The 60,948-nt window shown below is 43.7% G+C and overlaps 1 protein-coding gene across 1 annotated transcript; it reads left to right on the top strand.

The window, feature by feature from the left end:
- Positions 1 to 19,244: 19,244 nt before the first annotated feature.
- Positions 19,245 to 54,097, top strand: JAG1 (jagged canonical Notch ligand 1). The gene is made up of 26 exons (XM_084261506.1): positions 19,245 to 19,698; positions 20,650 to 20,955; positions 31,827 to 31,878; positions 37,292 to 37,546; positions 38,522 to 38,582; positions 42,365 to 42,495; positions 42,812 to 42,931; positions 43,349 to 43,462; positions 43,971 to 44,084; positions 44,886 to 44,999; positions 45,406 to 45,452; positions 45,999 to 46,172; positions 46,671 to 46,821; positions 47,361 to 47,525; positions 48,013 to 48,126; positions 48,783 to 48,896; positions 49,007 to 49,120; positions 49,238 to 49,354; positions 49,862 to 49,889; positions 49,993 to 50,078; positions 50,878 to 50,991; positions 51,233 to 51,342; positions 51,423 to 51,659; positions 51,958 to 52,089; positions 52,547 to 52,697; positions 53,408 to 54,097. The coding sequence occupies exons 1-26, from the start codon at positions 19,621 to 19,623 to the stop codon at positions 53,863 to 53,865; spliced, it is 3,657 nt and encodes a 1,218-aa protein (XP_084117632.1). The 5' UTR covers positions 19,245 to 19,620; the 3' UTR covers positions 53,866 to 54,097.
- Positions 54,098 to 60,948: the final 6,851 nt, after the last annotated feature.

Below are 60,948 nucleotides of genomic sequence, written 5' to 3' on the forward strand. Positions count from 1 at the left end.
GAGTGCCCTAGCCCACAGAAAGCCTTCTCATTAAAGCTCTAATCTGTTCCACTACATTCTTGCAAGACAGAATTATCCAGCTTTAAAGCATGCCTCAATAGTGAGCCGTAATAAGACTGATAGAAACAGCTTAAGTAATTGGATTGCTATATGGTATTGAATGTCTGACAACAAAAGATATCAATCTCTATTCTACTACTGAATCTTTGTTCCAGCAATGAATTCATTTAGTAATGCGCTTGCAGACTTGCAGTCCCTTCAGGAGAAATAACAGACTGTGGACACAAAAGCAGGGCCATCTGATGAGCACAGAGAAAGCGACTGTGCCATTCCAAGAAGTTAATTACAGTGAACAAAAGCACAAGACTATGACTTGTTGACCATTACCATAATCACATTACTATAGTCTTCTTTTATTCCCAGCAGCAGAGGGTCTATTCTTTCTTTCCATTTGGCACTGTGCATCATATTTGTGTTTTGTCACCTGAAATGCATTGTAGAACAGACCTCCCTCTAAAGATAGATGGAAATGTCACACTTTGGCTTCGGTGCAGTTTCTTTTACAACTTATTCTTTCAAGGCTGATTTACAAATACTCTAAGTAGATTGCTTTTTTTTTTTTTTTAAACTTTGAACACAGACAACAGCTTCTAAGAATTTCTGCAAATGAAAACTTGTAAGAATGATTACCTATGAAAGCTTGTGCTTATGACATATGATACGTCTGTGATTTATGTATGTTAATACAATTATAACTAATATTATGTATATTATTATGTCTATTATTAACTCAGACACAATAGGATGGTTCATAACATACTGTTTACACCCACATCACTTTTGGAGCTAATCACACTTGTGTGTAAACTGAAAAGGGTAGTTTTAGACTAGATATAAAGAAGCCATTTTATACAATGAGGGTGGTGAAACACTGGAACGGGTTGCCTGGAGAGGTGGTAGATGCCCCATCCCTGGAAACATTCATGATCATGCTCGATGGGGCTCTGAGCAAGGGGGATTGTCTACATGATCACTAATGGTCCATTCTGACCCCAACTATTCTATGATTCTGGTATGTGAAAATGTTTTAAATCCTTCTGCTGGTTACTCCTGAATTGCTACAAGTAAGGTCCCTTCTAATAACATGTGCCAAATATTTCACTTCAGACAAAAGCAAGTTCTAAGAAATTTAAAATGGATGACTTAATGGAAATAGCACTGGGACACAGTTTTTTCATATTTATTAGGTATAGGAACATACCAGGGGGCTAGGGTACGTAGAATCAAGGGAGCTGGGTGGCATCTGTGTCTGGGAAAACCCTCATTTTTTCATTCCATATGCCAGGGGACAAATTCTTAACTGGTGTACATCAGCCTAGGACAAAATTAATATATCTGGTTCCAATAACTCCACACATTTCATACAAAATAGAATCAAAATAAAATGTAGCTAGATCTCTTCTTCAAAGTAGTTTAAATGGCACAATGAATTAATTCCCAACCATTTTGAATTATTCCAATGGTGCTGTGCCAAAAGCTGTATGAATTCATTTTTTAACATTACAGTCAGCTTCAGTACTTCCCAGGTTGGAGGACAGGCGTTGTTTGCAGTGGAAAAGAACAGAGCAGTGTCCATTACTCACGGAAAGGTCCAGAAACAAGATCCTCAAGTGCTCTTCAAGAAAAGGGAGAAATTATCAAAAACATGGGAAAATATCAAGTTCACCACCTTCCTCTGGTTGTTTCAAGAGCAGCCAGGAAGAAAATAGGCAAATAGCAGGAATCTGCCTGCGATCAATGATGGATTCGTGGTTTCTGTATAAAGGGCCCCATATCTCTGTGATTTAACTTAAGGATCAGAAATTAGCTGAACACCTTTTAACTAACCAGCCAGGGTACCAAGAGTGCTGTCACAGCAGCAATTCAATTGCCAAGTGCTAACTGAATGATCAAGCCTCAAAAGAAGCTCTAGTCCATCCAGATCCTACCTCACCCATGGTTGGTCATGATCACTTTAGCTAGTCATGACAGCCAAAATCCTGCCTCTGCAGTGAACCATCTCTGTCACCATGCAGCTAGTAAGTCAAGGACAGGGAGGTTTAGTGAAGCCTGGTTCTCCAGACCTCAGCTGACCAATGTAATTTCTACTTTGCTAGAATGCATCCCACCCAAACCAATCCTTTTCACACCCTTCAAAAAAAATCCCTTGTGGACCAGCCAAACCATGAAAAATTTCAACCAAACCAGGGCATGCTATTGAACAAGAAACTCCCCAGCAGAGCTCTGGGGAGCCCTCTGGATGACCACAGGGCAGTCTGATAGAAATCACCCACCATTGACTGGAATTGTTCTCTGTGGTACAGTCTGACACACCACAGCACATTTCCTGTCATATGCAACCCATATTCCAGCAACAGCCCATTAGCACCAACAAACAAAAATACCCATCTCTCCTGAAGCCTTTCTCCTCTCCAGAACAGCAACATGCTACAGAGAGCACTGGTCACAGTACCCAGTGTTCAGACATGGAAACTGAGGCACCGAATGGAAGTGTGGCTTACTAGTTGGTTAAATCTGAAGAGGACCATGGGGTCTCTGCTCACCAAGCCTCTTCTCTTTCAGCTGTGAATTCAGGAATCCCCCAAAAAAGTTGTGTTTGAATTGTGACAGCTTCTAAATCCAGGCCTGACTTTTTAATTGCAGCACTGCTGGTTTGGAAACACTAAGCAGTATAGACACTTCCCTATGGAATGATTAAAATCAGCAGTGCTGTAGACTCTCTTGCAACTTGCTGGAGATTTATTCTTTAAACAAGAGAATGATTTATTTCAACAATTATCTTCAGGCGGATTAAATTATGTGCTTTCAGGGCTTTTATTCACCACAAAATTAAGAACACTGGGTGCCAGCCGTGGAAGCCCCATGATCCTTTGAGAATCGGCACTGACAGAGACTCATCCCGACCCAGGAGAAAGAGCTGTCTCTTTCCCATGGCCACAAAATGCCATCCCTGACCTTCTGCTTGGCTCCACCATTTGCACAAATCCTTTGGCTTCCCCCTACTTGACCTCCTGTAAGTTGCAATGGACATATAAGGCACATGGCTCCCCAGGAACACACTAGGCATGCTCTGCTATCATGACAGAAGAGTAAGGCTCTAAAAGGACTGACTGATTACAAGCCAGATGCCCCAAAACAACAGCATTTCCTAAGAGTATCTGTTTTAAAATGCTCTAAGAGACCAAAGATTTCTCAAGGAAGTAATAGTTTTCAGTGATCAGGAAATCTCCACCATACTTTTTGGCTTTGATGAGTCAAACTGAAAGTTGAGAGGGAGGGAAGGAGTTGGTGAATTCTTACTGATAAATAATCTCTTCACTTCCAAGAATCTCAAATCCAAACTTAAATAAAGGGCTTCTTAGACCAAGCAAAGTTTTAGAAGATTGACTCACGCCTTTTCCCCATCACTGGAACCAAAATCTCAGTTTCATACAGAAGAATCCTAAAATGTTGATTCTCCTTTTCCCTTCCCACTCCATTATTTCTATTTTCCTTGATTTCAGCTTTTAGTCCCTCTATGGTTTTACAGCTTGGACTCAGTAAACAAAAGCCAGTTGTTCTGCGTGTACTGGACTTGTTCCTGTTCTTTTCACCACAGACCAAGATCACTTGAAATGAGCCATTCACACTGCCTAAAGCTCCATGTCAGCAGCAAGACACTCTGAGATACGGAGAGTGCAAGCTTTCTTCAAACAAGTACTCCAGAATTAAAGATACCCAAATGTATAGGAAACATTAAAATTGTAATGTGATCGTGCTGTAGAAGACCACAGGCCCTGAACCAACAGATTTTCAGTACCACCACGCTATGAGTCACTATCAATTTACCTCCAGCAGCAATATGAAAGATCATGCTCAGGCTGAAAAGTCATGCTCAGTGCTGCAGCTTTCCAGTAATTTAAATACCTTTATTTTCACTCAGCTGTAATTATTAAGTAGTAGCAGCATAACATGCTCGGCCAAGTCGTCATTTTCTTAGCAACAGAACTCATCATACTTCTACTTTGATAGTCTAAAACCTAAAAAATAAAGAGCTTTGGATGAGATAAGTGTTGTAAAATCTTGTCTAGACAGTTGTTTACAATATATGGCTATTTAGTATAGATTTTATTACTTTCCTATTACAATAGTGTCACTACGTAAGTTCCTTGTCTGAAATACTGAATCCTCAGGAAGGAGAGAAGAGAGCAGAAAGAAGAGGGGTCCAGAGGTTGGCAACTGAAGTGCCTAGAAGCTTACAGGAAAAAAATAGGGCTGAAAACACTAGAATTATCGTTGCTAAATGAAAATGAGATGAGAGCTACATAACAGATCAAACACACAGAAAGTGAGCCATGTCCTCTTCAGTCTCTCTCATAACAAAAGACAAAGGTTCTGCCAATGAAGTAGAAAGAGAATGTTTAAAAGTTACTTGAGAAAAGTCTCAATATGAATAATTAATCTGTGGAACTCTGCCCAAAGAACAACTGGGAAACCAAAAATGCTGCATTTCAAAATGGATTAGTGTTATTTACAGGAAAATACAGCTAAATGGTTACAAAGCCCTGTGATTCTGATCCAAAAAGCTAACAAAAGGCTCAGGATACTTTTTTTTCCTTTAGGCAAAGTTATTGTTTTCTTAATGTTTTTGCCCATTGTACTGGCCAACACCATCAAATCTTATGCACTGGTTATCTTACCTGGTATGACAGTGTTCATGCTCCTCTATCACTTTTCTTCTTATGTAAACAATTTCTCTATTATATAGTGATATTAATAGCATTTTCTTTTTTTAAGAACAGTCCCTTTCAAGCTCAGAGTTAGAAATCTGTTGAATGCAGGACTTTCAATGTAAAAGTGCTGCTTATATGAAAATTATTCTGATTATAGCTTTTTGTTGACAGAAAGCCAATGACTATTTTGAGTGAGAATACAATACTTGTGCTAACATACGTAAGTGTAACAGATACTGTGAGGGAACCACACTGGAATAAAAGCAATAGCTATATTAATGGTTATGTAAAAGCAGCTGTTTCTAATGTTTAAGGATCTTCTTCACAGGCTTTTGAGCTTCTGGAAGTTTGGGGAGAGACAATTGTTTGTTTTTTAAAAACCTTGAATTATAGACTAATCAGTTTTGATTGTGGTCAAAGTTATCAAATATTTAATCATGTTTTAGAAAACTGTGGCCTGATGAAAAATTTCTAAAATAAAACCCCCACAGGTCCTTTTAGATCAGTTTTCAAGCTGTGTTTATCAACAGTGGTTGAGTCATCAGAATGAAAGACTAACTTTACAGTCAATCCATGGGGCACACAGCAAGGTACTCCAGCAAAAGAACCTCAGACAATTGATGGCTTCAGTTTTATGTTAAAGTATATATTTCCTGCCTGGGTTTTTTTTGTGTTAAGGTCTAGGCTAAGTGCTTATTCCTAAGAAAAATTCCTTATGCACTTTAATTCACTTGATGCTTTGATGCCATTGTTCTGCCTCAACCACTTTAACTCATTTTTATGGAGTTTAATTAATTAATTAATTAATATAATTGGCCTCTGCTACCAGTTATCACTGTGAAGCACACTCATCACAATCAGACAGGAAGCTCTCTCACATGAATCCCCCTTTCACTCTTCATCTCTGTACAAGGCCTTCACCAAGAGATTTTTTTGTCCTTAAAAAAATTCCAGTTCCAATATGACTTTCCATATATCTGGGGCCAGCAAAACACAGTGGGATGGCATAAAAAATGCTGAATAAAATGAGGGATTTTCTAGCAACTTTGAAATACTCTGCATAAAATAACCCAGAATTTGTCCAGCCTTCTTTAGGGCTGGTCTAGTCTATGCCTTTTATCAAGGTCTCTTCAACCTTCCTTCCACCAATGAACTTCCTCCCAAAATTCTACCAATCCAGCATCATCTGCTCTGGTGACCAGGATCAACCAGTTAGCCACTGGATGCAGAGTGCTGACTCAAGTTCACATCTGCTGGCTATAAATTTACCAAAATCAAAAGAGGTTGAAAATGTAAAATTCTTCTGTACTTGGAAAGAGACATGTTGGGAATAAATTTTGTAAAAATCCTCCTCTAATAGCATGTTTCCCTCAGGAAAGCCAGCTTGGGCTTGGGGATAATCCTCTTTCAACACAACCCCCATTTTTTGTAACCTTAAGTCACAAAAATAAAGAGCACATTTGAGTAGGAGAACAGAATTCACTGGATGGACATACTCTTTTTAGAATGCCACTTTCATTTTGCCAGTTCAGGTCTGACAGCTTTGCATTTTTTTCACTTGATTTGGATAGGTTAAAATAACCTAAAACCAAGCCATGCAAGTTCTGTAGAACAACAAATCTTCCCAATCACTTGCCATCAATGACTGCAGTGCACTCACCCTGCCTACAGAGCACCATAAGCACTGTTTCTAAGGGAAACATCAAGCTTAGAATCACAGCACAGTGAACTGTCAAGTCTGATTTCCCTTATTAATGAGTTAGCAAATGGGCTGACATTTTCTTTACAAGCAACTAACTTGTGAATGGATAGTGTTTACCCTTGGCTATTATTTTTAAGGAAGCCTACTCTGGCCACTGTACAAACATCCCTTTTGCTGCAGGCTGTCCTTTTGTCTAACAATCTGATACGTGGAGCCTATTGACTGGTCCAGTGCTCCCACAAAGTTCAGCCTCCCTAGATATAGAGCTCAAACTTTCACTAGTCTCCATTGAGGCTAAAAGTGGCCATGTTAAAAAAAGTTCAAAGAACTGACAAACAACTCCAGAGTCCTAGAGAAAAAAAAGAACTCCTAGAGGAAATCTTTGTCTGGCACAAGAAAGCCTCTATTGGTACAGTTGGAAAGCATTGTTTTCCACCTACCCCACAGCTCCTCTCCCAGTGACAGCCTTCAGAACAGTAGTACTTCTACAGTAACTTGCCCTTCATGCAATGAACAGACATCTTTTTGTACACAGCCAAAGGGAAGATGGGAAGGAGTGACGTATATCCTATGACCTGTACAGGATGGGTGCAGTGGGGCTTGCCCTTCCTGATGGCAGGCTGTTCTGAGAAGCAGAGAGGAATAGGGCTGCTCTACATTGAAAAAAATAAAAAATTTAAATAAGGAAATAGATCTTTCCAACTCCCAGGACAGAGTCAATTGTGCTTGTGTACTTTCTTCACATCTATGGAGCTCTGGGGAACCTTCTCTGCTCCAGTCATAGTCAATATGGACCAGGGTGTTTTCAAAAGGTATGTGGCTGCAGAAGTAAGAGATGGGGGGGTGAGAAGTAAGAAACACATTCAGTTTCAAGTAAAGAAATGTGGCTCATAAAGCGTTGCCTTCTCACTTCTTGGCCTAGATGAATAAATTACTTTCTGCACAGGAGAGTTGTTTCCTACTAAAGATGAGATAGATGCCACACATGCAGCTTCTTCAGCTGGAGAGGCACATGGAAGGAGCTAGCAAAACAAAGGAGACAGGGAGACAGGCCTGCAGGACCCACTGGAGGAAACATAGCTATAGCAGAAAATCCCAGTATCTTCATGGCTGTAGGACAAGGACCCTTCTCCCCTCCTCCTGTATCAAGAATTCTGTGAATCAAACCCCTGACAAGTCCAAGAATTATTTGCCTATCACTTCATGAAGGTGTGTTTAAGATAAGTCATGAAGCTAAAAAGCAACTTCACCACAACTGCCACCAAATCCCTATCAACTAATTTTTTACAAACATTAAGTATTGCAGCAACATACTTACTTAAAATAAGTAAAACAATGAGTTTAAAAATATTTAGCAATAACTTTATTGTCATATTTTTTATTAAAAAAACAGTTCTGAGGTAGATCTTCTATATAACATATTAAACAATTGCATTCCATTTTAACCAGCTAATAATTCACTCAGAATTGTTCTGATTTCTAAGTATAGGAGTTAAACTTCCTAAATATTGAAAGTTTCATTATGGAAGATGACTTGATCATGTGCTTTAACAGCATTACGGGCAAGCAGTAAAACAAATGTGTTTTGCCATAGACTTAGGCAGAGAGAGGTTCAGGGCAACTAGCAAAAGAAGGAAAGTAAGAGATAAGATAAGAGTGGTGAAAGGCAAAAGTTGATATCGGTGTTATGTCCCTTATATGTTACTTCGCAGATACAATGGACATGCAAAAACAGGCTGGAAAAAATCCTCTGAAGAGAAAAATCTATAACCTTATATGCCCCTTTCAAGTATCTTCTTTAGCAATCTTGCATTTGGTTTCAGTGTAATATGAACAGACCTATCTCCTTACAAAAGCTCCCCTCTTCCCACCAGCCTTGTTTGTTATTTTATGTTTTTCTGCATCATTTGCAGAGTTTGCTTTGATCTACATTCCTCCTGGATGTGCGGTTTCCTTTTCGGCTACCAAAAAGGAAAACTGGTTTGGGAATTTGCTTATTTTGAAGCTCCACTGGTCCAAAATACCTATTTTTAATCCAAATGAGCACTGCTCAGTGCTTTCAGCTCTTCAGCACTGGTTGCCTTCCTTTCAGGAAAACCCTCTTTGAAACAATAAGTGACCTCTTCATACTAGAATAAAATTGCCAAACTGTAATCCTAGCTGGAATAAATGAGAGCATTCTGTTTGCTACAACTGAGTTTGTACACTTACACTCATGTGTAATTTGATCCTTGAATTGCTTTTATTTTAGCACTATCCTGAAATGGTCAATATTTTGTTCCACACTCACACCTAACAACATAGAGCATGTCACTCTAAAACATTAGCACAGGTAATATGAATTCTCCTTATATTTCTCTACTACAGACCCAATCTGTTTTACACCGATGGCAGAATTGCTGCCACCTCCAAGGGTTGTCTGGGCTTTGGTTCATTTGTAATATGACCATAAATCTTTCTGCATACAACATGAGATGTTGAATGTAAAGCCTGAGCCATTTTAATCCTTCCTCCTTCTCTAATAAGCATCACAATGCCATCACACTAGGAATAGTCCATAGACAAAACACAGTTCATAAATAACAGGTAAACAATCTTCAAATGAGAAGAGAAGACAGGACACATCCTTGGAATGACTCTTTGACTGGGAAACAGGATATATTCTTCAAGGACCTTGCAGGAATCGTCCCAGAGGACAATTAGAGATTAGATCTTCTCTTCTATAAGGTTAGGCCACAGGAGTTAACTTGGGAAACAATTCAGATAAACAAAGTGCTAGCAAGAGGAAGGGCACTGTTAGATTTTGCTTCTGTGCCTTTACTACACATGGGCCTTCATGTCAAGCTCCACATGAAGAACTCATTTTCAAATGGTAACCAAGCATTAATGGACATCACCAGTACTGGAAAGTTGGAGCAACTTCCTATGATTATGGAGACTGATTAACTATTGTGAGAATATCATTAATGAGATAACCTAGAATTAGAGTATCCTGACCCATGGACTGAAAGGGAAAACATAGTTAGTATCCCTCAGCAAATACACAATTCTTTCTGTAAGAGCAGTGCAGAAGCCTGGAGATTTATGCTTCTTTCATCTGCATCCTGGTGTTCTATATGCAGTCACAGGCAGGCATGCTGTCTGTGAATAATTTTTTTTTAAGAAAAAAATTATGAGGGAAATTTGTATTCAAGTGCATGTACACACACAGCCACAGCCACATGTAGAGCAGCCTAAGTAGTGAGGGAAACAGTGTTCATACTTCGTTTGCTTCCTTGTAAAAACAACAGCTATGCCTGCTGCACCAGAGTAAATATGAAGAAATCAATTATGAAGGATGAGTAACTGAAATGTCTAAGAATAGCTCCCCTTTTTCATACACAGATATGGGGGGGAAGAGAATAAAACACATACAGAAATGTATATTTTACATTTCATAAATGTCTGGGTTTATATTTTAGTTGATGTGATGGTATTGGACAGACGGTTGGACTTGATGACCTTGGAGGTCTTTTCCAACCTTAAAGATTCCATGATTCTATACACCCACCCTTGTAAGCCTATATGAATTATGAAGAAGCTTTGCCGGAAGAAGAGACACATATATAGAAGATACGAAATCCTGAGCTGCTTTGTATTAAATTTATAATTAAGAAAATGGAAGCTGTTTCTTGCTAAGCATAAATGGATGAGGCTATTGCAGATTCTAATGTAAAAATAGTGGCCTGTCTTATATTTTAAAGACTTTGATCATAAGGATGCATGAGGATGTAGTGATGGTGCTCTGTGTGGTTCACTCTGTGAAGCCAGGTTCCTCGTCTCAGAAAGTGAGAAGATTAAAATATCACAGAAGAAAACTAGTACTTGAAGTGCCCAAATACTAATGCCAGTGGATGATCCAGGGAAACACCTGAAGGTTTTTCCCTCGATCAAAATGTTCTAGGAACATAAGTAAATTGTAAATCTCAAATAAGTTAAAAGCAGGAAACACCAACTCCCAGCTGGCAATGCATTACAAAAGCAGCAGATCAGGGTAACCCCAAAGTAGATCCCTAAGAGCAGTGCCTGTGCCGCTGCCTGCAACACTGTGCCTCAGCAGCGCTGCGTGCCATATTCTGCATTGTCAGTACCACAGCTTGCATCCTTAAGACTTGAAACTGATCCACTTCAGTGATTAGGCTGATCCAAGGACACGGACAGAAGAGCAGGATTTAATGGGCAGGCAGGCAGGAAAAGTCTTTTAACACTTTAGAAAACATTGACTTGGTGGAAGGAATTGGCTAGCTCAAGGGATTAGTAATGAGATACTGAGCCCCTTAGCTCTAGGTCACCACACTGAATCTGGTCCAGGTCAGTAGAAATCAAAAGCTGTTGCTGTTCAGTGGCCTTCAGGAAGTCAGTTGGTGGTCCTACCCCAGCTACTACTGGCAAAATATCTGTACTGTCATTAGTGATAACAGTTGGCAACACTCACAGGAAAGGTTTAGGACTGGCACAGCACAGGAAAAGACTGAGCTGAGAAGGATGTCCCAGCAAACGCACTAGGCTGGGACTCAAGAAAAATGAGAAAACAAGCTTCATGATCAACTACAGATTTCCAGAGTCACTTAGGGCACAAGATTAAGGACACTGTTCCAGAAAGCTTTATTCCCTCGTTGCTATGATCTTCACAAGGCATTTGTGGCCTAAATGTCTCTGAAGGGAATAAGCACTTGCTGAAGTCCAGATCACTACCTTTAAAATGGGAGAAACTAGCTCACAGGGTTGCTTCAGGGAGATCCACGGTAAAGGGATGATTATATACAAAAGATAAATGAGAAACCAAAATGTGTGAGCAAACCCTTTCTATCTAAAATCATCTCTCCTAACTCCAAAGCAAAGCATTTGCTGAGTGTGCATAAGGCTCCCATTCCCAAAGCTCTGTGTTTAAGAACATTTTCTTAAAAAGAAGAAATTCCCCTTGTTGCAAAAAGTACCCCTCAAAAAAACTCTCATTTCCACTGTTGCCCAACAGAGTAGCATCAAAGAATCCAGCTGCTCCCAGCTTTTATCCTACCTAAGATGAAATTCTAATGTCTATGTTGTGCAGGAGGTCAAATAGATTATCACAATAGTCCCTGCTGGCCTTAAAAACTATGAAATTGGAGAGTGAATCGCATGGTATTGGTCACTATGGAAGGCAGGATGGTAGGCGGCGTAGCTCAATGATAGGGTCTGATATCACAGAGTAAATCCAATGTTCTTAGGCCGTGTGAAGCTGGGAAACTGACATTTTGCCTTCTTTGTTGCCCCTTTGGGACACTGAGAGAGATGCAGGTTATTATAATAATAAGCCCAGTCCACTCTCAATGCAGCCTAAGAATATTGCCTCTTACAGGAGTGAGTGCGTGAAGGATTGAGAAACACTAGTGATTTTCAAACTGGATTAAGTCTTTCAAAAGCTAATAGGTTTCCAATGAGCTGTGGTGTTGCTGCTGCAGCTGCTCTAATTTGAGAATAAAAGAATGCAGGCTTTGTGCCTAGGGACCTGTTATTGATCTGAGCAAGGAGGATGGGCAGGAAGGGGGTAGAGGAGGGTTATCCTCCTTTCAGCTGGGGTGGGGGCGTTCTTTTCAAAGTCACATTATCTGCTAGTAACAACAAAGCCTAACCCCATGACATGCTGCTCTATACAGGATTGCACTTGTTGAGAACTAAAAGCATTAGAGAAAAAAACCCTCCTCTGGCAACCTTGCGCAGCTAACTTCATTGAGGGCCCAGGAGACTCAACAGATGGGTCTCGGGACTCCCTCATTAGGAAACGCGCCTGTCCCTTTGCATCTGGTGCCCCGCTCTGCTCTGTGCCACGCACTCATTAGCATCGCAGGCTCACAGATTCCTCAGCACGTGCTTCCAATAAATATTGGAAAGAAAGGAGGGGAGGGAAACCACTGCTTTGAGCAACAAGATGAAGGGTCACCCACCAGGCTGGGAAATCCTTCTACACTCACACACACACGCTCACACTCCCTGGCAGCCCCGGAGGAGGGTGGACAATAAAAGGCGGCCAACCACAAATGTGCATTTAAAGGGACAGGTGTGGAATTACTTCTATTCAACTCATGGCAGATCCTCATTCGTTCCCCTCTGCCACAGTAAATAAAAATCATCATTATATATATAAAATCCCCAACTATTCAGGGCAACACACAGATTGCAGATCTGTGAGAGTCTGTGGCCTTTTTCAGACATAAAGCGGATGCACACTGGGTAATGCCATTACCTTCAAAGAAATTAATTGGGGTTTTGGTCCAATTACAGCCAGGTTTTTTTTCTCATTCAAGTCTTCACTAAACATGTCTTGCTGTCACAGTGCCACAAATTGGGGATGTCCTTCATCACACTTGGAGTGGTCCTTAACTGAGGGCCAAGACCAGGAACAACTGAAGGAAAAATCATCTCCTGTCTGTTTGAAAACATGAGACAGAACAGCTGACAGAGAGGCAGAAACATAAAACTTTCAAGGTACTGTGGAAAGAGCAAAGAAAAACCTCTAATCAGAGAGGAAGGGTGACAGGGCACTGTATCTTGCTTGTACTCCCCATCTGAGAAGAAGGCCTTTTATTGGCCCCTGGCTTATTCTTATTCCATTACTTCTCATTAACTCTTGTTTCCACTATCCTGCTATAGTTGCAAGCATCTTGCTCACAGGTAGCTCCAGAGCAGGAGTGTGAGAAGCTCAAGTGATTAACTGCCAAAGTTAATATGGACCCTGTTCAAAATGCAGTGTTTCGACACCAGAACTCAAATCAAAACAGACTGGGACTCTTCTGAATGCTGCTGGCTCTAACACACAGTCTGATTACATCCCTCACTGCATGATCAGTGACAAAAAAAGCCACCAATGAACATGCATGTAACACCTGCATGCCAGTGGCACTGTTGGAACATGCAGAATGATCAAGAGTATAGGGGTTTTTTTCAATTCCTCTGCAAAGCCAGGCACAAAGAAAGTCATTTTTAGCCCCTTTGCTGAGGTCCTTGTCTCTATCTGTACCACCAAGGATGCTAGCCACCCCCCGCGGACTGTGCTTTATCTAAAAATATTTAGCTGATACTGAAAGGTTCCTTCTGCCAGGGAGCAGGCAGTGCCAAAGGAATCAATAAACACAGGCCACTGTGCCACTGTATATACCTTTAACTCCCTGGAGAAACATTTCCCCTGGAGATTAGCAGGGTCACTCCTGCCCACCCACCCAACTTTAAATCTCAACTCTCTAGCCATTCCAGCAAGTTACTGAAGCACATCCCGAACTTGAAGGGTTTTGTTCCTTGATTAGGCACATTTGTATTTTTGGCTGTATTTTTTGGCTGAACCTGAATTTTAGTAATAGTAATCTTAACTCCTCTAGATGTTTCTTCATTCCAAATGAAGCAACTCTCCTTATATCCCCCATGCAGGACTAAGTAAACTCAAGGCCTAGAATATTCAATCAGCCATGGATTAATGGTGGGCAAGGGCAAGAAGTCATATACTGCATACCCCAATTTACACTTGCTAATTGCAGACCTCTTCGTTTTAGTAACTTCCTCAGCTAAATGACACCCTTGTATTCTTCAGTCTTGCAGTCACAGGATAGTTTGTATTAACCACATACCATCACATGCATTTAACAATGAAGAGAAAACAATCTACATGAAAACTTCGGATATTTTGATGCTTTCATAGCAAGAAAATGAAACTTGATCTCAGCACTTAATAAAATTGCCAAAAAGAATAAAATTGCTGAAAAGAAGCACCCTTGTAGAAAGCTGCGAGGAAAACCCTACTAGAAACTTGGAGCTCCCTTGAAGACTCTGTTGTTTATTGGTGACACGGCTCAGCCGAGGTTTCAGTGCAGTCTTTTCTATGACTGACAAGAATAGCTGAGGTTACTGCTTATCAAATGAAAGTGTCATCTTGTCTGTGACAGACATGCCAGTACTGCTCAGCGTCATAGTCTTTGCACCTACTGGAGGCTACTCTAGATTGATAAGCTGTACCCCTACCTAACTCAGACCTGAAACACTAGTCCCAGCTCTCCACCATTTTCAGACAGCAGGGATTTGAGACCAAATCACTGCTGGATAGGAGCCCCATCACCAGGGAGGATAACTGAAGGACAAAGCAATTCCGTTGACAGATTAGTGTGGAGGCATTCGATCCTTGAAGGGTTAACAGAGAAACAAACAGAAAGCAGGTTTATGTGCATATAAATAAAGGAAACTGAAGGAGAAACAGTACTGTTCTCTGGAATGGAGTAAGGTCTTAATTTTAAGCTGTGACAGAAAGCAATAATGTTATGGATTCAGTTAATTACAGCTGGATAAAACATAAAAGCTCTACAATAGAAATACTTTTGCTCTACAACTTAACTCTTTCAGGGACTGTACTGGTTCTCGGTACAGTCCTTTCTGAGTACCCCACAGCCTTCTCAGAGTATCCTCTGAAATAGATTTAGTGCCTCATTTTAATTCCAGGGTGTGAAAAACTATGGTGGGAATTTCAAAGGTACAAACGCACATGCACAACATACACAACAGGGCTTTGAGATTTTAAGTCCCTTAAGAACATGCTCCAGTGAAAGAGGACTTTGGCAACAAATGGGATGTGGGTCTCTGGTCACCAGAACATCATCTTCTCCAGAATCTTTTGTCACATTTGGAAACTTACCTAGAGATACAGCTTTAAGAAATCGCCTGACTCTGAAGAACTGAAGCTTTTATGGAAGCTGGAATGCACTGCTCTGTGTTTGGTAAACTCTACTTTTCCTCCTAACCTCTGCCACTTGCTCAACTCTCTCATCACAGGTAGTTTTCTCTCCTGATGCATTTGTGAAATAGTCTAACACGGGGTGTGGCCTCCCCACAAAACGCTTTCTAATTAGTTTCTAAACATTAAATGATTATGGAAGTGCAATTCCCATTGCACTCAGGTGATGAAAAGCTTTACAGGAGTTCAGTCTCACTTTGTAATTAGAGAAATTAGCTTTCTAAGTTTAGATCACTCAACTGTGCAAATGGGTTCATCTGCTGGAATGTGTTGCTCTGAAATGTGTGTCAGCCAAGCAGCACGGCACAGTCCCTATCTCTGCCTCCGCGACACTCGCCCAAGTGGGGAGGTCAGTTCCAGTACAGCAAGAGGAAAATAAAGTGTTATGAGTGTATTATAGGAAAGGTCTTATCTAAAAGCTCACTCATCCATGATTGACAGTAGTGATAGGTTCTTCTTCGTGCAACTGGGAGGCTTAACTCCTAGATAAAGGATTGCCCAAGTGGATGAAATTTTCACTCTCTCCCTCAATTTGCCCGGAATTATATTTAAAACTGCTGCAAATGAATTTTAGAGGGCTGGTAATTTCAAGAAGTAAAAGTACTTTTATGAAAATGTACATAGAAACAAAGGGTCTCCTCTAGCCTCTTCATTTGCTGCGAAATGAGGCCGTCAAGTTTTATGAATTCATGATGACTACATGATTCCACGTTTCAACCAGTCCCTCCCTGGTAGCCCTTCATGCTGGTTTATTGAAGGCTGATGCAGGATCAGGCCCCCACAATTGACGCAGCTGTTGTGACCTGTATTGCAGTAGCAACGAGAAGTTTAGTCACTGACTTGAAAATGAGATGGATCAGGTCCCTGAACAAAGAATTTTTCCAGGGGCGCCATTCCAAGCTTCCCTTCAGGTATCACAAATCTAAGGAAATCCTGTGGGATTGTTCATAGCCATGATTCAATGAGTCACTGAGCTTTAAAAGGAAATTACAACTTTCCTAACACAAAGAATCGACTTCACGACACCTGACCCTCGTAAGCTAGGCACTCCCTCTAAAGGCTGTGATCCCACCAAAGCCCTGGGCACTCTCCCAGTGGCTTCAATGAAGCAGGGTCTAATTCTATATTAGGGAACTGCTGCAGGCCCGAAGCAAAATGCTGCCTGTAATACTGGACCTTGGCACACTGGATGTTTATAACGGCTTCTAATGTGGATGTAATGTAATTATGTCAGAATAGGAAGATTAGCAGGAAGTAACTTTACGCAATGTAAAAAGCTGAGTGCCAGACATTGAAAAGTTCTTCACCGGCCTCGAAGGAAGACAAGTTGGCTCTGCACCTTGTGAAACATGGACACATGCAAACAGAGCATTGCAGCAGGAATTTTACATGCACCAGTATCGGATTACTTAAAGCAACTACCATTCAGCCCCCCCCCCCCCCCCCCCCATGCAGCAATTTGTACATTACTGTATACGTAGTGAAATGGGCATTTTAAGAGGATCCTGAGGCTGCGTAATGCACCATGCTCAATTGGTTTTCAGTGCCACTGGGCAGTGGCTAAAGATCTGGCCTTGAGAGTTCAGTGAAGAAAAGGAGATAGGACTTCCAAGGGTGAAATTCCGGCCTTAATCAATTAAGGGGATTTTACTCCCAACCCCCATGAGGTCAAAATTTATTTCAGGGCTACAAGGGAGAGGGTTTGCAATGCGCTTCTGCACATGACTCACACTCTGCCTTGGTTTACCTATCAGTAATACTTTGCATCTCAAGGCATCAGGAGGCTTAATCCATTAGTGCTTGCAAAGCATTTTAAGTTGTTGGACAAGTAATTCTGTTTAAGGGCAGCTCCGCTGCTGAGTCACAAGCACTGTGGGAACCAGAACTCTGGATTTCCTAAGCACCAAACACGTGGAGTAACCTTTTGCAGAAAGGCCAACTTCAGACCTGCCCTAAAGGTACAGAGCATACCAGCAGGCACCAGGGTATATAAAGGCCCAGAGGAGCCCATGTGTGGCACTTAAACAGGCTGCAGAAGCTAACCAACGCCCACTAAAAAAAAAAAAAAAGAAGAGAGGTGCTGGTTCTCATATTGCCAAACTCCAGCCGCTTTGTGGATAAAATACAAAGAAGGTTTACTCGCCTAAGAAAAGTTAATGGCACCAAGTAAGGAACAACTGATACTGTTCGAACTTCTGGGTTGAAGGAGGCTGGAAGGACAACTTGGCAACCGTGCACCTCACAGATGTGCCAAAATTGCTGGTATGTAAGCAGTTTTGAACTCACAAAGGGGAAGTGATCTGCAGGAGTCTGATATGAGCATGGTTGTAGCATTAGGGGCATGAGTACCACTGGCTTCACTGGCACTGCGTAAGAGGATGGACCTTACCACAGCCACAAACAAGTATGCCTTCACTTTTGCCATAGGAAATGAAAACAAAGGAGATAAAATTAGGTCAGAAATCTTGTTTTCCTCTATATCACTGACTGTTGTGTGAAATAAGACATTCACACATCTACTACATTAGATCAGGGTGGAAGAGGAGATAAGGACATAGGACAGACCAAATGTCTTGTAGGCCAGGTTCCTGTCTCCAGTGCCTCACAAAGAAAGGGACAGTGATGCAGCGACAGCTCGCAGCACAGTCACCCAACCTCTAGATCAGCAGCTCTGGGACTTCCCAAACCAGGGACAAAGTTGGGTGTGGCTTTCTGTATTTTGTTCAATGCCCTTTGATGCATTGCTTTTCCTCTGGGACCTAGTCTGGACACTTTTTGCTACTGTGCAAACTGTTGGGCTTCTCAGTGTCCTGTGGCAAGGCGCATTAAAGGTAATTAACTACCTGATTATGTGTCCCCCCGGACCCTGCTCCTGAAAGAATGTGGTTGACATATGCAAAAACTGACTTGGAAGTTGGGCAGCCATCTCCAGAGCAGATGAGCCTCTGCACTTTGCCAGCGCTGTCCTCCAAGGATTATTCACCCTAGAGCCGTGGCTTTGGGACGTGCCCCACTTCCAGCTCTATCCTCCCTGTACAGCGGGAGATCCATGGCCTCCTGTTGTGGGGACGAGTCCCGCCGAGGCGACTGCCACCTCTGCTTCCCTCGGGAGAGCCTCTGGCCAGGGCAGCCGCCAGTACCTCAGCGAGGCGGCCGCCCGTCCCTCCTTCTCCCCCTCGGGAAGCGCAGTCACCTCAGCAGCCTCGCCACTCTCCTTCAACGGTCGCGCCACGAGCGCGCGCCCCCCGCCCGCTTAACGGCTGCACTGTCTCAGGTAACGCGGGGTCGGAAGCTGCCGCCGGCCGAGGGCAGGGGAAGTTTTCACAGTAAAAACACCACCTTTTATTTTCCCTTCAAACACCCCCGAGGGGTAAAGGGCTACGGCTGCCGCCTGGCCGCCGGGTAGGGAGGACCCGCACAGTCCCCTCAGCGGGCGGGAAAAGCCCTCTCCTCTGCGCGGCGCTGCCTCAGCCTCGGGCGCCGCTGAGGGAACTCTCCCGCCCGCCGTTCCTCGGCTCCCTCAGCGAGGTCGCGGCGGGTCGCTGCTCCAGGTAGCCCGGGAGGCACCTGCCGTGCGGGGCTTCCCAAGGGAGGCGGGACGGAGCGACTTAGGACCGAAACCCGCCACCTCCCTCGGGAGGAGCAGCCGCCGTCCGCGCCTCTCTGCACCCTCTCCTCAGCCGCCGTCGCCACCTCCTCCTTTGCTGCCAGTACCTGCTCTTCCCCTACTCCTGCCACCCTCCTTCCCTCCGCCTCTTTTCCCCCCTCATGCATATGGATAGACGCATGCGCGTGCGGGCGGCCTCCCCGCCTGCCGCCGTGGGCTAGATGAAGCCGAGCGGCGGCGGGGCTCCCAGACGGGCGGCCGGCTCCGGGGCGGTGTGTGTGCTGCATGTGCGTGCGTGTGTGTGTGTGCGTGCACGCGTGTGTGTGTGCGCGCGTGTGTGTGTGTCTCGGGGGGGGGCGGGGGGCTCGCCGCGCCTCCACCGCGCGGCGACCTGAAAGAAATAAAAGGATCGGGATAATAATCGCAATAATAATAAAAAAGGAGGAGGGAAGAAAAAAAAAAAAAGGGCGAGAGAGAAAAGAAAAGGGAAAGAAAAGAGGGAGGCGAGAGAATACGGAGAATAAAAGGAGGCTGGGCTGCTTTGCATTGAAGACCGGGGCGCTATTGAAAGCGCCTGAAAAGCGGCGTTGTTCGGCGCGGGTGCGCGCCGCGGCTGGCGCGGTATATTAGAGCGGGGCGGCGGCGGGTAACAGCGGCGGCGCCTCCTCCTCCTCCCCTGCTGGCCCTCCCCGTCCCGTCTCGGAGCGAGCGGCGGCGGTGGCCTGCAGGCGGGCAGCGCGGCGGCGGCATGCGTGCGCCCCGGCGGGCAGCCGCGGCGGCGTGCTCCTTCCTCTTCCTCCTGGCCCTGCTGGGCTTACGGGCAAAGGTACGTACCTGGACACCGCGCTTCTTCCCGGGCTGCGGCGGGAGGGAAGGGAGGCGAAGGGGGGAGGCTGCAGCCAGCCTGGGTTGGGCTCTCGGTCCCGCGGAGCGGGTTGCAAGGTTTTTGCCGCTCTGCCGCCGTGACCGCGGTAGAGGGTCTTTAGAAAGCCCCGAGCCCTCAGCGGTGCGCTGGGCGCTTCTGCGAAGCTTCCGCGGGAGCGGAGTTGCTGGCGCTGCGAACTTTCTTCTGCGGAGATCGCAGACGCAGGAGTCCTCCTTGCAGCGAGGCTTAATTCCCTCGGAATAAAAGTGCAATTACTGCAAGCCTCTCTTATTCAAAATTAGGGTTGTTTTCCCCGTTTTATTTGCTTTTCTTTTTCTTTTTTTTTGTTTTTAAACCCGAGCTAATTGCAGTACTCATAAGGTGACTAATGAGCAAGGTCTGAATCTCAGCTGGGCAGCCTTGAGCAGGGAGGCTGTTTTCCCTGCCTCAGCTGCACCTCGGAGAAGGCAGAGGGTTTGCATTTCCAGGGTGCTTTAGTTGTTACATCGGGTTTTTTGGGGAATTACCCTCACGTATCTACTCTTGGTTTGGTTTACTTTTATTTCCTGACGATTTAGAAGCCTTCCCTATGCTGTTGTTTTTCAGGCTTGGCACTTAAGGTTCTTTTTTATCATTAAAGGCATTATCTGGTTGGGATGATTTATGAGCCTTTCTCATGGATGCCTGATAGGGAAAAGCATGGAGTGGTTGCTTTTTTTTAATGTTATGCGTGTGGTTCTTGAAAGCACACTTGAAATGACTTTTTCCTGTCTGCAGAATTGTTGTATATTACATTTGGGGGAGGAAAAAAAACCGACCCGTGAGGTAACTGTTTCTTGTTTCTTTCTTTTTGTTTGTTTGGTTTTTGGTTTTTTTTTTTTTTTCCCTCCGGTTCTTTCTTGGGATTAACAGGTGACTTTAGCATCGGGACAGTTCGAGTTGGAGATCTTATCCATGCAAAACGTGAATGGTGTACTGCAAAATGGAAATTGCTGTGATGGCACCCGAAACCCAGGAGATAGAAAATGCACCAGAGACGAGTGTGATACCTATTTTAAAGTTTGCCTGAAGGAGTATCAATCGCGGGTCACTGCTGGTGGTCCTTGCAGCTTTGGATCCAAATCCACTCCTGTCATTGGAGGAAATACCTTCAATTTGAAGTACAACCGGAATAATGAGAAGAACCGGATAGTTATCCCTTTCAGCTTTGCCTGGCCGGTGAGTTGAGTGGCCTGCGCTGGCTCTGCTTCTCTTGGATGGTGCTGTTTGAGATGGCCATAGTGAGCCGGGCTCTAACTTCTTGCAGAGAGGGAGAAGGAACGAGGATTAGGGAGGGAGCAGGCATCTTGGCAAGACCGTCGGGAATCCACAGCACAGAAATGAGTAAAATGCGGTGGTGTTTTTGTTTTTGTTCCCTGGGGCTCTCACAATGCACAGCCTGTTAAATTTGAAAGTCAGATGTGCAGCGAGGGGGATCTAAATGGGTCAGGGAAGCAAACCCAGTATCTCTCCACTTTACAGCATGAATAAGTCTCTTGAGACTTAGAAGGTCAGAAGTTCGGGGGGTTTTATAATTTTATTTTATTTTCCATTTTCCTAACCAGTAAAGCCTTGGGCTTAAGCCAGAGCAGCAGTGGGTTAGGGGCTGTAGAGGGATCCCGTGTGAAAAGTGTGTGTCATAGCTGGCCTTCTTCCCTGGAGTGTGTTTGGGAAGGCTTCCTGCTTCTCCCAAGGGGAAATGTCGCTGCGCTGTTTGGCGTTGATGGGAGCTGCTGTTGCTATTCTTTGTGAACTAGATGCCAGCTTCCCTGGGAAGGTTGCTATGTTTTGAGGTATTTGCAGACTCCAGAAGGTAAAGACAGAGGAAAGCCTGGACTTAGCTTTTGGTCCATTTCACTGGCTGCTCTGCACGGCACACCTTTTCCTGGCTACTTGCCTCTGCAGTTCAAATAGAGTCTGGCTTTCCTCTGGTTGTGTGCAAAAGTTAATGGCTGAAGCAGGTGAGGATCTTTTGCTAGGTGCTTTCCCAGCATTGTCTGCCCTAGCAAATAATGGTCAGCCTTGATAGAGCATGGGTGACCCCTTCATTAGCTGAAGCCTGCTTTGCTTTTGGTCTTGTAAAGAACACTCACTTAAACTTCAGTGCTGCGTATTTCTTCTGGGGTGCTCAAGAGGCTTGAAGCTTTGATATGGTCAGCTCTGCAGAAGGGTCCTCTACTCACTGCACAGAAACTTAGGGCCATCACCCAGGACAGACCCACAGATGCAAGCTCTGGGGCCATAGGGTTTCTGGACATAGATGACGGCTGTGGCCTGGGATGCCAGGAGATGCAGTGTGTTGTGTCCAGCAGTGCTGCCTGGGGGTGAGAAAAAAACTGAGCAAGACTGCTCTGGGGGGCTTTCATGTGCATATAACAGCTTCTCTTTTGTGGTGGCTTTCTGGGATGCTATGGTATGAAAGCTGAAAACTGCCAAATGTATGCTTTTAAAACTTTTATATTTAGATATCACCTAGGAAACAAAACTGTTGGGGTTTTTTTTTTTTCTCCCTCCCCTTCTCCAAAGGTGCTGAGCAGACAGTTTCCCACTGACTGCCTTGGGATATGTTGGTGCTCAGCAGTTTTGAAAATCCAGTCATCCTAACCTAGATGCCTAAGGTCATTTTTGCAAGGGGAGGGAGGGCTCTTAGATGTGTGCCAGGGAGGGGTGAATCTTGTATCCTATCCACTATCACTGCTGGTGAGGTGGAAGCATACATCGATGACTTTTTGCTCCCTCCAAAACTTGGCCCTTCCCTGTTAGATAAGGACTGGTTGCTGGGAGAGCCTAGACTTTTTCGAGGGGAGGAAAGAACCCACCCCAAAAGCATTCCTTCTCCAGCTGTAGTGTAGACACCCACTTTGTAGTCTTACAGCCAAGTGCTGCAGGCAGCCATGTGTTCTTGAAATGTCCTGTGCTGCCTCCTACCTGCCTCCCTCTGTCAGTTGTGACTTTGGGAGCATTGAGGGCTGGAGAGGCACAAGGGTGAAATCAAGTCTGCATTTTTAAGGAGATACTATTACAAAGTACAATAGCAGAGTTAACAAAAGTATTCTCTGTTGGAAGTACAAGTCCTTCCTTTCTTTCTCTGTTCTTTCTTTTTTTTTTTTTTGTCCCTATCATGAAATGAGATAAAACTGTTATCAAATATGCCATCAAAGGGATAAAGGGCTTTGTAAAAATCTGAGGTATTTGAAGCTCTGCCAATAGCTGCAGTGCTTGTGTTGCAGATTTTGACTTTTTTTTCGGAAAAGTCAGTTTCATCTAGCCCCCTACCCTGCTCCCAGTAACTCGAGTGCCTTGAATCTGAAGATATGTGCATGTATGTAAAAATGATGGGAAAAGTGAACGTGTTTCTTCTACTGACCTCTCCAGTCATAGGATTGGGAAGTCTTTGCATAGAGTGGGGTTTTTTTTCGGGGGGGGGGGGGGGGGGTGGTGGGGGGAGGGGGCTGGGACCCTGGGAGAAGTTTCTTAAGCTTGCCTGCATCTTAGTAAAAGAAATGCTTCTATTGTCCTGCTGAATCTAATTGAGCACTGGAATCCTCCAGCAGCAGCAAAACTCCAGAGCAGCCTTTGAAATGTGTAAAAACTCAACAACTTCAGGCACTCTGGTTCTTAAGACTGGAATTTTGGGAATAAACTCGTGTGTATTCTCATGCAGAAATGTACTTTTTGAGATTGTGGTGATAGCCTGTTTGCAATTATCAAGCCTGCCTCCTGGTTTTAACTTCCAGAGGACCCAGCTTTTATGCTAGCCATTGTGACTTTCAAATGGCATTTGAACAAAAGAATATCTAATGTGGCAAAGCTCTTATGTGTACTAAATTTGTGTGTACAAATCACTTCAGGCATTTTGAAATCTCTGCAGATAAAGCAGTGAACTTAACTCAGATCTGATGCTGAAATTTCAGAACTCCAAGAAATTTGGTTAGACATGTGAATACTGTTGACTTTAGTAAAAGCTTGAGATTAGCATTGAATTTACCCATGTGGCTTATGAGAATTGTCTTTGAACACATCCAGTTGAAAATTACAGCAAAGGTAATAGGAGCTAGACTGAAATGTTAATCATTTTGCACTTGAAAATTCATGCTCATCTTTGAATAGGTATTGTTTGTGTTCTACTGTCTGAGGGAGGCTTTTCTTGGATGTTCCAGCTCAAGTCAGTAACATTAGGAAGTCTTGTTGCCTTGGCTACTTCAGAAAAAGATAAAATCTCTTCCCATGACAAGCTTCCCCCTTACGCCATTTGTGAAAAACAATTATATTGCATTAGAGGTCTCTTTTCTTGTTCTCCTGTGTGATGAATAGAGAATGGTGTCCTTTAGCTTTATTGTTAGATTTAGCTTGTAGCCTAGACTTGAAGTGTCAGAGTCTTATTAATAAAACTTATGTGGTTTGCTCTTGTCAGTTTTGATATGTACCCCTGTGAATAATGGGTGAGGAGATGGTGGGCCATAAATTAATTTAAGTGATGGGAGGTTTGAGTAAGTTGCTAGGAAACAGGGTAGCAGACCAGCATAAAGGAGCTAGGAGTGCATCAGAAAGCTGCCCCTGCAGTAGCTAGTGGTTCTTCAATACCTCGAAACAATAGTTATAGTAACTTAAAAAAACCCCAAACTCACACCACATGGGTCTGCTGCTTCTGTTCATTTTGAGACTTCAGTGACTTTCTTGATAGGCAAACCTGGCTTATGGAGCCATTGAGAAAGGCATGGCACAAAGGAATTTCCGTGTTCCACTTGTCAAAGTGTGTCTCAACAGGTTTTGTTTCATGGTAGACACAAGCTCTTCTCTGATGTAAATCAAATCCTTTGCCTTTTTTAAAGAAGCCAAAGTGTGATGTGTGCTAGACCTTAAGGGATCTGTGTGTGAATTAACTAAGCCAAGCTTTGCACTAAACTTTGCTTTTATGTACAGAAAGATCTTTTTGGGGCTTTGGCGAGACTGAGTAAGAAGGAGGTCAAACGTGGCTATTCCTTTGGTATGCATAGTTCCAATTTCAAACAGCTTGTTTATCCTGAAATTATGATCCTTGTAATTATTTAATATCAGGGCCAATTGCACCAACACACTGGGAAACTACCGAGGTGGAAAAAAAACCTCCAGCGCCTAAATCTCTTTAGCATAAATAAAATAGAATTAAAAAGGGTTTGGAACATCTTCAGCCTTACTCTAAAAAATAAAATACTTGGCCTTTCCTCTTTTTAAAGAAAAATCTTAACAATACTGGTTCATGAAGACATAAAATATGTTTTCTGGGTGGGCATTGTTTGTTTGGGAGGTTTTCTGCCTATAAAGCGATAATGAAAGAGCTTCAGTGTTTTTAATCTTTGTCAATTTCTTTCTGGTCTTGACACAAGAGGTTTCCAAAATATGAAACTGCAGCTCATATTGAAGTAACAGCCTCTTGAATCTGAGAGAAAAATATAATTTCATTCAACTGGTGTTTTTCTTCTAAAAAAAAAAAAATGGGCCATGGTGATAAAAACCAAGGTTGTGTTTCTGAGTTTTATTTTTTTCTTCCCACCCTCCAGTTAACTTGTTTTTAAAAACATGTGGAAGCAATCACTAGATATTGTTCAAGCTTTTCTTAAAGAATACCTGACAGGTCACCTTGGAGCATGGGCAGATCAGAAGAAATTGTTATAATTACAAAATGCATATTAATCAAACCCATGCTGTGTCATTTATTGTTGGCTAATTAGTTAAGAATAAACCTTTAGCTCTCAAAGCGAGAGCTTTGCCTGGGATGACTATCCAGAAAGGAGCTGAGACTATTAAGTGCTATCTGAAGCACAATTAGCATCCACAAGGATGTGTTTTTCCCAGGACTGCACAGAAGTGATGCATCCATTTGTTGGTTTCAGGCTTCTTGCACGTTCTTAAGAGTTGTTATGTTCTAGTCAGTTCAGAACTTAATCTTCCTGGTAAATCCACTTAACTTTACCATAATATGTTAAAAAATAAATTCTCATCCTGCCTGCTCCCAGAATTTTTGTTCTTGTTATAATAAAGGCCTGCTCCAGTTTAACTTCAGGGGCAGCTAGATTGGGCTTGGCATTGAAGCTGACCCCTAAACTTTCTCAGACTACATACATCCAGCACTGTCAGCTTGCTTATGCAGCTGTATGTCAGAATGTCTGCATGGCATAAAATAAATTGCATGAAATCGATGCTTTATGCTTAAAATTCTAGTGAAGGCGACATCGCTTCATTGTGGACTGAAGGTTGGAGTAGAAGTAAATGAGTTCTGAAGCTGGAAAAGTTGTGCCTTAGCTAATTAGGTGAGATGATGATGTGCTGTACAAGAGGCTTGCACTGGCATATGTGGCATTTAGTCCAACGTCAGTTCTTAAGTCTGATGCCCTGCAGTACGCACACAAACTTTTTACTTAAAAGCATTTCTGTGTAGGCAATACCAACACCAGGTTTGGTTTTGAAAGTTCAAATTAAGCTTGACTCTGCCATTCTGCTGAGGAGTAAAAGTTTTGTACGTTAATTGATGTAGTTCCAATAATTTTAGCTGGTAACACATCTGCCTTAACATGGGGAAAGATGTCAGAAGGAGAAGCTGTTGTGTTCGTTTCTTGTTAGTCTGTGGAGCTCCTGGGTCTGCGGTCACTACTCTGAAGCATAAATTCCACTCATTACTCTTGTAGTATTCAGAAGAAACTGTAAAATGTGGATAGAAGTGGTAAAAGTGGTTTGTAAATAGTCAAGCATCCAGAGTCCTTTACCAGCTCAACCCAGTTCTTATGCACTTAGGTAAATAAGTAGAAAGGCTTCTTGTTCAGGCTTGCTCTATGTGAACCTGACTGTTTTGCTTGGCTGGCTACTAGGTATTCTCTCTATTAACCTTGCCACCCTTTTGTAACTGGTGCATTTAATTATCAGTGGGATGCTTTAAACAGGTAGGGGGACTGATAAGAGCAGGTAATCTGCTTGTTGGGGAAGGTTGAAAGCAACCATTGACATCTTGGCCTACCTGTTAGTCTTTGACAAACGGGGCTCCGTGAGAAAATAGCTCTGTAATGAGATAAGGTGCTGATTAAAATGCTGTCGTCGTACGATGCACCCTGAGAGCTGAGATCACTTAAAATCATTAGCATCTTTTTTTCTCCCCCTCTTCCCCCCCCCCCCACCCCCCCCACCTTTTGAAGGTATACTTTTTTTTTGGGGGGGGGGGGGGAAGGAGGGCTGTTGGGTGGTTTGCTGATTGGTTTTTGGTGGGTTTCTTTTTAAGGAGGGGAGAAGGGAGGACCCCAAGTGTCCCTACTCTATCCCAGTACATTGTTCAGTTAATACATGCTAGTTTTATGATTGGAATACATTGTAGTCTGGCCACCCAGACAGAGGCATTGACTGCTAATATTAACCAAGAACAATAGTGTGGCCATACTGACTGCAGTGAGGATTACAGAACATAATGGGGCCTATCCAAAAATAATGCTAATACAGGACAAGCAACAGGAAGCAGCAGTAGACTCAGCATTGCTCGGCTCCCAGACAAACCATGGACTTACTTCACACAATGGCAACTTCAGCACATTATGTATTCACAGGATACTCATTATTCCAGCAGGCTTGCCAGATCAGAGATCAGCCTGGTTTACTGGATGCTTAAGCGTATGCATAGTTTGGATAGCGGTACTTTTGTGTCCTTCATCATTTGGCAGGAAGGTGGCAGTTGCATCCGAGAGGTCTTGACTTTGGTTACTGGCCTGGCACAAATGAAGCCAGAGTGGGGGGAGAAAGTCTCTCCTGAAAGCTGCTAATATAGTTAAATTTCTTTCCGTGTCGTCTTCTCTGTGGCAATGAAGTGTTTACTGGCACTAACAGCAATGAAGAAACTACTCAGAACGGAGATGAAAGGAACAGCCTGCTCTGTTTCCATGTGGGTATATTCTGATGAAGCTTTTGGCTGGGCTGCCTGTTTGAGATAGTGCCTAGCTCCTCTGTGCCACGGACTCTGAGGCGTGAGATCCTAACAGCTTAGACTCTGTTTATATACACAGGGTTGAGAGAGCAACAGCTTTGTGGGGTGTTGCATTAGCCTTCTGTAGGCTGGTGTGAAGAACAGCTTCCTGGTTACACTGCATTCAACAAAGGGTTAAGAGGGTTAGGTTGTTGCCTTTCTTTTCCCACATCCATCTGTCTGTCCTCTGGATGTGGAACCAGTTGTCTTCGGCACCTTTGAAGGCAATGTTCTGTTGTCAAAGCTGACTGGCTGACCACGGCACGATGCTGCAGTGCATCTGTATAGTGTCATCGTGACTTGTCCTATGGCAACTGAGTACCCAAGTGAGAGTCCCACTGACGTTTAGTGGAAGTGATTTTGTGACTAGCCCTAACTCTGCACAGAGATGTCCCCCTCCCTGGCCCTTGTGCTTTGAAATTATCCTCAGTTTTCCTCTTCTCTGTCTCCCCCCTCCTTCCACTTTACTGGAGTTACTGGAGCTCTTGGCAATTTGGTATGGCAGTGTGCCAGCCTTCTTCCCATCTTCCCTCTGATGCAGGCAGGATGCAAGCAAACTGGTCTTCAACAGCTGTGTATGACTGGCAGAGTATGAGCTGAATACTGCTGGGCTTAACCTGCTCTCCTTGTTTGGCAGAGGAGGAGCAGGCACAGCATTCAGAATGCAAACTTCCCACTGCATTTGTCTAGTCATGGTTTCACATGCTCAGCAAAGCTCTTGCATGGCTTAACCACAAGGATAGGAGGGAAAGAAGTTTGTCTAGTTGCAACTCCTTTCAAAAAGGAGGCAGTCCTTTCACTGAGCCTGATGTTTTAATCTTGCTCTGTCCTACTGACTTGAAGAATGCCTTCAGAAGTTAAAGTACAAACCTACCTCTTCTTTCTTTCCTTCATCCAGCACCAGAAGGTAATCAAGCTGAGAGCTTTAAAGGCCTTCTGCTTACTTGGAACTGCTAGTATTTCATTTAAATAACCAGAAAATAGGTTGCATTGCCCCTACAGACCCTTTAAAGGGACAGTTTTTAATGGGTTTCAGGGTCTTCAAAGTCTTTCTTGAGTCCTGTTATCAGTGGATCAAGACTAAACCCCAGTGCTTTGTCATTGAGAAAAATAGCCCTTTATGCATTGGTGCTTGCTTTGCTTTTTGGAGTGTGAACTTAACCAGTTCTGTTCTTGCATAGCTTAACTCGTAAGAGTTTTGCTTAAATTTGGCCATGCTGCATCTTAGCCTTCTGGGCTGATCAGACTACAGATGTCCTGCAAACTGTGCTGGCTTACTATTCCTTTCAGGCTGCTTTTCCTCTCGAGTCAGAATCCCTGCCTTCTGGTCAAGCTCAGGCTTACAGTGGCTAATTGGGTGTGACTCTGGAAAGTTCACTGCTGCCTTGTTGCCGAGGTCATTGCTTTGATGGAATAAGGTGCATGATGTGGAATTCTTGTGACTGGATATATATATTTATTCAAAGATGTGCAGAGGTCATCTGTGGGCATGGGAAAAGTTAAACCTTCACACTGTAAGTAGTCATTCCTGCAGTATCTAATTTTTGATCTATAGAGTGGGGATGATAAGCGCTGTAAAAAACCCCTCATCAGTGCAGTCTTTGCACAGAACTTTTCTTTGGGGAGGGGGGTGGGGGTGGAATTGACCAGAGGTATGTGATAGTTGGATTGTTGAGGGGACTTGCTGCTTTTGTGGGGCTGTAGGTGTCTGTGTGCCTTTTGTTTAGAAGTGTACCATCTTGAACACAGAGTCTTGTCCTTTCTTTGCCCTGCGCTGAGGGGGACAGAGCCAAGAGATTAAACTGCCACTCTTTGTGTCATCCCTTTTCAGCAAGGGCATTCTTCATTTAAAATATTCAGATGAGGTGAGAGGGGGCACATGGGAACAAGGGAATTGCTAGGGTAGGTCTTTTTTCCCCTGCATTTTGTTTCCATCCAGCTAAGCGAAAGCCTCTCCTCTCTTTAAACAAACTCCAGTGTGATGTTGGAAAGTGGTCACACAAGTATCTAGCAACAGTAGCACTTAAAGGTAGGATTCAGCCTTTCCTTTCCTCAAGGGCTAGGTGTGTTGGTAAACAGTCCTGAGAACCAACTGGGAACTGTTGCTATGAGTTTAGACAAAATATCTTCCAAAACAATTATGCAAGGCCGAAAGGAAAACATCCTTAACTTTATTGGAAGTACTGCTAGTTGCCATAATTCATTCTCTATATCATAATATTTTTTTCAAGCTTGCAGTAACATGTTGTGCTTGCTCTTCTGACTGTTGGTAATTAAACCAGTGAGGAAGCACCCAAGATAGTGCAATCTATATCTGTAATATGGCTTGGGACTTCTATCCTGGTTGTGTTTTGCTTTTTTTTTTTTTTTTTTTTGCCTCTGACTTGTGTAAGTTCCACTTCAATCTGCTTTAAACTGTTAAATGATGTTGTGTTTTGTTTTCAGAGTTTCTTTCAAGTCTACAGACTTGGTCTATAATAGTAGCAAACAAAATGTAACTTTCATAAAATATTAACCAGAAATGGTTTGGGCCAGTGGAGCCTCTGCGTAGAAGTTTTGGGTGCATGTCTTGACTTGCCCAGCTTTGCTTACTTTTTGGAAGCATTTTCCCACAGTTATCAGTGAACGAAATGGAATCCTAGTCTGCTTTGAATATGAAACATATTTAGGCTGTATTCCAAGCCGGTGTCCATCACAAACTAGGTTTTCATTCAGAGGCTGCATGCTGTGTCCAGTCGTGAGAAAGCAGCCTGCTTCAACCTTTTTTTTTTTTTTTTTTTCTTCCTTGCTGCTCTTAAGGAATTTGAGGTCTGCTTTACACTTGTACCAGCTTACGCTGTGGGTTCCCTTACAGGAAAGGTGTTAAGTGCTGCAGACACAATTAAGAAATTAAACTTTGATACACAGCTTCTAGGGCAAATCATCAAAACACTTCATGGAGAGTTTTTGTTTATTCTGTTATTGTTTTGCTCACTATAAAGCTGTTAGGCTTATTACCTCATTTGTAGTTATTGTTACACTTTTTCAAGTGACTTTTTCTTATTCAGGGTGGGTTTTGGGGGGGGGGGGCATGTTTTTAGTTGGCTTTTGAATCCTTCTGTAAGTTTGGATATGGCAGTTTTAAAAGATACAGCCTGGATAATAATATCGCAGAGCAGAGCTGGGGGAGGAGAAGACATTTTAATGGCTCTTGTTCTCAAGTTAGGATTGAAGATAAAGGTGGCTTAGATGTAATAGCTGGCATCTTTCCAACCCATGGAGTCACTTCAGTTAGTTTATGCTTATGATTATTATTACTGGAGTGCTAGCAAGCTCATTGGCAGATTAGTGCGGCTGTAAATGTGACACGGGGTGGATAGTGAGCCTTCCCTTTCCCTGCTCTTCCAAGTAGTCTGATTTTTAGCCTTTGTTTTACAATGCTTCGCTCTCACCCCACCCCCTTCCCATATCCACCAGTTCTTCCCTCGGTTACCTGATACTTGTGGGAGCTGCGATGGCCCTCGTGCAGACAAAGCTTTCAAAGGGGGTGCTGAAAAGCAAAGTCCCTAGAGATTGCACTGTCAAGGCAGAGCACAGTAATCTTAGCAACACTTCTTGCTTTCAGGATGGTTGGGGGAAGGGACATCAAGACTACTTTTCTGTAACTAAAATTCTTTTGAAGGAGTTTTTCAGGGTGGGGGGTGTTGGGATTGTGTTTTTGTTCAGGTTTTTTGATGCTGCTGTGCTAGCTTGGTGTTTTCTGTCTTCCATGTGCAATCTTTTGCACATACTTTATTGTGGCTACAGCGTAGTGTCAAAGGCTGTACTTCCTGGTTAAGTACATAAGATGTATTAATGATGACAAAGATGAGCTATCCAAGGTGAAAGGTCTTCTAAGTCAGACTGGATAAGGTAGCTTATGGGGTTTCAAGAAGATCGTGTTTGTCTCAAGTATAATCTATTACCTATTTATGTTTCAAGTATTCCATTTTAAGCCAGAGACCAGGGTTTTTATTTTTTTAAACTTTTTTTTTTTAACTCCTGAGAGTCGTGTGTGGCTCTGAAACTAACTCTGATTTCTCTTTTGCAGAGATCCTACACATTGCTTGTTGAGGCGTGGGATTACAATGACAACTCTACTAGTAAGTATGCATTCCTCTGGTTTCCTTAGCTCAGACACCCTGGGTTCCTGTCCACTGAAAGGCATTTGGTAGTGTAACCAGCCCGCTGTGAGTGGGGCATGAGGAGAAGGAAAAGCTCTCCCAGACAATTCGGGGCAACTGCTCCTGGCTCTGAAGCAGCCTGGCTCCCTCACGTTGCCTGTAGAGGGCGAGTAGCTCTCTTGCCTAGGCACCAAAAGTTTGATGCCTAAAAATAGATGCTGCTAATTCCCTCTTTCTCCTTGGGGAGAGTAAAAGCTAAGGGACTCATTCAGGTTTTTTGTGGGTTGGTTTGTTGGATTTTTTTTTTTATTTTATTTCGTTAGGAGTGATATTCAGGAGCCTAAGTCTTGTTGACTTGAGACCTCTCTATAAACTAGGTACTTCTCTATATCAAACATGCTACACTCCAAAAATAAAATTTAAAAAAAAAATCCATAAAATGTGCTGTAGATACCCATCTAATCACTGGAGCTTAAATGGGAGTGACTAACAACTCTTCCTTGGGAGTTAGATGCTTAGGGATTTATATTCAGGGGCTGAAAAATGTTTACCAGGCACCACCTGGTAGAGCTGGCTGGAAATCAAGTATGGGACTCTTGTGCCTGGAATGTCTTTGGTTGGTTTCAGAAAGTTTCTGCCTAGCTTTTCCTGTTGACTAGAGGAAGCTGTATAGAGTCTCTTGGCATATGAGCTGCTCTGCTGTTACTACAGTAGGTGTGCAAAATTAGCCCTATTTTTAATTCAAGGCTCTAATATTGTGTGGTAAAAGCCACAGGAGAAAGTATGAATCTGAACTTAAAAACCATTTGTTGACTCAACAAGCCTTTTCCTTTAACAAGGAAGCAGTGGCACTCTGGCCTATTTTAGACAAATCTTCTAACAGCTTCTTGTAGTCCACTCTGGAATGTCCATGACAGCTGCATGATAATGAAATGGACTTCATGCTTCATGAAGGAAAGGTCTTGTAGAAATGTGCACGCTGCTATGGTTTCATGTTTGCTTAGTTAAAGAGGATGCTGCTTGGGAATGATCTTTCAGATGGGGAAACTTTCTGCTTTTTAATTATTGGTGGCAATTGAAAAATATGTGTGGGATGTCATATTAGTTCTTAGTACTAGAAGAGAAGTTGTCCATTGCAAGTGATTTGTGTGACCTGTCAGTGATCAACACAAACTGTGGTTAATGTTGCTGGAAGTAACACTTTTGCAGTACCTGTGATTTCAAGCACAGTCATGGAACAGTGGCTGGGAGACTTCTTGGCTCTTGACTTTGGAGTGTTTTATGGAGGAGCAGGAACTAGACTGCGACAGCTGTGGAGTTGTAGTGAAAAGGAAAGATGCCTGAATTCAAAATGAAGGACTTGTTTACAGTAGGATCTGAGAGGGTTTTTTCAGACTGGGGCTCTGCCACTTTTACTATTATTGGAGCTCATCTTTTTTCATGAAACAACTGCATTTCCAAAGCTACACAATGAACCCTTTCTTGGCTTTCATGTTCTAGAAGTACAATTGTCTTCAGACTAAATTGCCTCATTTCTCAGCAGTGCGTTTGACCAAGTGCAGACATGTTCTTACATATGTTCCTGATTTGCATTCCTGCTCTAGCTTTGCTGTCACATATCCAGCTGTAGGTCACTTCAGTCACTGTGCTGCACAAAGCTTTTCCTTTGTACTGCATCGCTTTACTTACAGGCAGCGTTCCCATAGCTGAAGAGTAAGTCTTGAAGAACTAATTAAGAAAATCATTAGAACTAAACAGTTGTCATTATATGAAGTGATGAGTATTTTTTTGATGTTCAGGATTTTCTTCTACCACTGAATTGTGAGGACTTTGTGAGAGCTCTTGGTGGGCTGGGGAAGGGCTGGGGAAGTAGGTTTGATAGGCTCTGCATAACTTTGCAATAGCTCTAGCATCCTCTGATCAATGTAGTCCTTAGGAGATCCTAGAGTGGATGCTTCCTTCCTCCTTCTACGTTCCACTCCCTTTACTGCACGCTCTCTCTTGTCTCACTTCCAAGAGTGGCTTGCAGTCAAATTCTGGCCCTGTTGAAGTTGATGAGAATTGTGCTACTTTGGAGCCAAGATTCAGCTTAAATGGTTTTCTTACTCTGGCTCTTGTCTAGATGCCATCTTGCTACTGTTGCTTCGTACATAAAGCTAATGGGGTTGACACTGCATCTCAGACTATGTCAAAGAGCTATTGTAAATTACTGGTATCAGTTGCATGTGAATTCCAGTTGGGTATAAGAGACTTCAGGACAATGTAAACCAAGCCATAGCTGGAGGTTGTCTGAAACAAAGACTTTCAAAAATAACTGTGGTGTCCTTGGCCACCCAAACATCTTTGAACAGCCTGGGATTTTTTTTGTTGTTGTTTGCTTCCTGATGATGGTAGTTAGAATTTTCAGAGACTGGACCACTGGAAAGCAAAGGTGGGCAGTTGAAATAGCGAATTTCCCAGTGCCTAAAACTTCTGATACAGGAATGAATAAGAAGATGGATAGCTCTGAAGTGTAGCCACAGAAAGTGAATGAAACTATCGAATTCTGATGGTGAAGTGCAGAGTGGAAGATGCTAAAGATGCACAAAAAGCCTCTTTCTTCCACTTAATCAATTTCTAATCAGTCAATGTTTCCTCTAACCTTCCTGTCAAAGCACAGGATTCTGAGTCAGATGATGTCAGGGCAGTTAGGAAGATCACTTTCTCTCAGGCCTGGCTGGCAACTCCTTTTTATTTACTTAACCAGCCTGCTGCTTTGCATTGCTTACTGTACAATTTAAAGCATCGTTGGTGCAGGCTAAGAATGGAAGAGTTGTTGCAATGCCTTCCCTGAAGTCTGGGTCAGCACGCTTGTGTAAGTGCCTACTGACAGGTGGGAATAGGGAAGGGTGGAGAAATTCTTGTACAAGAAGGAACATGCCAATACTTCATTGTGAAAACTGTGGGTGATGGCTAATGGAAAGGGATCTTGAGTCTGTGAGACCTTACTTGAATTTAAAAGTACGGTGGTAGCTTTATCACATGTATCAAATGAAAGGCATTTTAGCTGTGATCCAGCTGGTTTTCATCTGGGCCCTTAAAAAAAAATCAAGTCCAGTGGACTAATAAGGATGTTTCCATTTGAGTTCAGCTTGTGGTTAAGGGCTCAAAAGAGCCAGTGGCTGGAGGGAGATGTCATAGATGTACAGTGAGGACATGCTTCCTAATGAGCTGGCAGAAGCAAGAGGAAAGATGTCTTTTCCAAGGCGACTGTTCTTCTGGTGCCAGGGACTGAAATAGCTGTCAGTGGTATGTTCACATCGGGGAGCAGGAAAAGACTGGAAAAGCAAGAGAGTGTGTGTGTGTGTGGCAGTTTGCAAAACTAAATTGAGTGTTGTTCCCCTTTTCTTCTGCCACTTAGAGGAGGTTGTTTTACTCGCAAGAAACAGGATGTCTTTATGCACAGACTTGGTATTTGGGGAACTACGTTTGCTTTCCAACTGTGCTGTAGATCGGGGTGTAATCTTGGCAAGTGCAGCAAAGCCATCTCCAGCACGCATGAGTGGAGCTATAATCGCTTGACTAGCCCCATTCAAGGCGAACAGATATGCATCTGCTTAAGTACCTCTTAGAATTAGTCAGTAATCTTGTTGATGAGATCTAAGAGCCTTACACCTGCACAGTACAGGACATGATATTACTCTGGATATACCAGTATGAAAAAGTCCTTAGGCATCTACATTACTTGTGAATGGGATTTAAATTAATAAAGGCCTGCATGTGTTTGAAAGTCTTGCACATAGATGTGGGGTTGGGGGCTTAGTGCCAATGAATAATAAAACCTGATTTAAATGGAAAATATTATAGAACCAGAAATACCAGAAGGTGAATAAGAAGCTGTTGCCCTTAATTTCACACTGTAAACACTTAATGAATGCTTAGTCTCGAGCCAAGAATACCCCCCCAAAAAGGGTAAACGCTTACAATGCGGATGTATTGACACTTTCCTGTGGTTGTGCAGCAAGTGCTTTGGCTTGACTTTATTCAAACCTGCAGACAAGCAGGCAGGATCTGGTGGTGAATTGATAATGGGTATCTGAAGCTTGTGAATCCCGTTGGGAAGTTCTTTCTGAAGACTACAAATCAAAGGTCTTCAGCAATACATTTAAAAGCATTTTAGATTTAAAACTGCCTGTGTGTCATCTTAAGCTTTATGTAGCGACTTCATTAGTCTTCAACTCAGCATTATGTAAAATCCTCAAACTTCCTTTTGTAATTGTTGGAAGAACAAGCTGCACATCAGTACATTCTAATTCTTCACGCTTGAATGTGCCAGTACTTCACGCTGCTTTCTAACACATCGTTGGCAAACTGCCCTTCTACCTAAAACTTTTCTGTGGCTGGGTTATGCTCTGATATACAGAGCAGCATAGGCTGGTACTTGTTTTTGTACTATGCCTGCAAGGATATTTTGGCTGTTCCATGATAAACCTTCACCAGCAGTCAAGTGCTTGCTAGCAGCAGGTCGTAAGGCAGTGTCAGATCATTTAAGTCACAAGACCTGGACTACGAAGTGAAATACCACAGATGTGTACAATGTTCCAAGCTAATGTGAAATATTATTTCAAGCAATAATTTAGACAGTTGCAAGGCTCTAAAAGCCAGAGGACTTTTGCTGGAACTAAATGTCAAGTACAAAGTCTAAACTTCGAAATGCGCTGTAGAGAGAAGGGGGATCTGAAGGGCATCCATGCAGTAATTGGAGTTCTCTGCTTTGAGCTCTGGTATTCTTGAATATTTATTGCAGCTAACATCTGAAGAGAGGACTTCCATGGTATTTCTCAGCCAAAACCTAGCGTGATTGCTGATGTCATCCCGATGAGAGAGTTGCTAGTTTTCAATTTAGTGTTTACGCCAGAGTCCCAGAAGGCTGCAAACCTTTTGTGGTACTTACATTCAGTTTGTGGACACTGCTTTTTTAGGCTGTTGTAGTATGATGTTTTTGTAAATACAACCATTAAAAACAAAACCAGTACCATTAATGGAGAAGCCTGGAAAACTGCATTAGGTACCAAACTATTGGAGCCAGAAGTAAAAGCAGCTGAATTTCCTTTAATCACGAGCTGTATGATTCTTATTGGATGTCCTTACAGTGCAAAAGAGAGCTGTGATTGGCAGTAACCTAACAGTTGCTTTTGATTTCAAGCTTTGTTCAATTTGATAATGCTGCATGTGTGTTTTTAGTTAATGGTTTGTAGCTCCAGGGCAGCCTTATCTTGTGCTCTAAAACAGAAAATTAATAAAGCCAACTGGCTGCCTTGGAGAGGCTTGCCTGCGAAGCTAGAGAGCTGTGATGTGGGAGGTAGTGATACCTAACCGAAACTTTAACTCTGACACCCCTTCTGCCTTGCAGATCCCGACCGGGTTATTGAGAAGGCATCTCACTCTGGCATGATCAACCCCAGCCGCCAGTGGCAGACCCTGAAGCATAACGCAGGGGTCGCCCACTTCGAGTATCAGATCCGTGTGACCTGTGCAGAACACTACTATGGCTTTGGCTGCAACAAGTTCTGTCGGCCGAGAGATGACTTCTTCACTCACCATACCTGTGACCAGAACGGCAACAAAACCTGCTTGGAAGGCTGGATGGGACCAGAATGTAACAAAGGTTGGTGAGGAACCATTGACCCCCAAACGATCAGTGGGCTTGGATAGGATTTGAGTGCATCGTATCCAGGTTGTGATTGGGTGGTCAGTTTGTGCGGACGATAGGGTGAAGGACTGATGGGACAGCAGATAACTCTTTACCCAGAGCACTAGGGGCAGAAGACCAGTTTCTGCCTTGTTTTAAAATCTTGGCGAGGTCACACGAGTACCGGGCGCTTAGCAGATGTGCTCTTTCTCTGATTATCCACATCTTTGCCCTTGGGAAGAAAACCCAGCCCATTGACTTCAATAGGAGTTCTGCTGCTGACTTCAAAAAGGATTTCCCCTTTGGTGCAGAACTTCAAGACAAGCAGGAAGGAGAGACTTGCTTTAGAGCTGACCTGGCAAGTGTAAAGCTTTGGTGTTTCAAAGTCCCAGGCTGTTTATTTTACCTGAGATGACGCTGAAGTTTATTGGGGAATGGCATCTTCCAAGGTAATTTCAGGAGCAAGCAGGACTTCGAATAGGAATAGGCTATCCATATGTCTTGCTTGACTAAGTTTACCTGCAGTTTGAATTGATGCTCAGCTCAATACCCTGTCTGTTCAGAGATGTGGCTCAAGTAAATCCTGAGTAGTTAACAGTTGCTTTGAATTGGATTGAGGGAGAGCGGCCAGTTCAGCTGCAAAAGACAGAGAAAGGAAACCTCTAGACTTGAGGTGGCTTGAACTCTCTAAGGCAAGAGGGTTTCTCTTGGAGATAAACAACTCTTTGAACAGTGTTTGTTACCATTGCTCTGCAGAGCTAGCTGATAGGTTTCCTATCCCAGGGAGCCACCTACCCTAGTTTCCTTTCCAGTAGACTTGATAAGAGAGACTTGTTAAAACCTTGGATTTAGTAGGATTACAATGCTGGTTGGAGATTAAAACATTCCCACGAGTGTGAAGATGCAGGAAGCAGGCAGCATGCTGATACTCTTCTCTTTTTGTTTTAACAGCTATTTGTCGTCAGGGATGTAGCCCCAAGCATGGTTCTTGCACAATTCCAGGAGAGTGCAGGTAAATGCTCCCATTGCCTCCTCATTTCTCCCCTCCACCCCAAAATAATTAAGCAAGCGATGCAAAACACAGTAGGATTGGGGAGGGAGGGTGGTTTTGGAGTCATGTTTTTGACCGAGGCACATTATTCATGCTGGCTTGCCCAGAATAAGGGGGGGAGCAGGCTTTTAATGCACTGATAATTTTAAGAAGCTTTTGGTTTGTGAAATGGTGGTACTTGAGGGGAGGGGGTATGGGATAAATCGTGTGAATGCTGCCTAATGAGCACTAACTAATTGCTTCTGCATAAATAGCACAAATGTTTTGTGGGTATGTTGTTTTTTTTCAACAGCCTGATTAATAGGCTTTTACAACGACAAGTTTGAAGTACAGTGTGGCTTTTCTCTCCTCTTCTCCCTTTCACTGCTTCCCCCTTCCTCCCTCCCTCCCTCTCTCCCACCCTCTGGTTTCTTCCATCAGTAGGCAAAAGTCAAGCATTCTTTAGAATGGGATTAGTTAAATCTCTGGGTTCCTTCACCATTGTGAGCCAGGCTCCGAGTGCTGAGAGGTTAATAGCTGGGATGAAATCTTGTCAGTAGGCTCTGATGAATACAGAATTTTGCTCCTGTGCTTTGAAGTCCCTTCTGTCCTGGCAAGGAGACAATGAGAGGCAGAGTTTATCCATAACCCAACAATTACATATCTGGAATGCCTCAAAACATAGAGCATGTATTTACATCACAGGGAAGTTTTCTCCCTTACTAATAGAGGGTTAATAGCTATTAAACATGGACGCTCTTTATCAATAAGCAGGTTATAATTTGCTTTGTGTAACCCTTTATCATACGTGTTTACAAGTGATAGGGAGCTGAGCAATTCTGAGATTACAGGATGTTGATATTGATCCTGTGCAGGAAGGGTTAACAGTGAAACTTGCATATGCACAATTAAAACTCAGAAGTCTAAAGGAAGAGAAAGTGATTTTTCTGCGTAACAAACATGTTGGTGGATTCTCTGCTGCAAAAAACTTTGTGTGAAGTAGACTGCTTTTCTTTCTAGATAAGCTGTAGTTCAAACGAACGAAATCTAGGGTGTCTGACAGACTATATAATACAAGAAATCAGGCTAAATAGTCACAGTGGTTCGTTCATTCTTTCTGTCTCTGTAACCCGCTTCCACAACAAAACAGAAATCCTTAGGGAACATCCTGAAAGTAAGGCAGGAAGTAACTCCTTGCCTTCCACAAGGGGTACGTCAAAGTGAAAGTCAAGCTGCAGGACGGACTGTTGTGGGTTGTTCAGTGATTACTTTTTTAGAGCTTAGCAGCACTGATACAACCTGGTTAGCCCCCAGAACACCAAATCTAAATCTTCTTTTAGTTAAAAAGAAGCTTAGCAAGTAGTAGGAAATATGAGGGGGGGCAGGGGGAGGGCAGGGCAGATGGCAAGAAGAGCCTATCAGTCAAGGCTACAGTGATTTGTGCTTCTGTCATCAGAATAAACATGCCTTGTAGAGGTTGCTGTCTCCTAGTCAGAACAACAGGCTTTGTTTCCAGATTTTTTTTCTTTCCTTTCTCTTTCTAAGTCTCTTACCTCCCACTCACTGCCCAGACATGCACTAGTGCTCTTATTTACTTAAGGTGCAACTTTCCCACACTTGATTTGCATAGTCTTGAAACAATGCTGTCCTTCTGGTGCTTTCAGATAACTGCTGCTTGCCAACTTAGACCAATATCTTTAAAGTGAACACAGAAACAAGATTTTATTTTCTTTCAAGTTTTGATGAGTCATGTAGCCTGTATGTTATAAATGCAGCAGAGTTTAAAAATAACATCCTAGCAGAAACTGCTCTGGGTTCTGGTACAATAGACAACTTGCAAACATTCTTAAAATATCCTTTTCCCTTTTGGTGCAAGTCACTTTCTTTAATGCAGGCCAGCCAACAAAACCATATTTCCTCATGAATCACTGTACGAGGAGAGTTAACCTTAAACTTCTCATGAGAAAATACTATATACGTATTAATAAACAAGAATTGTGACTGTGAATCTCTTTCTGAAATTGACATCTAACTCTTTAAAGCCCGTAGTCTTGTGCAGTTCTGTTCGTTACACTTTGAAGCTGGTATTTGAGGGAAAGCTCATAGCTTTTTAATATAGTTCATTACTTGTTTATCTTTGCACTTGTTTTAAAGAAAACAAAACCAAAATACCCCTTTGATTTGGCAACAGGGACTGAAGTTCTCTATTTGGATACCTGTTTTTGTGGGTGAGGTCCCTTAGATTCTACTGTATGCAAGCTTTTTATGTTTCCAAATTTTGATCTTTGTGCATTCTTATTATATTCCTTATACAGAAGGGTTTCCCAAGAGCTACTCGAGAGGTTGTTTTGCCTGATCTGGTTTTCTTTCATGTTCTTTGCACACAAAGACACAGAAGTTGTATTAGCTGCCCCCTCCCCGCAACCACACAAACTAATAAGAATTTCCCGTTGACTTTGAAGAGCTGCTTATTGTAATAGCTATTAAAAAGAAGTTAATTAGGATGCAGTTTGTCACCTGAGACTTTCAGAAGGGAAGTCGGTCTTACCACTAGCTGTGTGTGATTACCCAATGGATAGATCCTTCTTGCTTTTTCCCATGAGAAGAAATTGGCGGCAGAAGAATGGCAGGGGGTTTATAAATAGAAAGCTTAGCTGACTTCTGTACAGATGAGGCTTGTTTTCATAATTTAGTGACAGCTTAGTGCATAATTGCTGCTGGTCAATTACTCCCAGGATCTGTTAATGAAATACAGTACCTCAACAAACCCTTGCTTTTGATTTTCAACTTGTTTTCCTTGTTTGTATCTATAGATCCACTTTAATTTGAAGAATCCTAGGTCTGCCTTGCTAGTGAGAGCTAAATGAAAGCCAAAAGGAGCTTTCCCTTAAAGGGGCTTTATTTTCAAAGACCATCATCCTTTTAAGTATAGAATTCAGGTAGCTCATTGATAGTGGCAATAAGCAACTTAAACATTATAAATAAATTCTTCTCCAGACATGAAAGTAAAGCTTCTCATAATTGGATATGTTTTAGCCATTCCCTGACAAGAGGTTGGCATGGATCAAACTCTGAGATAAACTGACAGCTTATCTTGGAACACGTGTAAAAGTCCTGATGTGTGCTGTTTCTCTTTCATCTCTTAATGTGCCCAGCCCATACTTGCTGTGTGCATCTTCTAGTCCTGAGTGAAGTTATCTCCTGATAGAGCAGAGAGCTCCTCACGCTTTGCTGCTGCCTTCCAAGGGCTCAGGGTTTGGTGTTTGTGGATTTGTTTGTCTTCCAGCAAACCCAGAGTGGCCAAAATGCCTGGACCCTTGCATTCATGAGGGTCTCTGCATAACTATTGTTTCCACTGACTTTTTCTTCCCCCACCTCAATTTATAAAGCACCCTGTCAGAGTCCAGAGATTGATTTGCAGTGCACACCCACCCTCTCTGCCACTTTGTATGAGGCTCCAAGAGAGTATTATTGTGCTGAACGGCCTCACGCTGGTTCTCTCGGAACAGTTATTCCTTTGTCAGGAGGCTGGCTACAGAGACCTTGGCAAAACTACTAAAATGTTTGTTTACAAGAAACCATCAAACAAACCTTGAATAGCTTCAGCCCTCCCCTGTCCTGCCCTTCTCCCCGGCTTCCCCAGTCTTTCTGCAAGCTTTGGAGTTCCACACTTATATCTACACAGAGCAATTCTAGTGAGTTTTTGGTTTGTTTCCCTGTTCTGATTTTTTTTTTCCCTCCTCTTTTCTTTCTTTAAAACCAAGGTGTCAGTATGGATGGCAAGGCCAGTACTGTGATAAGTGCATTCCACACCCAGGATGTGTCCATGGCACTTGCATTGAACCATGGCAATGCCTCTGTGAAACCAACTGGGGTGGTCAGCTCTGTGACAAAGGTATGCTAATCTTACAGACAGCCAAGTGTAACACTTGAATTTTAACAGTGGCACATTTAGCTAGGAGAAAAGTGTGCACGAGACTGAGCAAGCTTCCTGAGACATGGTGGGGATCTTTTGTCCTGCAGCCACCTCACGTGGCCTCCTCTGATGTTCTGGAGTCGTTAGCATATGTGCTTAACGTGACCCCGTCCTGTTCTCTTCCTGTGTTGCAGATGTATTCTATAAAGGCTCTAGAATAGTGGAACAAAGCATGCACTTCGGGGTGTGCTTGTTGTTTTTCAGCCATGGCTTTAATGCTCCTCACCTCTTGCAGATCTGAACTACTGTGGAACTCACCCACCCTGTTTGAATGGTGGTACCTGCAGCAACACCGGCCCTGATAAATACCAGTGTTCCTGCCCCGAGGGCTACTCAGGACAGAACTGTGAAATTGGTGAGTGCTTGCACTGAGCTGCCACTTTGCACTTAGTTCCTGCCAGCTTTTAGTGGCTGGTTCTGGATATATCTTAGGTTGGGGGAAAAGTCAATTCCTAATTACAATGTCAGGCCTGGCTGCAAAGATCCAGGTTTGCTTCTTCATGCTCCATCATGAATGGCTGGTATCTCTGAGCCTTTTGCTCACCAAAGAGATCTCCCCAGGTGGCCTTCTCAGGCCACGACCCAGGGTGAGACGTTAGCATGGAAGGTGACTTCCTGCTGGCTAGTAGCTTTTGGCTCGCAGCTCTCCCAGGAGGGGAGTGATGATGCTGTGTCCAGAGTAGGATCATGCAGAGGAAGCTAGTGGGGGGGGAGGTGGCTTCTGGTGGTGCTGTTGTAGTCTCCATCATGATGTGCTTCTGTCCTGGTGCAGCGGAGCACGCCTGCCTCTCTGATCCTTGCCACAATGGAGGAAGCTGCTTGGAGACGTCTACGGGATTTGAATGTGTGTGTGCACCTGGCTGGGCTGGACCAACTTGCACTGATAGTAAGTCCTTTCAGAATCACATTAAAATGTGCTGGTTTAGATCAGTCTTTGTAACCCCTGATAAATTTACAGGGCAGTGGATTTAACCTTTCCCAGGTTTAGCATTGGATCTCAGCAGCCATTTACACTATAGTCCCCCCTCCTTCCTATCAAGGGTTTTATTAAACACACAGAGCAGCTGATGGCTTCCTGAAAGAAGCAGAATGCTGAATTTTTGTAGCATTCTGGCAAGTTGTTAAAATACCATTTTGAGAGACTTGATGGATCAGAATCTGACTTCTTCCATGTGCAAAAAGGCCACTTCTGTCCCTGTGCTTCAAACCCCCTTTCACACTGCTGTTATTTTTAACAGAGGCTTTTGCTGAAATCAGACTAGGCTTAGAAACTCCAAGCAGAAGTCCTGTTCCTCAGGGCAAATCCCAGTAGCAGCAACCATTTGTCAAACTTGTCAGTTGCTGACGCTGCCTTTTGGTAACAGAGCTAATCTTCTCCTTACTCTGCGTTACAGATATTGATGATTGTTCTCCAAATCCCTGTGGTCACGGAGGAACTTGCCAAGATCTGGTTGATGGGTTTAAGTGTATTTGCCCACCCCAGTGGACTGGCAAGACATGTCAGCTAGGTAAGAACTGCTTTTGTCTTCATCCAGTGCTGCTCTGGCAGGGGGAAAGGTAAATGCAAAAGCGTTCATAGCTCAGCAGGCAAGGGAATTCGTGCCCTTTACATCAGGTATGTTGATGGTTCTGAAGTGTATGGATCTGGCACGTTGAGAGTATGAAGTGTCAGAATCTGCAGGACTGACATCTCAAAGCAGAGAGACTTCCTTCTGTCATCGTTCTAACTCATGCTAGCAGTTGAAGGAAATGGTTAACTAAGCCAAACAGGCATGCTTTAAACTATAAATGAAGTGGGGAGGCTGTGTGTGTATGCTTTCTAGTCCTGCTCCCACAAGTATTTCTTCCTTTAGCCTGTGAGAAAGTTGTCCTATCTCTTCAGCCATGTCAACTCCTCCAGACCAAGGAGTTCACAGCTGGGTTCCAAAATGTGGATGATCTCAGGAAGAATGAGCTCTCCGCATTCTTTACACAACACGCTAATCCCAATGACCAGGCTGTGAGCACTCCATCAAAATGCTCAGTTGAGATGTGCGTGTGTGTGTTAGTTAATAAGTGGCTGGGTAATCATCAAATAATTAGCATAGCCTGTATGTTGTAATTGCAGGGAAAATGAAAGAGCCATCAGAGACTGATGTATGACCAACTCTGGTTGGTTCGAACTGTTCTAAACCATGCTGTGTATTACAAGTTCCCCTTAGATCTGAATGAACCACTGGTTATTGCTGTGAAAACAGGCTGTAGGCTCTTTTATTGTCCTCCCCCTGCCCTGCAAACCCCACATTTGGCCTTTCTCGTGGCTTTTTCAGATGCGAATGAATGTGAGGGCAAACCCTGTGTCAATGCCAACTCCTGCAGGAACCTAATTGGCAGCTACTATTGCGACTGCATTATCGGCTGGTCTGGCCACAATTGTGATATAAGTAAGTGTCTATACATCCTTGGGTTTATTAGAGGTCAGATGTGTGAGTATATAAGTCTATGTATGCCACTGAGGTCTAAGCTCAGATTTAAATGTTGGACAGAGTCCCAGTAGTTGATATTTTCTTGAGAGCACTCGATGTGGAATGAAAATACACAACTTTATCAAACTCATTAGTCCATAACATAGCTGTATTCTGATAAAGGGACTAAAACAATAATGTGAAGTTTCACTGCCTCTAGTAGAAGAATCGCAAAAGGTTCCCACCCATTTTAATAACCTTATCTCAAGGGAAGCATGCAGGAAACTTGAAAAAAGGATTATCTAGCTGTGGTTCTAAAGAGACTTGAACTCTTTTTCAAGTATCAATATGTTTTTGCCTTCTAAGCATGCTAATTTTATTGCAGATATTAACGACTGTCGTGGACAATGTCAGAATGGAGGATCCTGTCGGGTAAGCTGTTCTTGCTTTATTTTGGTTTCCCTGAGACTTTTAGCCATTTGAGTCTAAATACAAATAGTGGGGAAAATGGCAATTAGCTGTTGTAAATTCGTCACTTATTTGAGTTTTGGGGAAGGGCTATGTCACATTACAGTGTGTCGGGGTATGTGTGTAAAACAGCAAGGGCAAAAACCCATAGCTGCAATAAATGACTCCTTTTCACTGCCAATGCCATCAGTGAATGGGATGGTTTGTTGTGCAGTCTGCCTCCTGTAAATGCAGATATTCTGCTTCAAAATGTGCATTATGGTATATTGGAAATTAAGAGCATAAATCACTATGGGGGAGGATGTGTGTTTGCTGTTGTTCCCACCCCGCCAAATATTGTGTTTTAATTTGTGCCAACTTTATGTTGATATCAGACATCACAGGAGGATATTTATTTATTTATTTACTATCTTTTTTTTTTTTCCTTCCCTTTTGACATGTTCTTATTAAAGAAGAAAAAAGGAGGGAGGGGAAAAAGCCTTAACTCCAAACTTTCTTGTTCCTTCCCAGGACTTGGTTAATGGTTATCGGTGTATCTGTTCACCTGGCTACGCAGGAGATCACTGTGAGAAAGACATCAATGAATGTGCAAGTAACCCTTGCATGAATGGGGGTCACTGCCAGGATGAAATCAATGGATTCCAATGTCTGTGTCCCGCTGGTTTCTCAGGAAACCTCTGTCAGGTAAGAAGCATGGGTGAAAGGCAGGCCCTCAGCCAGTGGCAGTTCTCCCCGCACTTGGGATCGGTACACTGAATGCCTTGCACCCAGTGAACCATAGTATAAAGTTGTACTTGATATCGCTGTCAGTCTGCCAAGAAAGTGCTTGATTAATATATATTGGGGGGGGGGTGGGTGGGAAGAAACCAACAAAAAACCCTGACAGGCTGCTGAGGGTTGGTTTTGTTAAGCACACTGCGAGTGTTTGCACGGCAGGTTGTGTTGCGTACTAACTATTAACTTCCAGTGGCTGTTTAATATCAAGAGTGCTCTCTGCTGAAATAGTTGCAAGTCTAACTAAACTCTACATTATGAGCAACTCATTGAGACAGCAGATAAAAAGGTCAGATTCCCCAATGTCTGCCTGTCACAGTGAGGGAAAACTACAAGAAAGCTACACTCAGCCCTCTCCTCTTTCCCCTTCCTTTTTATTTCCCTTTCCTCTCTCTGTTCTCTTGACAGCTGGACATAGATTATTGTGAGCCAAACCCTTGCCAGAATGGTGCCCAGTGCTTCAATCTTGCTATGGACTATTTCTGCAACTGCCCTGAAGATTACGAAGGGAAGAACTGCTCCCACCTGAAGGATCACTGCCGCACAACTCCTTGTGAAGGTCTGTGTTACCTTGCAGGTGGATGAGAATGACTGGCAAAGGTTTCTGCCCTTCCCCTGGCTGAAGCTGTAATGCTGCTCTGATAATGTGATCAGTGAAGTAGCTCATCTATAAGGAGGATGAATTTTTCCCTGTGCCTTTTGCCTCTATTTGTATGAGAGGATGAGTGATACCTGTAAAGACTGGCTATCAGAAGGACAGCGTCATGCCAGTGTAGATAGACAACACGTAGCAAATAGCCTGCTTTGCTGAATTAATTCCAAGCCATGCATGTGCTCCAGCAATCTTCAGATAAGATGCTGTGAATGTTTTATGCACAAACAGTCGGTACAGTTTCTTTATTGTAAAGCAGCAAGCATCTTTGGTAGTGTTAAGTTTAGAGTTGGACTCTATTTTAAAGGTCTTTTCCAACCTAAGTCTGTGATTCAGTTCTGCCGATGTCTTTTAAAACTCCATCACTGGAAATTAAAATGCTGCTTTTACCCTAAGAAATGGGTATGGATTGGCAATCCTTATGCTGGTGTCTGCTTTTTCTGCAGTAATTGACAGCTGTACCGTGGCAGTAGCTTCTAACAGCACACCCGAAGGGGTTCGTTACATTTCTTCAAATGTCTGTGGTCCTCATGGAAAATGCAAGAGCCAAGCAGGTGGAAAATTCACTTGTGAATGCAACAAAGGATTCACTGGCACCTACTGTCATGAGAGTAAGAGCAAAAAGTTATTAAGCTTTGCTGACCCCTACTCTTTTTTTGGAAAAAAGATTCCACCCTTTCCTCCCAGGCTGCTTCAAGGATTCTTTCCTGTCACACAGTGAACCTTGGAACTGCTTTAAGTCTTTTTATATCCCGCCTGGGCGAGGCAGGTTGGAATTTGCTAGGCCTTGGGGAAAGTTCACGGTAATGAACCTTCTGGCCTTCAAGTGTATGTTTTTAAAAACCTGATGTATACACGGTCTGAGGTCACTAATAGCGGGGTTTAACGTGGATCTGTATTTTTTAATAGCAATCATTGAGCGACAGGCCTATGGTTCTATGCTCGCTTTCAACTATTCCTCATCTTGCTTCTGACCCTTCCTCTCAGAAGGGGCTTAGAATGGAAGCAGCATCAAACAGTCTACAATAAGATGACTTCTCATAGCCGTACTTGTAGTCTGATGATTCCCCCCCTCCCCTCTTCTCCAAACTGCTACAGATATTAACGACTGTGAGAGCAACCCTTGTAAGAACGGCGGCACTTGTATCGATGGCATCAACTCCTACAAGTGTATCTGTAGTGACGGGTGGGAAGGAATGTTCTGTGAAGCAAGTAAGTGAGCTGTTCTGCAGCGTGCGGAAAGATCTCTTGGGAAACATCAGGAAGGAAGGGCTGCTACCGTCTCTAAGACTGTAGTGACCAATGACAGTTCAGCACAGATTCTGCGTCAGAGGCTGCAGAGGACAAGGAGCCGTATTTTTTTTTCTTTTTCACCAAGCCCAAGGCTTTTGTATCAGAACTGAAGTGACAAAGCTGGACTGGGAGTAAACCCAGACTTTCCAGATGTTCAGTTTTCTTCTTTTCCCTTTGCATAAGCTCTTGCAAGAAACCCTTAGTGTCGTTGCACAGCATGGTAGGAGCGGCGTATCTGCACATCATGCCTGTGCTCCCTCAGCCTGGGGACTAGAGGAAGAGCAAGCACTTGGCTCCGTTCCCCTGACCGATAGGACAGTTTATGTAACAGGCCTTTTCACTTCTTTACTGAAACAAGATGACAAACGAAATGAAAACAACCTGGAGGGATGTGGAGGAATTTTCTGTCATCTCTGTGACAGCACTCAAAGCTTTTTAAAATACTGACTTAAGTGTTTAATCTGTGACTGAAACGCAGGCCAAAATTAAGGATGGGGCGCACACCTTTTGAGCATGAAGTGTTTGTCAATCCTGTAAGCACTGCTTAGCTTGTTTTCTCTCCTTAACATATCCAGATATTAATGACTGCAGTAAAAACCCTTGCCACAATGGAGGAACTTGCCGAGACTTGGTCAACGACTTCTTCTGTGAATGTAAAAATGGGTGGAAAGGAAAAACTTGCCACTCCCGTAAGTTCAGTGTTTCCAAAACATAACAGGCGTGCTCTGTTTGGCTGCTGAAACTTGTTGCAGTGTGTTAAGAAAGGACTGGTGTTAAGGCTAGTTTGGGTTATTCACAGGTGACAGCCAGTGCGATGAGGCAACGTGCAACAACGGGGGAACATGTTATGACGAGGGGGACACTTTCAAGTGCATGTGTCCTGCAGGATGGGAAGGAGCCACTTGTAACATTGGTAAATATAATCACTAGGAAACAGATGGAAAGCTGAATCTGTGACCTCAGCTTTTCCTCTTGGCTGGGTTCTGATGGCTTTCTAACAACTGAGTGGCGAATCTCCTTTCTGTTACAGCGAGGAACAGCAGCTGCCTGCCAAACCCCTGTCACAACGGTGGTACCTGTGTAGTCAGCGGGGATTCTTTTACTTGTGTCTGCAAGGAGGGCTGGGAAGGACCCACGTGTACTCAGAGTAAGTCGTCTCTGCTTGAACTCTTCCACAGTGTTGCGTGATGAGAACATTAGCTCATCCTGTTGCCCTTGGAGTCAAGATTGAAACCAGAAGGGAAAGCTTGTTTGATGTAGGCTTTAGCATCACCTGAATCCTTGTTTTTAATGACTTTATGTGATAGAGCCTTGACCTGGGCATGAGAAAGTTGCAAATGAGCTAAGTGGAGACAGATGTTGTCTTGTTTTCTCCTGCATTCTTCTACGAGCAGCCCTGTCTGCTTCCACTTTCCCCCACCCCTGTTAGATTCTTTACAAGGATCTCTTCCTCTGTACATGTGTTCCACCATGGAGTTAACAAATTTCGTGGTAGAAGCCTGGAATCAATTTAGCAGAGAATTTCAGCATATTTTTGTTGAAGTTGAGCTAAGTGTAACTTGGGCATGTGGGGAAGCTTGATCATTCCTTACTGACAGTGGAGCTGTATTAGCCAAAGCCTGGATATTTGATGTTGGCTGTCTTTGCTTTGCAGACACGAACGACTGCAGTCCTCATCCTTGGTGAGTTGAATCTGTTAATCTTTCCTCTTTTGTGTGGGGGGTTTATTTTAATTTTTATTTCTGTAGCAGGTGCTTTAATATGTATGTTGACTTTTCTTTCTAGTTATAATAGTGGCACTTGTGTGGATGGAGACAACTGGTACCGCTGCGAATGTGCTCCAGGCTTTGCAGGTCCTGACTGCAGGATCAGTAAGTGTTTCAGCAATGCTCTACCTTGATTTATTTTTTTTTAAATTTTATTGTATTTTGTCTCACTTGAATCATGTTGCGAGGCAATCATCTTAATTAAGTGGTAGATCATATTAACGATAGGTATCCTGTGACTTCTGTACCTGGGGAGGGCAGGAATTGTGCCAAGAAGAGAAATCTTCAAGTCCCTTCAGCCAGAGCTGAAACCTCTTGGTTCAGCTGAGTGGGCAAAATGCCCTTTGGAGCAGTCTTCCCAGCTAGCCTGTGTTTGTGTGGCATAGGCTTCTGCTCGAGGTGGAAGTGTGCCAGCCAAAAACCTTGTCAATTAATAGTCTTCCTACAAGCCCTGAGGTGATGTGTGCACTTCCCTGTAATTTAATAATAATTACAGGTAGGAGGACACTAACACTTTTTTTAATAACAGCCATGGAGATAGAAGTTTCACAGTAGCAGCATGAATGGGGAGGACTGTAACTCGAATGGAGAATCTAGTAGGGGGACAACACTGGAGTGTGTCAGAGGAGAGGAAGTGTGTGTGAGAAGGAATGTGGCCTTGCCCTTGAAAAGCTTAAGTAGCCATAGGGGTCAGGTTTTGATCTTTGTTGGTGCCACAGAGCAGAAACTTCAAAGGGCTTGCTCTGAGACCATACGGGTGCTGCTAACAAGAATCTATCTCCGAATAGACACTAGAAAATGAACATAAGGCTCCAACAGGCAAATCCCTCGTATCCTATATTTTTGACAAAATAAAGGGATACTGTAGAGTAACTCCTTTTATTAACTCTCCTTCCCTTCACAGATATCAACGAATGCCAGTCTTCACCCTGCGCCTTTGGAGCTACATGTGTGGATGAAATCAACGGCTACCGTTGCATTTGCCCACCGGGTCGAAGTGGTCCAGGATGCCAAGAAGGTATTCCAGATGTCAGAGCTGGAGCTGGTCATAAGGCTTGTAGCTAGATCTGTATAACTGTGCGGGGACAGGTTTGTGGCTGCGTGGGGGTTGCTGTGAGTGGGGAGGGGGTTGTTTTAAAGCAAGTCTCTTTCTTTATTGGAGAGGCAAACTTGGCGATAAGTTTAGATGAACTTAGGAAAGGGGTTTGTGTTCTACTCTTTTCCTCCTGACCTTCTTGTTGTGTCCAATCTCCCCCCAGTCACAGGAAGGCCCTGCATTACCAGCACTCGAGTAATGCCAGATGGGGCTAAGTGGGATGATGACTGTAACACCTGTCAGTGTTCAAACGGAAAAGTCACCTGTTCTAAGGTGAGCTGTGCCCTGCTTTGGGTTACACCATCTTCTGTCCTGTAACCAGAGGTTACTCACCGGTATTTATCCCCTTCTAGGTCTGGTGTGGTCCTCGACCTTGTGTGATACATGCCAAAGTGCATAACGACTGCCCGGCTGGCCACGCCTGCGTCCCCGTTAAAGACGACCACTGCTTCACCCACCCTTGTGCGGCGGTGGGGGAATGCTGGCCGTCCAACCAGCAGCCCGTGAAGACCAAATGCAACTCTGACACGTACTACCAGGACAACTGTGCCAACATCACCTTCACCTTTAACAAAGAAATGATGGCGCCGGTAAGTGGCAGAACACCGCTCACTGTGCTGCGGCACGTGCGTGCCCGCTTCCCAGAGTGTGAAGTGACTCTTGGCTGGTGAGAGTGTAGAGTAAAGGCTGACACTCTGATTGCTAAAGAGTACAGAAGGTAGAGGAGGAGTAATGCAGCCTGCTTTTGTGTCCAAACAACAGCAAGAGCTGGTTTGCAGGGAATTCCACCGCCTCTTACTTCAGTGCAAACACCCCCAAACCATAATTTCTTGTATCTGTGTGTATACATATACTTAACAAAGCCCAACACCTTTTCCTTATCTTCAGGGGCTCACCACAGAGCACATTTGCAGTGAACTGAGAAATCTGAATATTCTGAAGAACGTTTCTGTTGAATATTCAATCTACATTACCTGTGAGCCTTCACACCTGGCAAATAATGAAATACATGTTGCTATTGTGAGTATTCCTGGAATATTTTTTTAATGCCTTAGCGGTTAATTGCTTGGATATGTGGGGTCTACATAAAAACCCACCATTCCTGGGTTTGTCAGAACTTCTCATGGCTTTGTTTCCATCCCAATTTCCTGTAAGAACAGGGAAGAAACCCTCATTACACATGCATCCCTGAAATCTACCAGTTGGTAGCAACTCTTAAGAGAGTAGTAGAATATTTTCATGTTGTCCTCTCATGAGCACTGCTTTTGGGGGAGGGGGGGCAGTGTCTTATCTCTAAAGATGGGGACAGAAGTTCTGCATTACTGGCTGCTGCCCATAACTGGGCTTTTTGCTTGTTTGTTTTAAACGTTAAAAGCACCCAAGAGCTGGAACCGATTGCGAAAGTCTATAAATAGCAGAATTACCCATGCATCAGATCTGGCATTTGGTGGTGCTAATGGTGTGACTTCTTTCACAGTCTGCAGAAGATATCGGGGAAGATGAAAACCCAATCAAAGACATCACAGATAAGATTATTGACCTCGTCAGTAAGCGTGACGGTAACAACACGCTAATTGCTGCAGTGGCGGAAGTCAGAGTGCAAAGGCGGCCACTGAAAAACAAAACAGGTGAGCTTGGCCTTGTCTCCCAGAGCTTGTACACATGCCCTGACCAGAGCAGCCTTTCAGCTTTCTCACTGGGGGGAGCTGTAGCAGAATCCCTGCCTCTTGGCCCCACTAACTGGGAACAGCAAGGAGGCTTCAGACTGTGTTCTTTCCACATCTAAACACAGAAGTTCCAAAACTGCTCTGAAACAGCAGCCTAAACCTGTGGGAGGGCAGCTTCTCCCTTTCACTCCTTTTGGAGAAATAAGAAGGAGGAAGCAGGTGGCTGGCTCCCAATTCCCCTTGTGTTTACCTGGTGCTGTCGCTGCCCAGGGGTGATGAACTCCCTGTTCAGAAGTGCCCATTGCTTGCTGCCCATGTAGTGCTGGCATCTTCCTGGCAGCCACCCACAGTGAGTACAGAGCTGACTGCCCTCAGGCAGGAGGTGCTGCCCTGCTGTGGCTCCAGGCCCAGAGGGAGTGTGATGTGCCAGGAATGCCTGGCCCCGTGCAGAGGGAGAAGCAGGTTTCCACCAGGGCCATCAGAGAGTAGTCCCAAGTCCTGAACTCACTTTGAAAGCCTCGTGCTCTAAAAATGCCAAGCTTTTCCTCAGGTCCCAGCTGGACCCCAGGGAACAAGCGAGGTTTAAGAACAGAGATGCATGTTCTCTGTAGAAAGCCTGGGCCCACACACCTGGTTTGCAGCAAGGTTAACTGGTTTTGCATCTCTTCCAGATTTCCTGGTGCCATTACTGAGCTCGGTCCTAACAGTAGCCTGGATTTGTTGCCTGGTAACTGTGTTTTATTGGTGCGTTCGGAAGCGCCGAAAGCAGAGCAGCCACACTCACACAGCGTCTGATGACAACACTACCAACAATGTGAGGGAGCAGCTGAACCAGATAAAAAACCCCATTGAGAAACACGGAGCAAACACTGTCCCCATTAAAGACTACGAAAACAAAAACTCTAAAATCGCCAAAATAAGGACACACAACTCCGAGGTGGAGGAGGACGACATGGACAAGCACCAGCAGAAGGCCCGATTTGCCAAGCAGCCAGCGTACACTTTGGTAGACAGAGAGGAGAAGCCCCCCAACAGCACGCCAACAAAACACCCAAACTGGACAAATAAACAGGACAACAGAGACTTGGAAAGTGCACAAAGCCTAAATCGGATGGAGTACATCGTATAGCAGACAGCGGGGTGCTGCCGCGCAGGGCCTTTAGACATCACTCTAAAGGCACTCAAGAGCGTGTAGTTCTTCAACTGTTGTGTAATATTTGAGTCCGAGGCTATTATTTACTTAGAATCCCTGTGTTAATTTAAGTTTTGACAAGCTGGCTTACACTGGCAATGATAGTTGCTGTGGTTGGCTGGAATACCAAGTGCTGCATTTCACATCTATGCAAAACTAGTCAAAAGTGCCCTGGCCTAAATTCAGCCATCAAGTAGCTGATGCATCACGGAACTGTTCCGTAAGGTATCACGTAGCCTTATTGCTCTTCCTTAGTTTTTAATTTTTGGGGTGGATCTTTTTTTCCCCTGCCAGATATCCCCACTTCTTAGACAGTTTCTTTAGAATGAGTACATTTTATTTATATTTATTGAATTTGAGTTTTTTGTATATTGGTTTTATGGTGACGTACAACTAGTTCTGTATTTGAAAGTGCCTTTGCAGCTCAGAACCACAGCAACTATCAGAAATAAGTTTATTATTTATTTTTTTATTGTATTTTTGTTGGGGGGCGGGTGGGGGGAACTTGTCAGCAGTTGCTGGTAAATGAAGAATTTAAAGAGGAAAAATGTGTCAAAAATAGAAGTTTGTATAGATATGTAAATAATTCTTTTTTTATTAATCACTGTGTATATTTGATTTATTAACTTAATAATCAAGAGCCTTAAAATATCATTCCTTTTTATTTATATGTACCTGTTTAGAGTTGAAGGTTTTTGATAGCATCCTAAGCTTGTGGCTTCTTTATTTCGAATTTATTTTCTCGTTACGTGTTGCCTATATGCCAAAACTAAGGTGTTCTAAAATAGTTTATTTTTAATAGGATAGGCTCTCAGGCCTTGATGCTGGTTTTTGTACAATGTCCAAATGTTTGAAACACCTTCCATAGTATCACTTTAAGACTATTTGTAAGTACTGACTGAGGCAGTTTAGAGGATTAGACTAGAGAAATTTTTTTTTTTTTTGCTGCTTTAGACTTGAAAAAACCCCCGAGTGACAGGCAGAGAATCTGCTCAGAAGCAGTTTAAGGGAACAAAACTGAGCTATTACTTTATGTAGATGAAATGTGAGTGGTTGCATGTAATTAAAATATCAAATTAGCGTGTGAAGTTGGAAACACAGCAATCTTATTTTGTAAATTCTGATTATTTTTTTTCTCACCATGAATATGTAATACTGAACCACTTGTAGATTTGACTTTTTTTTTTTTGTAATCTACTGCATTTAGGGAGTATTCTAATAAGCTAGTTGTTGAATACTTGAACAGTAGAATGTCCAGTAAGATCACTGTGTAGGTTTGCCATAGATTACACTGCCCGCCTTAAGAAGTGAGGAAATCAAAGTGCTATTACGATGTTTAAGATCAAAAGGCTTATAAACATAGTCATCTCGGTGGTTAACCATTGAGATCATGAAGATACCTTGTATTGTGATATTAGTGTTATATGAAAATGCATCTTTGATGTGTTGTTCCTGGCAATAAATCTTGAAAAGTAATATTTATTAAATTTTTTGTATGAAAACACAAAAGAGCGTGGAGGTTATTGAGCTCAGAGGCTCCTCACACCTTGGCTGTGCTGGTTTATGTTTCCATGACTTGGTGCTGATTTTGTCAGGAACTGACCTGTTCCCCTCCAGCTGGGAATCAAACCCTAAAGGGCTGCGAAAGCCCTCAGTCTCTGTTCATGGTGGCTTTTGGCTCATGTACCTCCCTGCGCTTCTAGGAGAACGATGATGAGACTGGAATTGGGCAAGGGTACGTGCTGGTGGCCCCGAAGGGAAGTAGCTGGGAGGGAAGAGATCCACACTGCAGCCTGACACCTCAGGGGCATGAAGTGCTTCAGCAAGAATAAAATAAACCCTCAACAAAATGGCTTTTAATGCCTAAGTGCTGTGGGAGAGGGGGCTGTTCTAGCACATTGCCTGACAAAGATGCAACTTCCTTCGGGTAAGGTGGGAGCACAATGCTGAAGGAACAAGTATCACCACCGCCCACCTCTATTGAAAAATGATGTAAAAGGGGGTCAGGCTACTACTTGTACTTGGGTAAGATGAGGCCTTCTTCCCTCCTCCACCTTCTTAACCTGAGGATCGCTCCACTCTGGATACAGTCAACAGACTCAACCCCCTCCCAGGGCAGCCTGTTCCAGGCCCTGACAACTATTCCAGGGAAGATTTTTTCCCTAACATCTAATCTGACCCTGCCCTAGCACAGCTCAGTGCCATTTCTCCTTGTCCTATTTCTTGTCACCTGGCTGAAGAGACCATCGCCCACCTCTCTACAGCCTCCTGTCAGGTAGTTGTAGGCAGTGATAAGGTCTCCCTTCAGCCTTCTCTTCTCCAGGCTGAACACCCCCAGCTCCCTCAGCCGCTCCTCGTATGATTTGCCCTCCAGCCCCTTCCCCAGCCTGGTTGCCCTTCTCTGGATGCACTCGAGGACCCCAATATCCTCCTTATGGTGAGGAGCCCAGAACCAGACACAGCGCCTCACCAAGGCCTAGTACAGGGGCACAGTCACCTCCCTGGACCTGCTGGCCACACTGTGTCTGATACAGGCCGGGATGCTGTGGGACTAAGTTTAAGGCTTTTCCATTAGAATACCAAAGCCCATTTGTTCCTGTGGAAATGACACCTTGCCCCTTCACACATCACACTACCCTGTGAAGAGGGTCAGGGGGCTTCCTGCTGCTGGTGGGTGGTTGCTCTCAGGATCCTTCATCTAAGTCCCAAAAAGCAGGTGCGCCCCAAGCTGCCATTTGCGCAGTGGAGCCCTGAAATAAACTGAGTCCCTGCAGCACATTGAACCTCTCGAATCTGGGTTTGATTCAACTTGTGCTGAATGCAGCCACATCAAAGCGGGGAAAGGGCCCATCTCACATAGAGGTAACTAGTAAAAAGGTGCTGATCGTGCAGCTTACCTCAGCCCTAATGCCAGTACAGCCACATCATGGGGCACAAGGCAGCCTTGGGAACAGCCAGTCCTGCATTGCCAATAGGAGCACATGCCAGCCAGCACCCGTACATCTGAAGCCTCGCAAGGGAATAACATAAACCAGTGCAGGGCCCAACCCCTAGACCAGCACCCTCATGCATGTTTGCTGATGAGGCTGTTTTCCCTTCCACAGAAATGCCAGCTGACACACAGTCACAGCAAGGGTTACTACAGGGCTAGAAAACCTACAGAGTTACACTCACTGTTGCTACTTGGAACTATTCAGCTGCTCACCTGCCAGCCCCTGTGCAGCTGCTCCAGCCAACGTGAGCCTCACCTTCACCGCTGTTCACATCCCAGCCCTGACCATTTGCAGAGTCCCTCTGGATCCAGACACAGGGCAGGGGCTTAATGGTTTTATTTGTGCATGCATAAGGCGAGAAGCTCTGACACAGGGGGTACTGAATTCAGCGTTTTCCTCCCCAGAAGATGGGAGTGATTGTGTAAACTCCCCCTCCCCTTCCAGGCAACGTAATTTAAGAACTTTTCAACTTCCCCTCGTTGTCAATGTTGACACCAGTAGCCCATCACAATTACCCTTTACCACTGCACACTGTTTCCTTTCTAAGGTCAGCCGCTGTTCCCAGTGGAGGGGGAAACCAGTACAGTGCCGTGCAGTGATTAATTCCAGTGAGGAGGAGGAAAGGGGCAAAGGCTCTGAATGGTCTGTTGGGCAGTGGAGGGAGGTTCAGCAGATGGCTCACCTAGCGCTGGGGCAGCAGCAGAGCCGTGTGGTATCAGACAGGGCGTCAGACCCGGATTCCAACCCGGATCTCCCAGCGAGTGCCTTCTTATGATGTGCAAATTGTTTCAACCAGTTTCTCTACAGGGTGGAGAAATAAATCTCTGTTCTTTTCATTTTAGTGCTATGAGATCACATGAATATTAAAGAGGAGCATGCCCATCTCCAGAATTACAGCTCCAGACATTTTTCTTTAAAGATCCAAGGCATAAATCAAACTAACAATTATTCTAGCAGCAAATAAAAGCAATTATGGAGCTGGATTACCAATTCCAACTCCTGATGTATGACCTCTCAGTGATCGAACTTCAATGGAATGGGACCCATCAGTGAAATTCTCATTCAAAAATTCCCATTCACATATTCCCAGCTCTGGAATATTTGAAATGGATATCGAAGGCAGGATGCAAGAGGTTAATTCTCTGGGCAGCTTCCAGGTTACAGCTGAAATTCCCTGTGACACTACAGCATCTTCACGTCTCAGCAACAGCTGACACCAACCAACCAGCCAAAAAGTCCCCATGTACAAATGTCACCTCACTGCCACTGCAGAAGGGGCACAGGCACGTGCTACCGGGTTCTGCTTTAATCACCTGGGGGAACAGGAAGGTGGACAAGGTGGGAGACCTGTGCTCAAAGATATGTGCACGAGGCGGTGAAAGAATGTGCAGAACGAGTTCCTTAACCAGCTGGCTTTCCCTTGAGGAAACTGCCTGCCCTCAGTGCTGCTCTCCAGATCAGCAGATCCATATCCAGCCCTGGGTCAGCTGCAGAAGGCTTTGACAGCCCTTTGATGAAAGGCTCGCTGTGCTGCTGCTCCCCCAGCCCACATCATCTCCTCCACAGAGGTTTCTGGATGCTACTTAATGCTTATTAGAGAAGGAAAAAGCAGAGAAAGCAAAGAGGCAAGAAGTGCCTTCTATGAAAGCTCATTTCTGAGGCCAATCCACACTTCCCACCGCTGGCTGAAAGACTCTTTTAACACAGTCTGAAACTTTCTACTTAACACCTCACTTGAGCAAAACTTTCTGCAGCAGGGGGAAGTTTTGGCTCCTAAAATTTTCCTTTTTTTGCTAGAAACAGGTGCTCTTGAAATGATTCAAGCTGAGCATACCACAAATGCAGCTACACAACACTCTAGACCCTGGCACGCAGAACTACAAGCTGACAGATACCAGAACTAGCACCAAGCTTATTACTCAAAATAACTCTTGTGTTAGTTAAAACCTTCCTACTGATGGACACTGGGCCAGGGAGATTTTTACACCAGCCTGCTTCCCTCTTTATAAACAAACACGTAAAAGGCTGGTCTAGCTTTTGATGTGTGATTACACACAAAAAATTCACTAAACAAATATTTTTAGCTGCTTTGATGTAAAGAATAATGGAAACAATGATAGTCTGTACACATTAGAAAGTGTTTGGTGAGGAAAGGATGGTTTCTGTATCGGCAAACAGCACAGACCAAATCATAGGATAAAAAAACCCAACACAAACCCAACACAAAGCCCAAAGCTGGCTTTCAGTTTGGAACAGAGAGTTATTTCTCTTTGAGACAAACATTTATTTTTCAGTGTGAGCTCTGCATTGTGGGCTTTAGCCAGCCCCAGATCCACACATAGTTCAGAGGAGTTCAGAGGTCTGAAAATGAAAACAAGCAAACAAAAGAAACAAAAATTGAACCCAAGAAATAGTTTCTATGCCCCAATGGCAATTTCAGAACAGAACAGAGCCTCAAATAGTTATCACTTTTATCAGGAAGGTACCTGCTAATGCTGCTCTGAAGGAAATCAGTAATAGAAAGCCAAGGCCAAGACTTGCAAACTGCTGGTTTTACTCTAGGCTCAGATTACAGTCTCTTTTTTCTTCCCTTAAAGCCAATTTAGGAAATGAGGTTTGTGGTTCAAGAGCCCATGAGCCCACACCTCTGCCAGTCAGCCACGTGCAGCTACACGGAACCGCTGAGAAGAGGAGAGAGAGAAGCCAGGCCCATAGGCACATACAGCCTGCAGGTCACAGCACCACGTAAAGCACCCTGGGCTTGGCAAAGGGGAAACTTTTATCGTGGTCTCGCTGCACAGGCAGAAGAGTGAACAATCTCAAGCAGCAAATGATCTAAAATCCAGAAGTGAGCATGAATCCAATGATTTTCCCAGAATAACCATGTTTCTGAGGAGCCACAACACAAAGTAAGGCAAAGTAAGTTTCAGCTGGAAAGCAGAGGGTCTTTCAACAGAAGCCTTGGAACCTCATGAGTCAGCAGTGACAGTCGGAATGATGGAACCATGCACCTTAGAGAAAGGCCACTAGTGTCTGCTCTGACTCCAGGCTCTCACACCTTTCACCCACCCAGCCCTACACTCCCTGGCACTCCAAGATCACTGTTTAAAAGGAGGACAGCACTCCAAGCAGCATAACAAAGTATCCCAAAGGAAAAAAAAAGAGCTTTCCTAGCTACATAGACGATGATTTCATGTACCCAAGCCCCCTATAAACGTGTGACTCTGCTCATGCAGGTGTGTTACTCAAGATTTAAATTAAATTGTAATTATAAGGTTTAACTATACTATATCAGCAGCTGCCTTCTGGTTTTTACACTTGAGTTAAATGGGTTTGGAGAGGAGAAAGGTGATAGGAAGGGAAGCTGCAGAATCCAAACCTGTTAGCAGTGATAGTTTGGGGTGTACTCACTCAAGACTACCCCCCATTTTCACAGACACCATTAGTCCATTTGTCAGTTTGGAAAAACAAGCATGAGGTCTTTTTCCTAACCAGAATAAAATGGGAAGAACTGAAGTTTGGTAAACTCCATGTGTCTGTTACTGCATAATCTGCTAATCTTCTCCTGTAGGTATCTCTTACAGCCAAAAACATCACGGGAAATTCACAAAGATCCAAGCAAAAGCAGAGTAGGAATAATGGAAAGGTAAATCTGCAGGCTAGAATATATGCTTGCACTGGTTTTGACCCATTTGTTTTCTGTAAGAACTTAAAAAAGCTGGAAAATATACATGAAAACTTTATATAAACTATTAAATGATTCTATCTTTCTTACTTTTATTTTTCTGAGAGATACTTGACTAAATATCCTTATACCTCCTGAAAGCCCATCACAAAGGGGCTATTTACTCCCTTCCTGGCCTGGTATCTTGAGCCCACCCAGAAGATAGCAGCTAACATACCTCAGGCTAAGTCTTCCTCTAAATCCAGGTTCATTTGCAGCCTTGGTTTTGCTGGCTACTAGGAAAGACCTTTTTGCAGAGCCTGAAGAGCAGTAAGCATTAGCAACCTGCCTGCAAAGCACCGT

This window comes from Gallinula chloropus, assembly GCF_964237585.1.
Source record: "Gallinula chloropus genome assembly, chromosome: 3".
Lineage (NCBI taxonomy): Eukaryota > Metazoa > Chordata > Aves > Gruiformes > Rallidae > Gallinula > Gallinula chloropus.

Bases quoted from the DNA above. Each gene is read 5' to 3' on its own strand.
- JAG1 (XM_084261506.1), top strand. From the start codon at position 19,621: ATGCGTGCGCCCCGGCGGGCAGCCGCGGCGGCGTGCTCCTTCCTCTTC. The intron at 37,547-38,521 runs GTTGGTGAGGAA...TTGTTTTAACAG, and splicing joins GGGACCAGAATGTAACAAAG to CTATTTGTCGTCAGGGATGT. The intron at 45,453-45,998 runs GTAAGCTGTTCT...GTTCCTTCCCAG, and splicing joins AGAATGGAGGATCCTGTCGG to GACTTGGTTAATGGTTATCG.